We start from the raw sequence: 72,089 nt of genomic DNA, 5'->3' as shown, positions 1-72,089 counted from the left end.
TACATAATAAGATGAGATAAGTAAAACATGAGAAAATCATAATGAACAAAGCATTTGAAAAGCATACTTGAGATCATAAAAATAAATAAGAGATAATACATAGGTGGGATAGGAACTATAACCGATAATAAAACCATGCGAGCAATAACATGGAATCTCGATGTTACTTCTACACCGGAAAAAGCAAAGTCTACTTGCCAAGGTAGACTCTACCCCTCTAGGTGGGTAATACCGTACGATATATGTGGATCCAATACCTATGTCATGAAGGCAACCTACAATGTCATGTAGTTTAAGATACATGAGGTTGATATTAGGGCTTTTGGTAGGGGCCCTACCTTAAGTCCGTCCGGTGCTAAGTCAATTCTCATGGAAAATATACATAGCATAGAAATTGTAACAAACATATATCATAGTCATGATCATAGGTTTGAAATTATAGAGTAGATCATTTTTATAATGTAGCTGCAATATGAGTATTTGCCTTCCATATTACATAACATACCTACATAGTCGTAGTTCATACATAATTCATATCATCCCTTAAGCACAACATTGGGACCTAAATAACCTTTTTCCATAATTTGCATAAAAATCATGATTTGAAACATAATTATAATTCATGATCATAACTGAAATAGATAGTCATAATTCATACTTAGAAATTAAGGTGAAACATGAATGTATGATCAATTGATTTAAAAATCATGAAATTGACTTGATAACATGCATGATCATATACTTTCTATCAGCTCATACATAATTCATAAAGATAATATCATTTGGAAGTATAATCGAAAATACCCAAAATTCATAAATGAGCCCTAAAGATCAATATAGGAAAATGCATGGAAAAACTCTTCAATTCAATGCAATAACTATCAATTTATATCAAAATAGACTCATAATCATAATTAGAATCATAATTCATACAATTGGAATAGGAATCATAAAACCTATAAGAATATATACCTTAATTAATTTAAAAATAAGAAATTGGTTGGGTTTCATGGGTGAAAGTACCCTGGGATCAATTACCCACATACCTTGAGTGAGAAGACCAAAATATTTAAAAGAATTTGAGAGTTTTGATGAAGAGCTTGAGTGAATTTCTTTGAAGTCTTCATTGGAGTCCTTGAGAGCTCTTGTAGAGAGAGAAATATATGATTAAGTTAATTGTAGAAGAATGAAGGAAATTAAGGGTTTAGGTAGTTTATAGAGTAGAATTAGGCCCTAAATCGGTCAAGTTCATTAACTAACAATTAGGAAAAAGTCTAATGTGTTCTTGCTTAAAAACTGAATTCGGATAAAAAAAAATTGCCTAGGTCCATGACGCGGAGCTGCTCCCAGATAGGCCAATTTTTAGAGAATGAGATTTTGGCCAGGTTTTGACTCGGGAAAAAATTACACTGAATGGGAACAAATGGGTGATGCGGAGCTGTCAGGCACCTCTCTATTTTGTGCAGTTTTTCCCAAAATTTATCTTTTGATACAAAAGTCCAAAAAATTCACCGAGACCATTTCCCGTAGATTTTGACCCCCTAATCGACATTCTAAACTCGTATTTTCCAAAAAGAATAAGGATAATGCGTTACGCTAGTGTCCTATTTTTAAGGCATTCTTAAGTCACTTATGAGCATTTTGAGGAATATTATAGGTGTAATTGAATTTGTCACCCATGAAGGGTGTAGTTCGATTTGGTAAGAAAGGAAAATTGAGCCCTAGGTATGTAGGCCTTATAGAATCTTGAGGCGAGTTGGCAAAGTATTTTATGAGTTGGAATTGCCTTTGGAAATGGTCGTGGTGCATCCAGTGTTCCATGTGTCTATATTGAGGAAATGCATAGGGGATCCTACTTCCATTGTACCTTTGGAGATAGTGAATGTTGAATAGAACTTGACCTATGAAGAGGTTCTAGTCGAAATCTTAGATCGGTAAGTCAAAAGATTGAGGAACAAAGAAGTTGCATCCGTTAAAGTCCTTTGGAGGAATCAACATGATGAAAGTGCTACATGGGAAGCGGAAGTGGATATGATGAAACAATATGTTACACCCCATATTTTTGTACCTTGGAACGTGTTTTTAAGTCTCTTGAAAGTTTCTTAGGTCTCTTGAAAGGATCTTAAGTTTCTTGGAAGGATCGTAAGCCTCTTAAGTTTCTTAAGGCTTCCTAAAGTTTCTTAAAGCTTATTAAAGCTTCTTAGGACTCCTTAAAACTCTTAAGCTCTTAAGAGTTACCAGGTGAGCCGGATAATGTATAACGCTACCAAACAACTCTAAGGAAGGGGGAATGAGATACCCCATAATAGAGAAGATGGGGAATAGAGTTGTAAGAATTCAAAAGACGTTGGAGACTAAATAATGAGTCATAGGACTTAGGTTACTTACGTAAGCTACGAAATTGGAAATCATACATTCTTAAATTACTCAAGTACATACCACGCTTATGTAGCAAGTATTACATAGGTTTATAAAGTAAGACAAGATAACGAACCCACGAGGGAGAAAAGAAGGTGCCATATGGCATCATGAGGAGTGCCATATGGAAGCATCTGAGGTAAGGGGTGGGGACCCATATTCCATGTGTCAGCCCATGGTTGGAGGTGTGGTGCATTGGCCCTATAAGGGCTTGACACGTGTCACCACTTAGGGGTTGACATGTGTCACCCCTAAAAGTGGCCTATATATATATATATATATATATATATATATGTTTTATGACATTAGTTCATACTTATCCTCTATTCATTCTTATCAAGATACTTGTAGAGACAAAAAGAAGAGAAGAGAAATCTAGAACAAGAGAGAGGAGAAACCTTAAACTTGAGAAAGAGAGCCACGGATTTGGAGCTAAAAAGGGTAAGTTCTCCGATTTCGTTCTGTGAATTAATTATATAGGGTATAACATGGTGGTATTAAGGTGTTATTAATGTAAATGTATGGTTTGTAGCAGCATCAAAATGTTACAAAGCAGCCACAAGGTTTTAGGCGCGCTAAGGGAACTTCCGAGGCAAGTTTCGACGAGTTTAAGGCAAGGTAAGGGTTTATATTTCAAATTGGAATTTATGATATTGTTTTGAGGTATATTAAATTTCTTAAATAAGGTTGGAAGTAGAAAAATTGAATAAGGATGCTAGACACTAGAAACAAACTAAGTTAAAGTCGTAGTAGCTAAATCGAAGTCGCGTAGTATGTTATCGTTGTGGTGCTTCGGTTGCAGCTAGTTGGATTGTGTGTTGCAGGGATGTAAAGTGTTTTAAAAAGGGTGTGGGTGATTCTTGTTGCAGCCACAAGACCCTCCATTTGGTATGATTAAATATTTTGTGAAATAAAGATTTAAAAACTTTATTTTGGTATCGTAGTTTGGAGCTAGTTGCTTGTATTGTGTAATGTTGAAGTGATTTACTTGTAAATATGCTGCTGGTTATTGTTTTTGGTATGTTTGTTGATGTTTTGGCTGAGTCAAAATCTCGGGAATGTTGAAATTATAGGGGAAATGCTACCCGATTTTCGGTAGCTTCGGAACTAGTAACAAACTAGTCGAGGGTAATGGATAGGAAATGACTCCTATTAGTACTTGGTTGTAGAGTGGGATATTAGAAAATGAAAGGATATTAACGTTAGTATTAATTTTATTTCAAATAGGTTAAGGAAGTATCAAGACAAGCTGGATTTCGAATAATCCTTAAAAGGTATGTGAAGCTTTCTCTTGGCATATTTTGGCACAAGTATGTAAAGCTACCCTTCTTCCCTCTTTATATGTCTTTGACATAAGTACGATCTTACAATGCTATGATTACTCACCGAGACCCATCATGGGTCGGGTACGTTATATGATGGTATGGTAAAGCAATGAGAAAGTTATGATACTGAGATCATGACAAACCGGGTACGATATATATATATATATATATAATGACTCTATGAGGGAAAGTAGAGGGTATGTAAAGCTTATGTTCTTTCTTCTTTTGGCATGACCCATAGAAATCCAACATACTAAGAATGCACAAAGTCTACAAGAAGCTCTTATTCTTAAGTACACAAGGATGGCTAACGTTTTTAATTTCCTAGAACTTATGTCCTTTTGCCTCGATTCATGTGAAAGTGTCCAACCATCCTAAGTTGTTATAATTTATGTTGTAGTATAAATCATGACTCTTAATCACTCCTTTAATCTACAACTCTTCCAATAATTGAACTATGGCTTCTCAAGTTTTTCTATACCTTGGGAAGTAGTAAGTAGGTAAAGTTAATCTTCTTCTTTTTTTTGGAATGAACTTTATGAAACATATAGATGAAGTATATGTGATCCCAAGGAAGCCCCCATTCTCAAAGACCCTAACATGGCCATTTTCTTAACTTCCAAAAGATATTTTATTACGCCTTGATAAGAGTAGATGATTCCAAAAATGCTACTTTGATGCAAACCATAATGACACTCCAAAGGTACTTGTTATGGCTATTGTCCTAATTTTTGAATGATAGTTCATTTTGATTATTTCAACAAGTCTCAAATGATGGTTTACATTGCATATGGTTACTCACTACTCTACTCGTGTATACCGTAACCCTTCTATCGGGTACAAAAGCATGCGTAGTTCACTGTATTATCCACCGAGTCCCTTATTAAAGGGCCGAGTATGTTATATAAAGACATGGTAATGCAATGACATGATCCACTCACCGAGTCCCTCACTAGAGGGCCGGTTATGTATGTATATATATGAGGATGTGATGTGATAAGGTGGAAATGGCGTTGGGCCTATGCTGGTCCTACAGTTATGATTCACCGCGCCCCTGAAAGGGCCAGCTACATTATATATGTGAGCATGCATGTTTGCTTATAATTTACAAGTACAGGTACAGTGCCTTCTTAAGTATCACATTTATTCTCTTGACTCTCTCTATTTCAGATATGTTTTCAGTTATGCTTTATATACTCAGTACATATGTCGTATTAACCCCTCCTCTCTCAGAGAGGGGGGGCTGCATTCATGCCCACAAGTACAGACTCACACCTTGAGGATTCACCAGCATAGGTGTCCTAATCAGCAGTTCGAAAGTGCTTTATCGTGTCGGGGCCTAGTCTTTGTACTAACCCTCGATGCATGTATTTATTTTTTCATGGGTACGGTAGGGATCCTGTACCGATTTATGTTATCATTATACTCTTAGAGGTCTGTAGATATATGTGTGAGTTGTATATGGTTTATATAGGTATGTATGAACAGTCGTGCGGATATGGTTTATGTTTTAGGGGACGTTTTCCCCTGTAGTGATCATCGTGCCGACTGAGGTGTTATCTAGTATATTTATACATTGTGACTCAAACAAGGGACAGGTTTGCTTATAGCGAGCAAGGGTATATGTGAGTGTCTAATTCAGGCACCTGTCATGGCCTATGGGGTTGGGTCGTGATAAAAGTGGTATCAGAGCGGTCCTTTCTTTGAATGTCTACAGACCGTGTTGGGTAGAGTCTTATTTATCAGTGTGTGGTGCACCACATCTATAATAGGAGGCTACAGGACATTTAGGATTTTATATTTCTTTCTTATCTTAGACCGTGTGATAGAACTATCTATTAGGATAATCCCTCCCTAGTAGATTACTATGTGTGCGGCCATACCTATAAAAGAAGCTTATTTTTGACCCCTTTTATTGCAGGTGGGTACAGAAGGTGTTGGAAAACGAAGAGATCAGCTATAAACAGTAGAGAGGGTGAGGAGAAGGCCCCTAGGGTACATACGGGACCTCAGGATCTAGGAACAAGCAGGCGGAGCCCCAACTATTCGATCGATTCTGATCCCTCTAAAGACCTTGAGTATGTTATGGAGACCAATCCCTCAGAGGTCCCAACGACAGAGTCTCCAAAGCATTTGATAACCAGGGAAGTGGCTCCGAAAGCCACACCAACTGCTCTCATGATAGAGCACTATGTCTGGATGGCTTCCACAGTAAATATTATGGCATATTTGAGCCCTTTATCTTGGTTGTTGGTGAACTAGGAATTACCTGGCTATTAATGTCTTTTCGATTCAAGTGAGGAAGACGACAAGGGACAAATAAGCAAATGGCAATCGGATGGAGACTGGGAGCATACTTTACCTCCTAGGTCACCGGGTCAAACTGGGGAATGATCGACTATAAGTATAGGAGGGTGATAGGTATAGTTTTGTTGGCTATATGGGGAAATTTGTTAGTTTTGGTTCGGTTTAATGTAGGAAGCCCTGTATGGCTATAAACTGAGATTCTATAAACACATGTACATATTGGCCTTGTCAGGCATTATGGTTGTGATATAGTATGATATAGATGTATATATACATTGGCCTCGCATGGCATTATTGGTAATTCCTGAGTGCAGGTTCGGGATAGGAAGGAATATAGAGGAAACTCTACCGAAAATTTTTTGAAATGAAAGGGGAATGAGATATAGGTTCATCATACAGCTTGAAAATGGATACCGAGTGCCCTTATTATGATTAACTAAAGCCAGAGGGGTACTCTCCTGTTATCGGTAAGGGGGCCCCATATTTATTTAGGAAGTCTTAAGTTGAAAGAAAACTTCTGTTGGGGGGGCGAAGTGTCCAGCAATTAGGGTCCACTCCTATGGGAAGGCACAGAACCACTAACCATTAGTGGTGAACTGGATAAGTTGCTCACGACTAAAGAATGAACCTAGAGGGAAACTGTAAGAATTAAACGCTAAGAAGTACTGTGATGCTTATTGGATTTTAATTTCCTTCTGGTAGTGGTCGACGGATGCTTTATGGTAACCTTTTATTGGTTCTTAAGCGACTGAAGCAATCAATGGATGGAAGACATGAGCTAATGGGTTGTCTAGATCCATGTGTATCATATATTGGGTAACATATTAAGGATTTAGAAGAGTCGGTGATACTAAGGAATGATTTTCCCACGGGTTATAGGAGTAATATGAAAACCCTCGAGCACAAAATGTCTATGAACGGGAAGAATAGGCGGACTACTATAGGGAACACTCAAGATAGACGTGATCAACTAAGTACAAGTATCGGACGGAAAGGGAGATAGATGGCTACGAGATGAAGGTGTAGCATAAAAAGGCAAGAAGACAAGACCACTATTAAAGTAAAATTGACATGAGGATGAGGAGGATTGGAAGTTAGTCTCAGATACCCGACAAGGATAAAAGCTGATGAGACGTAAAGAGGTACAGTGAATATGGGAATCCACTGGGGGGGAATAGTAAGACCCCTCAAGGATGAGAAAGGTAGCTCTGCAAGACCATTGATGTGTTATAAGTATATTAAGAGGAACAAGTGGTATCCACTGGGATGAGGATAGTGTCGTAGCAAAGTTAGAAATATGGGCCACTAGAGTACAAATGCTCCCGAATGGAGAACTTGAAATGATTATGGGCGCTAGCAAATCACCGATGGGGAAGAAAGGAATGTGGTTTTGAACAAACTACTACATCAATTATATGACTCAAGAACCAGTGCTGGGACTAGATTAGATATTAGTTATCGAGAATTCTAAGCACCCTATGATGGTATTAAGGTTTCTGCAGGGGCAACTTAAAGTATTCATGGTCTAATAAAAGGTGCAGACATGGTGCGGTATGTCAAAGGTGTTGGGGAAAAATCATATGTGTATGAATAGTTGAAAATAAGCAAAGGATGACATGGGTACACCCTAAAGGGGGGAAGTGGACAACAGAAGTACAAGTGTGGGATGAAGTGAACTAACACTATCACAGGTTAACGGGAACGCTTAAACTTCAAACAAGATTCCATGCGGGCATGAGCTAGCAAGGCCTAAAAGCCAGCAATAAATGAATAAAAGCTATGATATCTTAGGCCGGGCGGAGAACCATTGGCAGAAACCCGGATGGATGGGTGCATACAAAAAGGGGTGGATACAATAAGAGGGTAAGACTGAGCAATCTAAGTATCATGTAAAAGATAGTAAGGCCATGTTGAGTAAAGATTAGGATATGGCAATAGAGTGGGTCGTCACTGATATATGACATACTAGTAGTAAGGAAAAAACAAAGAGAGAATCTCCTATGGTAGAAAATGAGGAGATCAAGGAATACCTGAAGGAAAAAAAAGGGATAGGATAGAATAGCGTTAATGCGAGCAAGTTCTAGTACGAAGGTAGTATATAAAGCGAGATGGACTAGGAAATAAAAAGACTGCATCTACCTCATACCAGTTGTATAAAAGTATTGGTGCAATCTATGAATATATATATAGCATAAGACCAAGCGGAGGAGTACATGATGAAAAGGAGTTATGATATTTTGGAGACGTTACAGATAGATACAAAGAGAAGTTAAATCAAATGACCAAAAAGGACAAGGTCATGGTGGAACTAAAGATCTACCCCGATATCGGTTGTAAGATAAAAGAGGAAAGGGCAAAGAGAAACATGAAGACTAGCGAGACGACTCTAAGGTAAATCTTGGTCTAATTTGAGTGCCTTGCATATTATTGCAAGGATTTCAATGAAACGTGACACGAGGACTTCCCGAGGGGTCACCCATCCTAGTACTACTCTCATCCAAGCACGCTTAACTTCAAAATTCTATGAGATCTAGTGCGTTAGTGCTTGTATGATCGCACGAGATGGAAGAATCTGAACTAGCGGTGAAGTAACGACACGAGATTATGTACCTAGAGTGTTATAAGTTATATTAAGCGAATTGTAAAAGGGCTTAAGCAAAACAAGCAGGATTAGCTGATTACTAATAGATGGCGCACATGTATGCCACAGTTCTTCAACCTAATAATGATGATAGGCAAACCACAAAATGTCTATACAGGCCATTGTGTGAGGGGATTTCGACACCACTTGGCAGCCAACTCTGAGGGGTAAAAAGCAAAACCCAAAAGGTAAGGGTACCAGTTGATGTCATTTAAAGAAGGCAAAAAGTAATACACGAGGTCGAAGATTCCATAATATGACCTTCGATACAAGAGTCACTTCGCTATAAGAGGGTGGTAGGACCTTACAGAGTCCCCAGAGTTATTGTCCCAGATAAAGGAGCCTAAGTTATAGTTAACTACCAAAGATCAGTCTGTGAAGAGATTGGGAAGATAAATAGGTCTTCGTATACCATGTTACCCTCAGACTGATGGATAGACTAAGCTTGGTAGCTACACAGTAGACGATATGTTGTGGGCCTATATGGTAGACCCCAAAGGTAACAGGGATAATTGCCTACAACCTGTCAAAAGTACTTACGATATTAACTATCATTCCAGTATCCAGGTGGCCCCGTATGAGACTTTATATGGCAGACAGTGTAGGTCATCAATTAGTTGGTTTGGTGTTAGTAAAACATGACTAATAAGCCTATACATGGTTTAATAGGCAGTATAGAAGGTGAAGTTTATTCGGGAGAGATTATTAGCAGTGTAGAGTCGACAGAAGTCATACGCGGATAATCGATGTTGATCTCTAAGGCTTTAAGGTATAATTAAGTACTCTCGAAAGTGTTACCTATAGATAAAGTGATGAGAGCTAGCAAGAAAGAGGACCTTAGTCCGAGATGTATTGGCCCTTATCAGACCCTTCGCCAAATAGGCAAGGTTGTCGGTGAGTTGGACTTACCAGCGGATCCGGAAGCAGTACATCCAGTCTTCTAATTATGGATGCTTCGCAAGTGTGTTGGTGATCCATCCTGAGTATATCCCGCAGAGGATATCCCGGTCACGGAGGAGTTATCCTACAAGAAGCAACCGAACACCATCCTGGATCAGTGGAGCAGGGGATTGTGAACTAAGGACATAGCTTGCGTCAAGGTGTTATGGCGAAACGAGAGTCGCGAAGAAATGACCTAGGAAGCCAAAAGGAAAATGAAACATAAGTATCCATACATATTACCTACATCTACAGGTAATCCCAACTTTTGAAACTTTTATATTGGTTACTTGATGAAAGTGTGGGTTATTGCAATAGACAGGAATTTCCCCGTAATCTGTATAAGATCTTAAGAAAGATTTTGGTTCACATTCGAGGAAGAATGTCCTAAAGGGGGGGAGGATGTTACACACCATACTTTTGTACCTTAAAATGCGTTCTTAAGTCTCTTGAAAGGTTCTTAAGTCTCTTGAAAGGCTTTTAAGTTTCTTGGAAGGATCGTAAGCCTCTTAAGTTTCTTAAGGCTTCCTAAAGTTTCTTAAAGCTTCTTAAAGCTTCTTAAGACTCCTTAATAACTCTTAAGCTCTTAAGAGTTACCAGGTGAGCCGGATAATCTATAATGCTACTAAACAACTCTAAGGAAGGGGGAATGAGATACCCCATAATAGAGAAGATGGGGAATAGAGTTGTAAGAATCCGGAAGACGTTGGAGACTAAATAATGAGTCATAGGACTCGGCTTACTTACGTAAGCTACCAACTTGGAAAGCTTACATGCTTAAGTTACTCAATTACATACCAAGATGACGTAGCAAGGATTACATAAATTCGTAAAGTAAGACGAGATTACGAATCCACGAGGAAGAAAAGAAGGTGCCACGTGGCATCATAAGGGAGTACCACATGGCAGCAGCTGAGAGTGCCATATGGAAGCAATTGGAGTAAGGGGATGGGACCCCACATTCCATATGGCAGACCATGGTTGGAGGTGTGTTGCTTTGGCCCTATATGGGCTTGACACGTGTCACCACTTAGGGGTTAACATGTGTCACCCTAAAAGTGGCCTCTATATATATATATATATATATATATATATATATATATATATATATATGTATGTGTGTGTGTTTTATGAATTTAGTTCATACTTATCCTCTATTCATTCTTATCAAGAGACTTCTAGAGATAAAAAGAAGAGAAGAGAAATCTAGAACAAGACAGAGGAGAAACCTTAAACTTGAGAAAGAGAGCCACGGATTTGGAGCCAAAAAAGGGTAAGTTCTTCGATTTTGTTCTATAAATTAATTATCTAGGGTATACCATGGTGGTATTAAGGTATTATTAATGTAAATTTATGGTTTTTAGCAGCACCAAAACGTTACCAAGCAGCCATAAGGTTTTGGGCGCGCTAAGGGAACTTTCGAGGCAAGTTTCGATGAGTTTGACGAGTTTAGGCAAAGGTAAGGGTTTCTCTTTCCAATTGAAATTTATGATGTTGTTTTGGGGTATATTACATGTCTTAAATAATGTTGGAAGTGGAAAAATTGCATAAGGATGCTAGACGCTAGAAACAAACTAAGTTAAAGTCGTAGTAGCTAAATCGAAGTCGCGTAGTGTGTTGTCGTTGTGGTGCTGCAGTTGCAGCTGGTTGGGTTGTGTATTTAAGGGCTGTAAATTGTTTTAAAAAGGGTGTGGGTTCTTCTGGTTACAGCCACATGACCCTCCGTTTGATATGATTAAAGATTTTGCGAAATAAAGATTTAAAAACTCTATTTTGGTATCGTAGTTTGGAGCTAGTTGCTTGTATTGTGTAATGTTAAAGTGATTTACTTGTAAATATGCTTCTGGTTGTTGTTTTTGTTATGGTTGTTGATGTTTTGTCCGAGTCAAAATCTCGGGGATGTTGAAGTTATAGGAGAAATACTAACCGATTTTCGGTAGCTTCGGAACTTATAACAAACTAGTCGAGGGTAATGGATAGGAAATGACTCCTATTAGTACTTGGTTGTAGAGTGGGATATTAGAAAATGAAAATATATTAACCTTAGTATTACTTTCATGTTAAATAGATTAAGGAGGTATCAAGACAAGTCGAATTTCGATTAATCCTTAAAAGGTATGTGAAACTTTCTCTTGGCATGTTTTGGCACAAGTATGCAAAGCTACCCTTCTTCCCTCTTGATATGTCTTTGACATAAGTACTATCTTATAATGCTATGATTACTCACCGAAACCCATCATAGGTCGGGTATATTATATGATGGTATGGTAAAGCAATGAGAAATTTATGATACCGAGCTCATGACGGATCGGGTACGATATATGTATATAACGACTCTATGAGGGAAAGTAGAGGGTCTGTAAAGCTTATCTTATTTCTTCTTTTGGCATGACCCATAGAAATCCAACGTACGAAGAATGCACAAAGTCTACAAGAAGCTCTTATTCTTAAGTACACAAGGATGGCTAACGTTTTTAATTTCCTAGAACTTATGTCCTTTTGCCTCGATTCATGTGAAAGTGTCCAACCATCCTAAGTTGTTATAATTTATGTTTTGGTATAAACCATGACTCTTATTCACTCCTTTAATCTAGAACTCTTCCAATAATTGAACTATGGCTTCTCAAGTTTTTCTATACCTTGGGAAGTAGTAAGTAGGTAAAGTTAATCTTCTTCTTTTTTTTGGCATGAACTTTATGAAACATATAGATGAAGTATATGTGATCCCAAGGAAGCCCGCATTCTCAAAGCCCCTAAGATGGCCATTTTCTTAACTTCCAAAAGATATTTTATTACGCCTTGATACGAGTAGATGATTCCAAAAATGCTACTTTGATGCAAACCATAATGACACTCCAAAGGTACTTGTTATGGCTATTGTCCTAATTTTTTAATGATAGTTCATTTTGATTATTTCAACAAGTCTCCAATGATGGTTTAAATTGCATATGGTTACTCACTACTCTACTCGTGTATACCGTAACCCTTCTATCGGGTACGAAATAATGTATAGTTCACTGCATTATCCACCGAGTCCCTCATTAAAAGGTCGGGTATGTTATATAAAGACATGGTAATGCAATGACAAGATCCACTCACCGAGTCCCTCACTAGAGGGCCGGTTACGTATGTATATATGTGAGGATATGATGTGATAAGGTGGAAATAGCGTCGGGCCTATGCTGGTCCTACAGTTATGATTCACCGAGCCCTTAAAAGGGTTAGCTACATTATATATGTGAGCATGCATGTTTGCTTATAATTTACAAGTACATGTACAATGCCTTCTTAAGTATCACATTTATTCTCCTGACTCTCTCTATTTCAGATATGTTTTCAGTTATGCTTTATATACTTAGTACATATGTCGTACTGACCCCCCTCTCTCGGGGGGGCTGTGTTCATACCCGTAGGTACAGACTCACACCTTGAGGATCCGCCAGCATAGGTGTATCGATCAGAAATTCAAAAGTACTCCATCTGTCGAGGCCTAGTTTTGGTACTAACCCTCGATGCATGTATTTATTTATTTACGGGTACGGCGAGGGACCTGTACCGCCTTATGTTATCATTATACTCTTAGAGGTCTGTAGATATGTGTATGGGTTGTATATGGGTTATATAGGTATGTATGTACTGTCGTGCAGATATGGTTTATATTTTGGGGGACGTTTTCCCCTGTCGTGATCGTCGTGCCGGCTGAGGTGTTATCTAGTATATTTATACATTGTGACTCAAACAGGAGACAGGTTTGCTTATAGCTAGCAAGGGTATACGTGAGTGTCTAGTTCGGACACCCATCACGGCCTACGAGGTTGGGTCGTGACACGTTACCCTCATCTCTTTCATTTTACTCAATCCTAGGGTACTAAGTCATTCATGCTCAAGTACTTAACCCTCTTATATATTAGTTTTCCAAGTCTTCATATGCATGCATATTCATAGAATTAGATTTTAAAGTTATATTTTATGCTAAATCCTATGTTTGATGCATTTCAAGTGTCATTGAGTTCATGTTGGGTTGCTAGTCCTCGTGCCATGTCCTCTTCTATGCTAATGATTATCATTTGAGGATGAATGTTACCAAGGGGGAGATATAGTAAGACACCGAAAAAATGTGGAGGTCCTAAACCTAGGATCAATGAATGAATTCTCAGAAGTGTAGAAAATTAGCTCCAGGAGCCAACCATGGAAGCCATCACAGGTCATGGTAATCATCACGAAATACGGTGAGCAACCGTAGTAGAGATTTAAAAACTCAGACGTGCAGAGAAAGGACCACGATGAGGACCAGGGATTGTGGTGAAAATCACGTACCATGAAGCCCTCCATGGTGACCGCTCCCTAAGACCCTCAGGAAATTTCCCAAGGAAAGGTCCACGGATGACCTCCACGAACTGTGGTGTGTCCCCATGGTGGTCACACTGTAGGCCTCCTGCGGGATCTACACCACGGCCACCTTTCACGGCCTGTCGTGACCTTCACGGACTGTGAAGGTGTTCCGTGATGAAACTTCAAAGACTACCCTACAGGTCATTTCCAAAATATTTTCCAAGTAACTTACCACAAGACCCCACCATGGGACGTGGTGAGCACCACGGACCGTGAAGGGTCCCTGTAAACTTAGTTTCGGTCAGATTTTAAAAGGGACAGTTTGGTCTTTTTCTCCATTTTAATTCAAAGTGGTGTCGTTTTGAGGGTAGAATTCACCTATATAAGCCCCTAAACCCTTCCAAGACCTCATTCTACATACTTAGGCTCAAGACTTACAAACCCTCTCTTGTCAAACTCTCCCAAGAACTTCAAGGCAAGCTAGGGTTTCTACTCAGGGCATTCCAAGTCTCCTTTCCTCCTCAAGTCTTCATTAGGGATTTTATTTCCCCAAAGTATGTGGGTTTCATCCATAGGTTATTTCATCCATAGAGACCAAATGATTTCCTAATTCATATTTTAATTTTCAAATGATAAATTCCCATGGTCTCTTACAAAATACTCAAAATGCATAGATTATGATATATTTTAAGTTAATTTACCTATATTGATGTATATTGACTCTCAATTTTATGAAATGAATGATTTACTCAGGTGCTTATATGAAGGATTGAAAGTGGTTTTAAAGTGTACATGGTGAGTTATTTTTAAGATATGTATTTTGACGTATTTCCATCACTCTCATGCATGCAAGAATTCCTTAAATGCATTTGAAGGTTTTTATGAAATTAACCCACCTAGTTTCCTTAGGTTAAAGTAAAGTTGAAATAAAAACTTTTGACTCCAAATGAAAGTTGTGAAGTAAATGCTTATGATAAGGGAGTCTTATGATGAAAGGGTTTCTTAGCCAAAGCAAGGTTTTAATGTGAAAGGACAATTCTGGCGTTGAATCAAATGAAATGTTTTAATGAGATATTCCACCAAATGATGGCTTGATGATTAAGCTATACAATGCTTATGTTATTATGATATCTAAATGTATTCCGTGGGATTAACCTAGCACCGAATGTATCATGTAGCTTAGAACTCGATCTAAGGGGTTCTTAAGTAAAGTCTCATGTTACATTAACTATGCGCCAACATAGGGTCCCTTGTCAGCTATTTAGGATAGTGGATCCACGATTAGCCATTAAAGTTAAAGTCAAAAAAATGATTAAAGTTGACGGAGTTCTACCCGGCAAGTAGACTCTCCGTGCCAATGTAGGCGATTATGTTGGATTTCATATAATAATTTGCATGGTCTTAAATATCAGTTACGGTCATCTTCCCACAAAATGAATGTTCTAAGGTTTCATATGATGATTTTTCATACATGCATTCACTTATGCATATTGCTTATAAATGCCTCTTATGTTCTTCATTGTATAGCATACTCACATACTTAGTACATTCAAATTACTAGCGCATACTTTTGCTTGTATGATATTACCATGTAGGGATCGGCGATGCTCCACACTCTCTTCCCCATGGCTAAGTTGATTACGTTGAAAGCTACCACTATTTGGTGAGTTCCCTTATTTCAGGAACAATACTCCTACCTATCTAGCTTATGTCATGTATAGACTATTGAGTTATTTTTGGTACTTTTGACTTATATTTTGAGGATGAGGTTGGGGAATATCTTAGGCCTCGCCAAGTCTTAAATGTAAAAGATATTGTTGGACAAAATATTTGATGTTTAAGATGACTCTGATTGTTATTCTATGTGGAATTCCTTAGTCCTGTTACCCCTTATATTTCTGCTACTTTTGTCTATCATTACCAATGAAAAGCTTAATGAATGCTAAGAGTTTTGGGTGAGGTACCTTCGGGTGGCTCATTCGCCGTATCACGTCTAGGTCCTATGTTTGGATCGTGACACCAAATCGAGGATCTATTCAATTCTAGATTGTTGGGTAAAAATCTCAATTTCTACAATCCAACCATTAATTACAATCCTGAAATAAATGATGAAATTATGAAAAAATATCCAAATAATGATTATAACCTTAACTTCAAGTCAAGAGAAGAACGCGCCAAAATCACCCAAATATGAGGTTTCTCGCTTTCAAATTTGAATTATGAAACATCTAGACTAATTGGAAATTTAGTTTGTCCAGGTATAGTGCTTTCATCACAATTGTGGGATTCCTAGAAATTTACTCTTCGAGATCGTGATGTGCAATTGATCTCTATTACTCTACATGATCACAATAAACAGATTTGCTCTACGATCGAGAAGAATAATACATGTTTACACCAATAGTTGATAATCTTGGGTAGCTCAAAGTCTATTTCGGTGTCAAAAATTCATCTAAAATCCTTAGGTACAAACTAAATATTCATATCACTCTTAAAACACATTCCTAATCTATTAAAGTACTCGAAACACTGACCTAGGATCGTCAAACAAAATATTAACTAGGTAAACGGACAAATATAGCCCCAAACTATCGTAAATGGTATCGAAATACCCCTCGTTATACTTTTAAGACACTCATGTCCTTGTCGTCTATGTTTTGGAGTGTATATACCCTTTGGGCTAACAGAGAGACATGTGTCTTGATCTTGTTGGCTTACCCAAAATTTATTTATTTATTACCCAAATTAAAAAAAACTCAGTCGAATAATTAAAAACCCACCTGAATATATCACTATTTTCATCATTTTTTTCATTTATGTCACGCAATATATCCTTCTATGACCTATATACAATACTAGACATACTATGACTCTTACTAGCACCAGTTGGTCCATACTAAGATTGTCAAATGGGCCAGGGGAGGCGGCGGCCGCCCCATTAAGACCGATCCATTAAGAGGCCGACATTGATTAGCCCGAAATGGTAGCCGGCCCATGTTTTTAATAGTGTGGGATGATCCGGTCCTTTTTTTGGACTGACCCGGTAAGGGGCCGATAGCCGGCCCACCGGTCCACTGGCCCGGTATATAAAAAAATTAATTTATGAAATGTAGCCGTTGGGCCACTTTCTGAAAAGTGGCCAAAATTGCCATTGTTTAAAAAAAAAATTATTAATCAATTTTTTTCCTATAAATACGTACAACATTTAATTATTTTTTCCGCCAACAATCATCTAATTCTCTCAATTTCTCAATTATCTCTTAAAATGATATTAATATTTTATTATTTTTTGCAATTAACAACATCAGGTGGAAGTTTTTGACTTTCAAGTGTTCAACATTTAATCAATTTTATGATTCTTTGTTTTATTCCGATAATTTAGTATAATCGTTCCTTCTCTTACTTTTATTTAGTAAATTAATTCTAGTATATTTAAATATTTAATTTTTGTGTTTATAACTTTTATTAGTTTAATTTTCATAATGGATAGATTAAAAAATATAGGTAAAAGTATTAAAAATTTGTGTCCCGACGGAGCTAGTGATAGTAAGAAAAAAAGTATTTGCGGTAGAGCTAGTACATGTAGAAATTATTCTCATACGCCTGAATCACCACCTAGTGAATTTGGAGAAATAGGTGTAGATGCAGATAATATGAGTGAAAATGAATATCAAGAAACTTATGGTATACAAGAACCAAATGAATTTGAAGTAGAAATAGAACAAGATAATAATGATGATGAGGATGCTACACTGGCTAGTCCTGATGTAGATATAGGTAATGCTCAATCTAGAACTGTTAATCTTCCTCTACGATATGTAAAAGAAATAAAAAAAACTAGTTTAGTATGACATTATTTTGAACGCATAGCCGGAACAACTAAAGTTCAATGTAGAGAGTGTCCATCAATTTTCGAGCTTAAGACCGAGGGTAATAAAGGTGGGACAGGTCACTTCACTAGACATCTAGATAATTTTCATACTGGTTGGAGAAATTGAATAGGAGATGCTACTGGGCCAGTTCAAGGTAGAATAAATCCACAGACCAAAAAATTAATGGGGACGTATAATAAAATGAGGGACTGTGAAGAGATAGCAGAAATGATAGATGTGGGTTGTCTACCTTTTTCATTTGCTTCTTCTGATGCTTTTATTCATTATATACAATTAATTTATAATCCTATGTTTAACGGTATTCCTAGAAGTACTTGTAGATCAAATATTTTTAGACTTCATGGATAATATGCATATTATTTACGTTGGTTATTAACAAATCTTTCATGTAGAGTTTCACTTACTTCTGATCTTGGTCATACTATAAATAAAAATGATTATTTAACTGTAGTGATTTTATCATGCAAAAATGTATTTTAGCATTTCAATATGATGAAGACCGAAAACATAATGCACAATTTATTTCTGATTCTATATCAATGGTTGCAAGATATTATGGTCTTCAACACAAATTTTATGTATTTCTTTTCATAATGCATCTAATAATACCGCTGCTATTAATTCTTTAAAAACTGGGCTCCTTCCCCCCTTTATAAGACATTTTTCATATTAGATGTGTTTGCCCTATATATAATTTAATTATAAAAAATAAACTTTATTTTTTTTGAGGCAACTATTGGAAAAATTAGGCATGCAGTTGGTTTTATTCAAGAAAATAATAGAAAAGCTAGACTCAAAGAATTTAAAAGAAAATGCGAGAAAAATAATCTTAGATCAAGATTAATGCATGACCAAGACTATATTCTATTTGCACATAAATTTCCCGAAGTCATGTTGGAAGAGTCTGATTGAACTAAAATTAATGATGTTATTATGTTTTTAGAAAAAAATTATTCAGCTACTCTTGAATTTTTTGATGTTTATTATCCTATTATTTCGAATATTTTAGCTTATTTAGCCGAAATTTCTATATTGCTTATGGAATATAAAAAGAAAGACGATTACAAAGAACCTGCCGCTAAAATGATAGAAAAATTTAAAAAATAGTTTTTTTCTGTTCCTCCTATTTATTTAATTGGTGATATATTAAATCCGTATATGAAATTTAATACTATGTCTAAATGTGTTCACCTTATATATAATTCTATAGAAATTGAAAAAGATGAAGATCCTAATATGTTTAAGGCGATGAGTGATACAAATGATCATATTCAAATATTATATAATCATTTTATCGATTTACTTGATAATGCTACCCCTAGTCATATTGTTCTTCTAGGTCGTCCTTTTGACGAGCCATCATTTTCTAAAAGACAGGCACGTGATATGCCTGCCCATAGTTTTCTAATTTATCTATTTGGAATAGAATATAGCCTACATCAGAACGGAGCATAAATCAAGACGACCTTTAATTATTATTTGAGACAGGCTCCAAAGATCTATGATGAAAATAGTGTCACTACACTGGAATGGTGAAAGAACAATCAAAAATAATATTCAGTACTATCAACCATGGCTAGGGATGTGCTAAATGTTCCAATGTCAACTGTTGCATTGAAAAGCGCATTTAGTCAAGAAAGCCAGCAGATCGGAGACAATCGATATTCTTTGGGGAGCAATGCCATGAATGTTTTAGTTTGCCTCAGAGATTGGATTAGATCAGAGCATAGAAATAAAGAAAGAGCAGAAGATACGGAAGAAGAAGAAGAAGAACTTGAAGAAACAATGTCAATTACAGATCCTTCGGCACAAGCTAGTCCAAATTATGGAGTAGTTGATTTTAAAAATTATGAGTCAATTCTATTAATGTTAATATAGATGAATTGGAGAAAATGATTTGAAATATGTAGAAATTATAATTTATTATACACAACTAATTGTAAGTTTGTAACTTGTATGTTTTGAATTTTGTTAATATATTAATAAAGTCAAAGACTCATTGAGTCTTTGCATTTTTTAATTTTTTTTTCTATAAATTTTAGATGATTCAATTAAATTTTTTTTTTACTTTACATAATCATATATTGAAAATTAAATTTGTAGTCGCTATAAGATTTCAATCTAATGTAAGTATATTGTTATAATAGATAGTATATTGTGAGTATATTTGTTATACATTGTAAGTATATATAATATATAATGTAAGTAATAGATAGTATATTGTGAGTATATTAGATATACATTGTAAGCATATATAATATATAATGTAAGTCTATTATTATAATAGATAGTATATTGTGAGTATATTAGGTATACATTGTGTGTATATATATATATATATATATATATATATATATATATAATATAATATGTATACTAATAGATAGTATATTGTGAGTATATTAGATATACATTTTAAGTATATATATTATAATATAAGTATATGTATACTAATAGATAGTATATTATGAGTATATTAGATATAGATTGTAAGTATATATATAAAATATATATAATTAAGTATATCAATATAATAGATAGTATATTATGAGTATATTTGATACACTTTGTAAGTATATATATAAAATATAATTAATTATATCACTATAATATATAGTATAATGTTAGTATATTTGATATACATAGTATGTATATATAGTATAATATAAGTATATAATTATAATAGATGATATAATATCAGTATATTATTATAATAGATAGCATATTGTGAGAATATTAGATATACATTATAAATATATATAATATAATATAAGTATATTATTATAATAGATGGTATATTGTGAGTATATCACTATAATAGATAGTATATTTTGAGTATATTAGATATACATTGTAAGTACATATATTATAATATAAGTGTATAGATACTAATAGATAGTATATTGTGAGTATATTAGATATAGATTGTAAGTATACGTATAATATATAATTAAGTATATCACTATAATAGATAGTATATTGTGAGTATATTATATATGATTGTAAGTATATATATAATATATAATTAAGTATATCACTATAATAGATAGTATATTATGAATATATAAATTGTTATAATTACTTCTAAATTAAATAGATAACGATACAGTATATTCTTGATTGACTCAAATTTTTGAATACATAAACGTCGTAAAAAAATCAAGCCCAACGAATTCAACCCAGCCCGACCCATTAGGCCCGGACACTATACCCTTAATGGGTCATCGTTCGGGCTGTTTAAGATTTTTTCACTGTTGGCTCAGCCCCGGCCCGGTCCAATAAGGGTACAGCTAGCCTGGCCCGATATTCGGTGGGCCAAAAAGTTAGTGGGCCGATCTGACCCGATCCGACCCACTTAACAGGTATAGTCCCTACATCATTATGACACATTTATCCCCCTAATTTCACCCCATCAATTATTGATTCAACAAATTTCTTATAGGGCTCACCAACATCTTCTTCTACGGATACTGACACACCATCGAGAGTAAAATTTCTATACCCTATGTCAGACGTAACACATAGGGACCGACGATCAGAATTTACTTGTAATGCTGATAAATGTTTTTTCTTTTTAGCCAGGCAATCACGAATTCGACCAATAACTTCTACCGGGTGCTCGGGATGTGGACTCTTTTTTCATTGCTTTAGAATTAGGGTTTGGGGAGGGTTTTGCTGAGGTGAAAGTTACACAATTTTACGATTGTGGGGTTCTTGAATTCACATGGGTCTGGTGCAATTATGATGAGGGAGCCGGAGTTGTCTGATTCTTTGATGAAGGTGTAGTAGGAAGTCAAGTTTTTACAGATCCAGATTGAGTGTTTGAAATGTGATTCAAGATTTGATTTTTTTTTGTGGAGATTATAGAGCAAAAATGAAAAATATTTTTTTTTGAAAATTATATTCGAGTGGGTTTTTAATTATCTAGTGAATTTTTCTATTATGGGTAAAATTAATATAAATTTCGGGTAGGCCAATAAAATCAAGACACGTGTCCTTATAATCCAGGGGTATATTTGTCCTTTAGTCCTATTAACTATGGTCAACTCAAATTCACTAGTATTCACCTAAGACCTATATCACTCCCTAGCCCGTCATAGGACCTGTGCAAACTATCTATTAAAATCACTAACTACCTTTTGAACATAATGGAACTATTGAAACTCAATTTTGAGCTTGTTTATCCATTTTGTTGATTTTGATTTGGCAATTTTCAAATTTAGATTTTCTTCTTTGATATGCATCTGATTACCTCAAAATTCATATCACATATCTCCACAAGTCATAAATCACATTTTAAGGCTATGGGGAGGTTCTTAGGGGGAAAGGCCCTAATACTCAAAATGACCGGACATGGCATTACGAAAAAATTTGGGAGATCAATAATTTGGGAAAATTCAAGCATAGATTTTAGAAATTTCCTTGAAATTAATTCTACATATTTAAAAAATATGTGAAAATTATGATAAGTCAACATAGTTCATAGTATTTGAAAAGAGTTTGCCAAAAGTGCAGTGAGAGGAAAAACTAATTATTTGTTTCCCCAAATAATACACTTGACTATTCACATGAAATGGATAGAGATAAAACAATTAATTCGTCATAGCGAGGCGCTTCGAGTTAGCGAAGCGCTGTAGTAGCGCCGAAGCCCTATGTGCTATAATGCTGAGCCAAGGACGCTCCGCCTTCTCTATAGAAGCAGTCAACTGAGTTCTGAACGAATTAGCTCCTTGGTAATGGCTTAATCTATAGATAGAAAGCCCTATGATGGGAAACTACCACGTTAGGTTTGGAGAGAGATGGGACCGGTTATATAATAGGGGAAGCAGATGCAAGCTTTTTCTTTCAATAGCCGGCCAAATGACTACAGGATCATCGGTCTACTCTACCTCAATTCACTTTATGGTCTTCAAAATATAATGAAGACGAATTGGTTATACAATAAAACAAAAGGAGAGATGAAGAAGAGGGATGTGGGGGTGGGGGTGGGGGCAGGAGGTTGAATGAGTAACAAATGGAATAATTAGGAAAGGTCACATCAATGTCACGAGACAAGTTTAATTCCCTCAACCTCCCACTTTGTTCTATCAGAAAATCCTGAAATGCTCCTTCTATAAACCATTGATTGATAATCAGATACATACATATGACATGAAATGAATACTGGCCTTTATGCACAAATATTAAAGAACTCTCCGTATACCCTGACTTTGCTTTTATTACACTCTCCTCTTTCTTTTTCGGTCCGCCTCCTCAGCCTCTTCTCTTGGGCGACTTCAAATTCTCTTTCCAACTCCTTCTCCCTTCATGGATCAACGGATCATATTAGATACACTACTGATGGATGATTTGTTTTGCAAATAAACCGTGGAGCTTCATATCAACATTATTATAATATGAATTAAAATAACAATGATATTATTTACTGGATAAATAATTAATATATATATAATACTTGTCTGGTTTATAATATACAAAATTTGGATAATCTTTTACTTTTAATATTTACCTATCTTCTTTAAGGACTTTAGAATAAGAGCATTGTAGTCATTCAATTGTATTATCCTGGAGATTTTTATACTCAAAATGAAAATTCAACAAAACAAGAGATTAAATAGTTTCACATATATTCTTATCTCTTATTTCATGAACCAAACAATCCCTAGCAGTGTAACTAATTTCTACACTATCATGCTTTATGTGTGATTGTGTTCCACTGTATTTGATACTAGTACTACTTGTAAAGTCAAAACAATTCTTCTTTTATCACGATTCATTTAAATTATTACTTTTTTGTCTCAAATTATATGAGTTGAAAGAAAGATTTTTAAAAATTATAGTCTAAATTAAGTTATCGAGTGTTTATAAATTATTTCACTAAGGATAAGATAATTATTTTAAAGTTAAATTGTTACTAAATATAGAAATATATCATTCTTTTTTTAACTGAAAGTATGTCATATAAATTGAGACAGAATGAGTAGTAATTATTACTAATTGTATTTTTTTATATATATATAACTTTTTAAAATATCAATTATATTTTGAAAAACATAAAATTAAAGTTCTAAGCCTGACTCGATAATAAAAATAGAATACGTTTGTCCTCTTGCTCCGAGTAATTGAAAAGGAACGAAAAAAACATTTATAATAACTTAACAATAAATTTTTTACATTGGAGTCCCAATATATCCTCTGTCTCGATTTATATTACTTATTTTTTCTTTTTAATCAATATAAAAATATGACATATTTTGTATATTTACTAATAATTTTATTTTAAAATATATATTTTACCTTTAATGAAATGATTTCTAGTCACATAAATATTTATGACTTATTTTAGATCATTAATTTCAAAAAAAATTATTTTTATTAAATTTTGTGTCAAATTAAACTATCTTACATAAATTAGGATAGAGAAAATATAAAGTTAGACTACAAAGGAAAATGCCAAATTACAACAGTAACCTATTCAAGAGAGTTCCTTTTGTTCGTTTGGCATTATTGTCACCATCTTTATATGCTTGTCCCCTGGCCCTTGTTACTACAAACATTGAGCTTCTTTTGGCCTTAAAAACGGAAGCTTAAAGATTGCCATTTTATTCGTTTTCAAAGAACACACTTGTGCATGATTATTACTACGATCCATTTCCGTTCTTTTGTTAAGTACTCCCTTTATTTGTATCTCCTTTCCTGTCTACCACCTTATATAGGGTTTAACAAAAGAGGGCAATTCAACTTACAATATCTTACTTCATAAGAAGTTGAAATCTCAAAAGGAAGTTGTACAATGAAAAGATAGCTGTCACTCCACGAGATCCAAAGCTTGACTTTCTGCTGTCCATCACAAAAATCGATCCACATGCACTGAATTCTGCAAAACAAAAAAACGTACGTTTGAACAAGAGTTCGAGGACACACAACACTGTGGGCACGGAAAATAGAATTAGGAGGTAGTTATAACATCTAATTTCCTTCTCTCCTTTATTTCTTCTATATTTATATCCTATTCATTTTACCATGTTTTACTCCAAGGTACAAGAATTGACAAGAGGTTCACTTGTCGATCTAAATAATATACAGGAGTTTTATGCTAATACTCTCTCTATTCCATATTAGATAAATATGGGTATTTTTTATTTTATGTGATGACTAAAAAATTATTAATAGATTAATCAATTTTATTATTTTGCTTTTTGTTCATGTTAATGCACATAAAATAAGTTAGAAAAAATATACATAGAGTATATAAATAACTAGTATTGAGAATTGTTTACATTTCAAAAGGTCATATTAATTGTAAAGGTAAAATAATTTTTTTTAATTAATTCTAGCCTGATTTAATAAGTAAACAAGTAATATGGGATAACTATTTTTAATAAGATGTCGATCTAATATTTGGCGGAGAGAGTATATATAACATCATGAGAAGTTAGATACTCCCTCCGTCCTATTTTAGTTGTCATGATAAGATTTTGCACAATACTAAAGAAAACATTAATTAGGGGCGTTATTGACTGATATACCCCCTATTAATTCTTTGATCTTTATCTATTTATGTGTCTCTTAATTGTAGAATAATTAATGCCAAAAATAAAATTGGAAAAATATAATTAATTCTTTCTTGATTATTTAAATTAACAATTATTTTGGAATTATTATTTTTAATAAAAATATAACAACTAATATCTAACGGAGTACAGAGTAATAAAACTAGTCCTTAAAGCTCTTACTTCCACACTTTCACGGGATCCAATTCCCATCAAATACTTAGTACTCATTACTGTTAGTATTATTATATATAATCTTTCATTCTTACTTAAACCTTGTTTTGTCCCTAATTTATATGCAGATTGTCTACGATATGGGGAAAATTGTTTTTATTTTAATGTTAACAATAATCAATCCTGAATTTTTTATTTAATTCTGCTGCTTCTTTCTTCTTCAATATATCCCCATCATCTTTTTCAGTATTAGAAGGTTTTTGAATTTGTAGGTGTATTGCAGCTGATGTACTATAGAGCTACTTGCTCTTTCCTTTGGATCGTGAAAGGTTATTTTCCTTCTGAGTAGATGTATTGAACATTTTTTTCCCTCTCTTTTAGAAAAAGGGTTAAAAGGGTTATCTTGGATATGAAAATAATTGTGGAGTATGCAGTAATCCTTCAAGTCTTACAAGATCCACATGGCAAGGAATTTCCGAGAACATATATATGGGAGTACTAACAATTAGAGTTTGGAAAGGAAAACTTTTAACACTATTAGTGCAATATTTAGCGGATTATTGTCAATCTATATATTATTCAGGATGATAAACTTGATATGGAATTACGTGTTATAAGTGAATTAATTAAATGGGTTTTTTCCTACAAAATCAGTGGATTGAATATAAATTCTAATCATACAAAATCCCAAATATATAATGTTAATTAACCACCACTTATTAGCTACGTAGCCTTATTTATGTAGTGATGCAGAAATAGTGAGTTCATTACTAAATGATCCTAGCTGTTATTTGCAGGTATTAAAGAGAAGGATAAGATAAAGTAGAAGAGAGAAGTAGTAGTCCTAATATTTGTAAATGGCCTCATCTTCATCACCTTCATTATCATCCTACTCACCATGTGCAGCATGTAAATTCCTTCGTCGGAAATGCCAACCAGAATGTGTGTTTGCACCTTACTTCCCCCCTGATCAACCCCAGAAATTTGCAAATGTTCACAAAATCTTTGGGGCCAGCAATGTCACGAAGCTACTGAATGAGTTGCAGCCTCACCAAAGGGAAGACGCCGTCAACTCTCTTGCTTACGAGGCGGACATGCGCCTCCGAGATCCTGTATACGGTTGCGTTGGTGTCATCTCCCTTCTCCAACACCAGCTCCGACAGCTCCAGCTAGACCTTAGCTGTGCCAAGTCCGAACTGTCCAAGTATCAAAATTTAGGAGGCATTGCTAGTACCAATAATCATGGCCTATTGGCAGCTCCACATCAGCATAATTTGGGGTTCAATTTTATAGGAGGAGGAAGTGGTGGGAGGGATCATAACCAACTCTTGTATCACCATCAGTTTTTTCCTAAAGATCAGCAGCAAGAGCAACAGCAACAACAGCAGCAGATAATCCGAGGACTTGAAGGAGGAAGTAACAACTTTGATACAACTAGAGGTGGATTTAAAATTTAATCTTGATTGTCTCAACTCATTAAATACACTGCATAAAATTATGATTTTAATATTTACTAAAAAAATTCCACATATATTACGTGAGTCGTGAGAGAGGTCGCATCTGCCTCTGGACTGCTAGCAGTCCTTTTAGCATACAAAATGAAAGATCAACATTACTAAATAAGTAGGCAATACTAGCCAGCACATGCAGTACCACCAGTGTAATTATGAAGTATTACATGCATTTATACTCGATATGATTATATTATGCCTCTAGACTTCTTCATCCTCTGGTGCTTTCACCTTAGTAATCATTGAAAAGAGAAAGTTCACCCTCCCTTTGGGACCTGCAGCTTGATAAATATTTTCCCTATAAAAATTGGAGTACAAACATGGAATTGCTCAAAAGTAAAATCTAAACTGTAACTGTACGATTGGAATTACAATTGTATATACTCCCCTCTTTTCAATTTATTTATCTGATTTTAATTTGACATAAAATTTAAGAAAGTAAGACATTAAATTTTGTGATTTTAAACTATTATGTGTAGAATCTATCAAATATCTTTTAATTTTATGATTTTTAAATATGTCACGTGTAAAATTAAAATTAAAAAATTATCATAAAAGAAAAAAGACATTTTTCTAAACGGACTTAAAAGCATAGTAAATTAAAATAAATAAATTGGAGCGGAGAGTATTATTAGAAATCGTCCGTGCTCATAACTAGTTGAAGATAAACCGACTGTTATTAATTAAATGTGTTTTTAATGAAAATAGAGAGAAATTAAACTTACAAAAGCAAACAAAATTTGATACAATTTAAAAAGAGAATAAGTAATTATTTAAAGCCAGAAGGAGTAAATAATTTGCTGAATAAAGTTGTATGGTGATGTCACAACTTGTTCTCGTGACAATGGATTCGGAGCGCTGGAGGGGTAAAATACAGTATCACAAATCCTATGAACGCTCTTAGTGACCCGTCAGGTCATTTTTACCTTATCAGTATATTTTTCGCATTTAGAGCTTTTTTATTGTGATCCCAAGTTATTCATGGCTTGACGGGACTGACAATTCGATCACTAGGTCGTTCGTTTGATTTTTGTGCAAGTTTCTATGTTTTGGAGCCTTTGAAGCTTGAACGGTTGACTTTGATCAAAACTTTAGGAAAACAACCTGCGATTCTGATGATTCCGTTAGCTCAAAAACATCAATTCTGGTCTAAAAGGACCCTTGATTCGGGTCTTGAGGCTTCCAGACTCATTTTGAATAACCTTGTGGCTTATGGCAAAATTTGAGCCTTGGTGTGGGACCCACGTTTTATCCAGACGACCTCCAGGGAAAGTTTTGACATCTTCATTGAGTCTAGAATAAAGAATTTGGTGAGGTAGCATAGTTCGTTCACGTGCACAGGTTTTCGAACTAATCCTGAACAATTAAGTGGAGTCCATAGGAATTTTGCTAAATTTGTTGGTGCCTGATGCTGGTGTAGTGACCTAAGCAGCTGGGGACCGCTTTAGTGGCCAAGACCACTTTAGCGAAGGTCGCTGAAGCGACTAGGAGGTGCTTTAGCGGAGCCCACCAACAAGGACCTAGCCGCTTTAGCGGTAATGTCACGGCTTTAGCGATGGCCGCTTAAGCGGCTAAATGACTGCTTTAGTGGTCAATGCTGGTGGTTATGTTCATTTTTAGCCCTCATTTTCACTAAGTTTTATTTTGATTGTTGGAGTTAAAATTTAAAAGGGCTCAATTCTATGGGAAATCAGTGTTTGTTGATGGGTTTAGCTGGGAGGCTTTAGTAAGGCCTTGTTAGTGTAATGACCCTTTAGGTCATTTTCTTCATTTTCCTGTAATATCAGCATATATAACTTTTTTGTAACTACCCCAAGCCATTTCTGACTTGTTGAAATTGACAGAATTATCACAAGGTCGTTCGTTTCAATTTTGTGCTATTTTCTATATTTTAGAGCTTCTAGAGTTTCAACGGTTGACTTCGGTCAAAACCTTAGGTAAATGACCTTAGAATGCAATTTTGATGGTTCCGTTAGCTCTGCAATATAGTGTCTGGTTTGGAAGGACCCTCATGTTCGGGTCCCAAGGCTTCTGAATATATTTCGAGCAACCTTGTGGCTTATGGATAAAAATGGAGCCTTGGGCGTGGGATCCACTTTTTATCGAGAAGGTCTCAATTGAAAGTTTTGATGATTCTCTTGAGTCCAAAATGTCAAATATGGTAGGGGTAAAATAGTTCATTTGCATGCACAAGGTTCTAAATGAATCTTGAGCACCCTTTCGAAGTATTTTTCAACTCAAAATGCTCAATTGGTGCAACACCCTTTATGTTTCACTTTCGCGAAGGCCAGTATAATCGAATGCCGCTTTTGCGAGCTTAGTGCCGGGTTCGCAAAGGCAAGATCCCTTGGACCCCGTGTTCGCTGGCCTTGGCTTAGTGTTCACGCAGAAGGGTATGGTGACCTAGTCAAGTTTGACTTCTGCGTTTGCAGCCCTAAGTCCTGTGTTCGCGGAGACCATCTGTCTAAGCAGTTTATATTGCTTGTTTTCAGCCCTTTTCTCATTCCTTTTTCCTCCATTAATGTCACGACCCAAGCCTAGGGTCTAGACGTGACATGGCGAATGAGGAACCCGAAAGTACCTCAAACAAGCCTCTTAGCATTCTTTTAGCCTTTCATAGGTAATAATGATAAATAGACAAGCGGAAATCATAATAATAAATCTTCAACTTACATATGTCCAACAATACCTCTAACTATTAGATTTAATGGGGCTAAGACAAGTTCCTAGCTCACCCTCAATCATAATAGAAGAAATGCCATAATAAAATATCTTAACATATCATAAGCTAGAAAGACAAAGGAGTATTGTTCCCGGAACATGGGAACTCACCAAAAGTAGTCTTCAATGGAATATCAACTAGCCACGTGGAGGAGAACGAGGAGGAGCAGCGATCCCTACATGGTGATATCATGTAGGCAAAAGAGTATGCGTTAGTACTTTGAATGTACTAAGTATGTAAGGATGCATGAAAATTGAGAAACTATTATAACATTTATGTAATATGGAACATAATGTAATACATGCATAATAAATCATATGGATATCCTTTAAAACATTCATTTTGTGGGAAATTAACCATAACCGACATTTAAGACCATGCGAGCTATTACATGGAATCCAACATAACCCCCTGCGTTGGCCGGGGAGACTACTTGCCAGGTAGAACTCCGTCAACTTCATTCATTTCTTTAACTTTAACTTTAAGGGCTATTTATGGATCCATTAGCCTAAGCCTACAAGGGCTCCTATGTTGACACATAGTTAATGAGACAAGGGGTTGCTACTAGGATTCCCTTACCGAATCCCACCTCCATGCCTCATTCGGTGCTAAGTCAATCCCACGGAATAGTTTAATACTTCAAAATATTCATAGCATATAACTCGAGAATTCAAACATCATATTCAGTAGAATAGCTCATTAAAACATTTGATAATTCAAATATGCAAGAATTGTCCTTATTGCATAAAGAATTCATCATTCATATCATTTCATCATTCTTTTATTTCATAAGACTCCCTTTTTGATCATAGATATTTCTTTTATAAACATTTATTTGGAGTCAAAGCTTTCAAGTCAAACTTTATTAAAAATATAGTAAAACTAGGTGGGTTCAAATCACTTCAACTTGCAAATATGTATGTAAATATAAATACTTTGAAATCCATTAATTAAAAATCATGCTTTAAACAACCCACCATGAATTTCAAGAACCTTTAAATAGATAAATAAAAGAATTACTTGTAAATCATTAATTCATACATATGAAATTATGTTGCATCAAAATAGAGCAATAATCATTAGTTTAACCATGATTCATATTATTAAGTAAAATTAAGAATTACCATAAGAAAATATTACTTGAAATCAAGAGCCTTAATTGAAAGAGTTTTTGGACTACATGGGTGGAAGAACCCATGGATAAATACCCACATAACTTAGAGTAGAGCTTAGAGAAAATAAATATAATTTATCATATAATCAAAATAATTTAGACATGAGAGTGGAAGGAATACTCTCATTGAAACCTTACATACCTGGAAACCGAAGCTTTAGTTGGTACCGGAAGACTTAATGAACACTCTTGAGTCCTAGCTTCTCTCCTTGCCGGAACGTTTTGTGTACTATCCGGAATATATGAATCACCGGAATAGTATTTCTTCACTACTAAGAACTAAAACTATATTTGAGAATGTGTATAGAGAGAAGATTTGCTTGAGAAAGCTTGATGAATAAAATGAGGAAATAAGGTGGGTATTTATAGGTGGGAAAGATGACCTAACAATAAATAAAATAATTATAAATAAAAATCTGAAAATTTAGTGGAATATATTGATGTCATGGATGATGTTAAATGGAGGACAATTTATGTCATGAGTGATGTCAAATGTATCTAGATCTTTCTATGGTAGGTGAAATGAGTTATCTTTGACAGAATACTCTTTTTGGGAGCTGCATTTGAATAAGATAAATTCCTTATTAGGATTTGGTGTCTCCATAAGAATTGTAGATATGGAAGTCTAGTTTCATATCGTTTAAGAATCAACCAATTTGGATAAACCTACAGTGAGATATGATTTTTCTTCTATAAACACTCATTTCCGTAACAGCATCCTACCTTACAAAGATTAATTTATTTGACCTACTTAACCTCTGAATCTTAAAATATGGTCTTCATAAAAGTTGTAGGTAATGATCTTGTGGTTACTCAGAAATTTGAATCACTCAATTTGGATATTTCTATGAAACGTTATGACCAAAATACAGAGACTGTATCATGTTTAGGCAAAAATTGAAACATCGTATACAACGTTTTTAGGGGATATTACAATTAAAGGATATTGTGAGCTCGATTTTGAGGGGAAGTCAGTGTGCTTTGTTGGATTTAGCTTGTGTAGTGATTAGGAGCGTTTCTAGGGTCAATTGAATCTCGTTTATCCTGTAAGTTTCTATCAAATTCCCTCCTTTCAATTTCAAGATTGGTGTTCTTGAAGATTTTTTTATCATGGGTTATTTTGAATGGGTTCTCAAGCTCGGATTGTGCCCACCTTCTGAGCACAAGTTTCTTGATCTTTTAGGGATCGAGTGATGAGTTCAATTTTAGAATCTCGTTAACGAGTCTCACAGGCATATTCTTTACCCGATTTTGGGCCTGAGTTATATTTTAACAATATGGGTATCGTTCTTATTGTAATAACGCATAGTTGATAATTATGAGAGTGACATCATTTAGAGGCATTTTGGAAGGATAAAGCTCTGGTTTTGTGGATTTTGGAGCGCTCGTGATTGGTTTTGAGGTAGGCTAGGATCTAATCTCCTTTAGATTATACTCTACGAGATAATGTTTAGTATAAATTACATGTAAGCTAGGAATATATGTGGCGGGTTTAGGATTTCTGCAATACTCTACTATTTTTATTTAAGCAAGTAAATTAAATATAAACATGAAAAATTAATTATTAATTAAAATAAATCTAAAGCTCTAGATTGTTAGGTACGCGGGTTATAATATTTCACACATAAAGCTATTGGACGCCATTGGAACAGAATGGTTTTTTCATAAACCATTTTTTTACGTTCTTACCTCTAAAACCGTGAAGCCACGAAAGTTCATAAATTGAATCAAACAAAGAAAAATCTTCGACCACCAAATACAAAAATAAGATACTTGCAATATTAACCATAAAAGGAGATGTGACTAACCTAATTTCTTCAAAAAATACTTAACGTATTTGGATAATAATAATAATAATAATAATAATAATAATAATAATAGTAATAATAATAGTAGTAGTAGTAGTAGTAGTAGTAATAATAATAATAATAATAATAATAATAATAATAATAATAATAATAATAATAATAATAATAATAATAATAATAATAATAATAATAACATATCTATTCCAAACAAAAGAGATTTATTATCTAGGTTGTATGATGCCAATATTTTTTCAAAATTTGATTTAAAATCAGGATATTGGCAAATACAGATTTTTAAAGAGCATACTTATAGAACTGCTTTTAATGTTCCCTTTGGACAATATGAATGGAACGTAATGCCATTTGGGTTAAAAAATGCCCCATCCGAATTCCAAAAAATAATGAATGATATTTTTAATCCTTATTTGAATTTTATCATTGTTTATATTGATGATATTTTGGTCTACTCAAAAACATTTGAAACTCATATTAAACATCTTGATATATTAAAAAGAATTGTAATACAAAATGGGTTAGTTATATGAAAACCCAAAATGAGTCTATTTCAAACAGAAATTAGATTTCTTGGACATAATATTTGTCAAGGTAAAATCACTCCTATTCAACGATCAATTGATTTTGCTTCAAAATTTCCTGATATAATCACGGATAGAACTATGCTCCAAAGATTTTTGGGCAGTTTAAATTATATTTCTCCATTTTATAAAAACTTATCTCGAGATTTATCACCTTTATATGAAAGGTTAAAAAAAAAATCATAAACTTCCTTGGACTGATAGTCTAACAGAACTTGTTCGATCAGTTAAACAGCGGGTAAAATCCTTACCTTGTTTAACATTGGCTAACCCAGCTTGGCCAAAAATTATTAAAACAGATGCTTCTAATATCGGGTTTGGAGGAATTCTTAAACAAATAAATTCCAATGATAAAAAGGAATATCTTATAAGATTTCATTCAGGAAAATGGAATGAGGCCCAACGCAAATATGCAACAGTGGCCCATGAAATGTTATGCATTGTTAAATGTGTTTTAAAATTTCAAGATGATTTATATAATCAAAGATTCTTGATTAAAACAGATGCCCAATCAGTAAAATACATGTTTGATAAAGATTTTAAGCATGATGCTTCAAAATTAATATTTGTTAGGTGGCAGGCTCAATTAGCCCCATTCGACTTCGATATACAGTATAAAAAAGGGATTGATAATTCTTTATCAGATTTTCTATCTAGAGAATACTTGACAAATTAATCATGCATTACTTCGCAGCTTTCTTTGAAGACAAAACCCTTATAACAATCTTAAAGGCTATCCCTTTAGGAGAAGATATTCAAACCAAGATTTTGGACAAAATCATAGAGAACATTATAGAAGAAGAAATGGAAGCATTTCATTTCTCTATTCACTTTTATGAGGACGATGAAGGTCCCTATTATCTAGATACAGATGATTTCTTTGAATATCACTAATCAGTTTATGCTTGCAGATATGGCAGACCCGTCGTGGTCTATAATCAAAGGACGGAATAATAACCGTACCAGAGGCAGGGGAAGATCAGCCCCATCACAAAGGCCTTCACATGGATCTTCATCATCATCTAATAATTTTCTAGTCCTACGAATGGGAAATAAGAGTTTGATAAACTCAAAAATTGGAGAATCATCTGCATCTCAGAAGGAAAATACTCCTTCAATAAATCTGGAAGATATTCCAAAAGACAGTCCATTATATGGACAATTGAAAGCATATTTTGAATCTCAAAAGCAAAAAGATACTTTTGCTTCGATTACAAAAGAAATAGATGATAATAAGAACTATGAAGAAGTACCTACAAAAGAAATTATATTTCTTTTAGAAAATTCTGATATTCAGAGGCAAGATGAACCTTGGAAGATTTTCCAGAGGTATTTGGTACGATGGTTATATTTCCCAGGAGAATCGTACAAAACTCGAACCTATTATGAAACAATCTTAATCAAAACAGGAAGTGCTGACTTCCAACACTTTACCACTGAAGAGAATGTTTATAACTTCTCAAAAGTTATCATCAAACAGATTATATCTGTCGAAGATTGGGGGATTTCCACAATGAATGAACGACAGGTTCTGGTTAATAATATGAACATCAATCTTACTTATTGGGATTATATCCAAGCTTTTCACAAAATTGTTTATTACAATAATGATAAACATAAACACACCTGGTTCATAAAGGTTTGTTCAAAGATTTTTGAAGGAACAATTCCAAATTGGTTTATTAGATGGTGGACATTCCATGGTCCTACGGTAAAGATTTTACCGCATAACTACCTTAACTTCTATAAAGAATGGGCAAAGATTTCACCATTTCTAATAGAGTTATACTTAGCTGATCATGTAAGCAATCTCGATAAAATTGATCAGATGTATTTCTTTATTGAATTTTTGATACCATGGATTCATAAATGGCTTCCAGAAGTGGGATATACCCAAGATGAAAAATACCATGTCTTTATCGTGTGTATTATAATAATTTCTGGGATAAGTTGACAAGAAATGATCCCAAAACCAAACAACCTTATGGACAAGAGCTTATTGATTCTATCAAAACAAAACTTCAAGAATATACTGAGCGTCTACAAAAGAATTTGGTGGCTGACAACTCAGTCAAGCATATTGCTCGAAGAATTTCAGTTCAGCAAGGTGATAAGACTGAACTAATCAATGATTATTTAGAAGAAGTAAAAAGAAATTTACTTCAAACTTTAACACAATATGACAAATTAGACACCTCCATAAAAAGTGAAGCAAGTGATGATATAACCGATGCTCAGTCCGAAGGACCCCCAACAGTATTATCAGAAAGAGAACTTGAAAAAGTAGAAGAATTCCTCGAATCTCTACAAGATAAGGAAGAATTCCTACGGACAGCTGTAAAAGGCAAAGGAAAAGCAGAATGAGACGGCCACTAAAAACCATCAAAAGATTAAAATTATGGCGGGCCATGAGAGGATATATCCCCACCAGCTTCAAGTGGACACAAATTATATTTGTATCTCCAGTAGAAATACTGTATGTACACAGTACATATACTGTTCTAGAAACCTACATAAGGGACCCATTTGTACTATTCAGGGACCCATATGATGTTACATATGAAGACTTTCTTTCCTTTTGTATCCCTAGCCTTCCTATATAAAGGGTAATATGTTTTAATTCTTAGGCAGAGTTTGCAACCCCTTCTCTCTCTACTCCTATATTCTCTCCCTTCTCTCTTGTAATCATAAGTATTGTAAGATATCAATAAAAGTTTGCAGTTTGGAAAAGCCTTCGAGGCAAGGTACGTTCATTTATTGCTTTATTTATTAGCTTCTTTTATATACAAGCCGTGACTATGTCCGGCTAAAGTATCTTCATATCTATGCCAGAGATCTAAAGTTATATAAGTTATGTAGTATGAAAGACTTAGACTCAATCAATTTATAAAAAGAATTTATCATAATTTATGACTTGGTTCTGAGATGGTGGTACAGTCGATTCCGGCACTACTATATTAATTCCAGCGTAGCAAACAGTGGTGGTGTAAGTCCCCGTTAAAAAAAAAAGAGGGGCATATTTTCACACTGTTAGAACTGCTAGTTGCTGGATTAATAATAGTATGTATCGGAATATCTGACAGGCCCTTTGCTTAGGTGAAAGCTTCCATATAGTCATAAATTAAATAAAATTTTCTTCTATTTTGGTTTTGATCTTGCTAACTACAAGCTCAAAGATATAGTTTCAAGCAAGATCTGAATGATTGCGCGGACTACCGCCAGTCTTTTAGATCCTGGTTGCGATGGTATCAGAGCTTAGGCACTTTCATAATACATAAATCTTATACTTTTAACACCTAGCATAGATATGATTTTTATCATATATTTTCTAATGGATATGGGAGAAACTAGTATTAAAAGTACTAGATTAGAAGAGGTAGATGTACCTCAAAATCTTGATTTATTAAACAAATGGACTATTCCAAAAATTGATACTAAAACCATATATGACTATGGATGGTTTGATAAATTTTCAACCAAGCAATTAATAAAATCTACTGAACAATCCTTAGCTCTTAATTCTGATGAGCAAACTATTTATTTATTAAATAAATGAGATATAGATTCTTATAGATCTAAATTTAATTTCATGCATATAGGCATGGTTCAAATTGCTTTTAAACCATTAACTCTTAAAGAGTTACCAGAAACCATTCTAGCTGCACTTAGAGATGCTAGAAATCTAAATTTTAGACAATCTTTAATTAGTTCTATTGAATCAACTGTAGCATATGGTCCAGTTTATTTTAATACACAACTCAATCTTCAATTATCCTTATCAGATGTTAATATTCTTGACACTTTAACATTAAATGTTAAGACACATGGTTATAACTATGTTCCAGGTTCTGAATTAATATGTTTATCTTATAGAATTTATTTCAAATTATTATCTACCTTAAACCCTCGATATAAATTATATGATACATCTAATCAGACTATATTAGTCGAAACTAATTTTACCAAATCTAAAGTCACCACTAGAAGACCTATTAGATGGGAAGAAATTAATTTCCCAACTACATGGACTTTAGAAACTGTTATAGCACCCAATCAGGTTACTAATAATTTGACCAATAGTAAATATTCTCACATAACTCAAAATCCTGATGGAAAAATATGCATCCAGTTCTCTGATAATAAAATCCCTCTATATAATAGAAGGTCATTTTCTGGATATAGATCTTTGCCAGAAATACAACATATTTCTCCTATTTCCTCAGAAACTCCTGTATACGGTCCAGCTCGTAATCGAGCTTTATCTTTACACACTTTAAGTGATACTTTAAGTGAAAACAGGTTGAAAGAGTAAAAATTAATCTTGTCAATAATATTGTACAGGCCATAGATAAATTATCTGATTTAGATCCAACTGCTTCAGAAATGGATTTTGACCCTAATGAGGGAATTGATAGAAATAAACTTTGAATGATGATGACACACCAAATAGATTTTAGTCCAGGATCCCTGGCAAGACAACATATTCAGAAAGAATTTTACCAAATTAAATGGAACAAGTTTAAAACTTGTTTTTTCGAGACTTATAGTCAAAATGATTTACATAGTATTTCACAAGAATTCTATGAATTTTGTGCACTACATAATAAAATAATATATTTTGTTCCATGGTTTATAACCACTTATTTACCACTATATGTCAAAGTTCTAGAACAAAGAACTTTCAAAGATAGCACTGATAATATTATTAAGGCTATTTATCCGCCTCAAAACCCTTTTATTTTACCTAATAATACAGGTCTTACTTTTTCAGCTTTTCAAAGTTTTATTGAAAATGATTTCGCAAAAATTAGCATAAAGGAAATCAATAATTTGATTGCTCAAAATAATTATTTGAGTCTTTATGTTAAAGTCATTGGTGAGCACATTAGTTCTCTTGATACCAAACTTGAGCAATTAATCTCACTAGTAAAGGTATTAAATAAAAACCAATCTTCTAATATAGCCTCCACTTCGGAGAACAAGGTCATTCTTCAGACTCCAACTCATATCCAACGACCCATAGAGGTAAAAAACTTCAAATCTAAGTCTTTAACTGATTTAGAAACACTTCTTGAAAAGAAATTAGCAAACTTAAATGCTAAAACGATTGGCATGATAGCCAACTCTCTAATGGAAGAAGATGTTTCTGAACTTAAGCCTTTTAAATCCAAAGGTACTAAAATGAATTCTAAATTCAAATCCGGTAGCAGATATGCTACTAAACCTTCTATGTTAACATATTATTATCCTCGCCCTACTCCTCAAGATGTTCTTATAGAAGAAAGAGATTGGATCCAAACCAACATATCTTATAGTGGTGATCAAATCTATGAATGGAATGTTGACGACTTAACTGATAGACAAGTCTCCATTCGTTTACACAGAATACTTATGTATGCCACCATCTGTAAATCCATAAATCATAATGATGACCATACTACTTGTAAAATGATAGTGGTAGGATTTACAGGCCAATTAAGAGGCTGGTGGGATAATTTCCTAACAAATAAAGCCCGTTCAACTATCACTTCTTCAATAAAAAGAGAAGTAACAACAGAAGCCGTCATTTCTGAAGAAGGAACATCTGAAAGACTAGTCGAAAATGTTAGACATGATGCGGTTTATACTTTAGTTCTAACAATATTAGAACATTTTAATGGTAGATTTACCAACCAAAATGAAACCCTAAGAACCCTTCTAAATGGATTAAGATGTAGACATTTAGGAGAATTTAGGTGGTATAAAGACACCTTTTTAAGTAGAGTAATGGACTTGCCAAAAAGCAATAGCATCCATTGGAAAACTAAATTCATAGATGGTCTTCCCTCGCTATTTGCAGAAAGAGTTCGAAAAACTCTACGAGGAACCAATACTGCTATCCCATATGATGTTTTTACTTATGGCCAGTTAATTGGCACTTGCACCCAAGAAGGATTAAATCTATGCAACGAGCTTAAATTAGCTCAGCAATTAAAGGCAAATAGTAAATCAGAAAAATTCCAATTAGGAGATTTTTGTACTCAATTTGCTGTTGCAGGCCCTTCTCAAAAATCGGGTAAAAAATTTAAAAAACATCGTCGTTCTAAGGAAGATAAGCCCTATAAATATCGTTAAAGCAAAGAAAAGCGTGAGGAAAGAAAAGCTCATCGTAAATCTAGTAGATTTACAAAAAATCACTCGAAAAGAGATCTTAGTAAAATAAAATGTTATGAATGTGATCAATATGGGCATATTGCTCCAAATTGTAAATTACAAAAGCTTAAAAGCTTAAATCTTTCTGAAGATATTCATGACAAAGTTTATGGTTTATTATACACTTCGGGTTCAGAATCTGACTATTACTCTGAGACCGAATCAAGTGCTGAAGAATCAGAAAGTGAAATTGCTCTTATTGATTTTTCTGATAATAAAAATGAAGCTTCTCTTAAATGCGGCATAAATTGCATAGGTAATAATTGCTCTTGCAAAACAGATGAGTTTTATAAACTACAGTCTCAATTTCAAGATTTGAATATGCATACTATCACTTCTGATAATGTGATTGAACTTCTGAAAGAAATCTCAGATGAAGAAACTAGGAGCAAGATTATTAACTTGGCTTCGGCAACTAGCTCCCAATCTAATAGAACTAAATCAAAAATTGATATTGATTCAAAATCATACAACCTAGATAATAAATCTCTTTTGTTTGGAATAGGATATCTAATCCATTTTAAATATTTGTTTAGTGGTTTGTAGTTTATTACTAACCTGGGCATTCCTCGTTCTTTTTCTACAGTATTATTACCATAAAAGGCAGTACAGGACCATGGTGATTTGGAGGGTTTAATCAGACCCTTTTGTAGGAGATTATCAATTTCCTTTTTGCAAAATTCTACTAACTCGCTATTCATTTGACAGGGACGAGATTTAGTAGGAATATTATCTTCACTGAAGTTGTCTTCATATGGAAGAGTGACAATATGCCTTTTTCTATTCTAAAAAACACTAGGATGATCAGCACAAACATCAATTGCTAGCTGTTTGGATATTATTTTAATTTTTTCTTGTACTTTGGTGGATTTCAATATATCCAGAATATTTAAACTATAAATTTCCAGTTGTAAAGAATTCATATGCTTTTGTTTCATATCAATTAAAGCATTAATATCTCTAGTTATGGGTTCAGTTATAAATGAAAAGGAAATTTCCTTATCTTTATAACTAGCTGTAAATCCTTTGGAATCTACTTTAGAAAAAGGATATATAGTGTTAATAAAAGGAGTTCCAAGTATAATTGGAGGATGCATCTGATCTTTAACTAATAAGAAAAAATGAGGAATACAGACTTTATTCTGACAAATATACGTGTTAGATAATTTGTATTTTATATTTAAAGAATGTCCTGATGCAGATTTAACTGCATGAGTAGTTTTTTCAAAATATCGAGAAGGAATTAATTCTTCTTGAATACAACTAACATCTGCTCCGCTATCAATCATAGCTGTGTTAGTAATGGAGAACTCATTATTAATTAGTATGGTGCATTTAATATACCATCTATGCGCAGTTACAATTTGTAACATTCCTAAAAATGAATCAGGTCTAGGAGTCTCAGTAGTTTCAGTAACTTCTTCTATGTTTTCTTTAAGAATACCTTTTCCTTTATTAGTGGAAGGTGATGATTCTATATGATCTAGGTTTTCTAATTGAGAAATCCGATGATCATGAACAAGCTGACTTTGTTTAAGAAATTTAATTTCTTGTTTAAGTCTTTCAACTTCAAATTTTAAATCATCTAAAGAGGTATCTCTTATAGAAGTGTTAGACTTTGTATCAAGACGAGCTAAAACTTCTGTTAAGGAGTATGGTTTTGAATCAATATCAATTTTTAATTTCGTTCTATTAGATTGGGAGCTAGTTGCCGAAGCCAAGTTAATAATTTTGCTCCTAGTTTCTTCATCTGAGATTTCTTTCAGAAGTTCAATCACATTATCAGAAATGATAGTATGCATTTTCAAATCTTGAAATTGAGACTATAGTTTATAAAACTCATCTGTTTTGCAAGAGCAATTATTACCTGTGCAATTTATGCCGCATTTAGGAGAAGCTTCATTTTCATTATCAGAAAAATCAATAAGAGCAATTTCACTTTTTGATTCTTCAGCACTTGATTCGGTCTCAGAGTAATAGTCAGATTCTGAACCCGAAGTGTATAATAAACCATAAACTTTGTCATGAATATCTTCAGAAAGATTTAAGCCTTTAAGCTTTTGTAATTTACAATTTGGAGCAATATGCCCATATTGACCACATTCATAACATTTTATTTTACTAAGATCTCTTTTCGAGTGATTTTTTGTAAATCTACTAGATTTACGGTGAGCTTTTCTTTCCTCACGCTTTTCTTTGCTTTGACGATATTTATAGGGCTTATCTTCCCTAGAACGACGATGTTTTTTAAATTTTTTACCCAATTTTTGAGAAGGGCCTGCAACAGCAAATTGAGTACAAAAATCTCCTAATTAGTATTTTTCTGATTTACTATTTGCCTTTAATTGCTGAGCTAATTTAAGCTCGTTGCATAGATTTAATCCTTCTTGGGTGCAAGTGCCAATTAACTATCCATAAGTAAAAACATCATATGGGATAGCAGTATTGGTTCCTCGTAGAGTTTTTCGAACTCTTTCTGCAAATAGCGAGGGAAGACCATCTATGAATTTAGTTTTCCAATGGACGCTATTCATTTCTGGCAAGTCCATTACTCTACTTAAAAAGGTGTCTTTATACCACCTAAATTCTCCTAAATGTATACATCTTAATCCATTTAGAAGGGTTCTAAGGGTTTCATTTTGGTTGGTAAATCTACCATTAAAATGTTCTAATATTGTTAGAACTAAAGTATAAACCGCATCATGTCTAACATTTTCGACTGGTCTTTCAGATGTTCCTTCTTCAGAAACGACGGCTTCTGTTGTTACTTCTCTTTTTATTGAAGAAGTGATAGTTGAACGGGCTTAATTTGTTAGGAAATTATCCCACCAGCCTCTTAATTGGCCTGTAAATCCTGCCACTATCATTTTACAAGTAGTATGGTCATCATTATGATTTATGGATTTACAGATGGTGGCATACATAAGCATTCTGTGTAAACGAATGGAGACTTGTCTATCAGTTAAGTCGTCAACATTCCATTCATAGATTTGATCACCACTATAAGATATGTTGGTTTGGATCCAATCTCTTTCTTCTATAAGAACATCTTGAGGAGTAGGGCGAGGATAATAATATGTTAACATAGAAGGTTTAGTAGCATATCTGCTACCGGATTTGAATTTAGAATTCATTTTAGTACCTTTGGATTTAAAAGGCTTAAGTTCAGAAACATCTTCTTCCATTAGAGAGTTGGCTATCATGCCAATCGTTTTAGCATTTAAGTTTGCTAATTTCTTTTCAAGAAGTGTTTCTAAATCAGTTAAAGACTTAGATTTGAAGTTTTTTACCTCTATGGGTCATTGGATATGAGTTGGAGTCTGAAGAATGACCTTGTTCTCCGAAGTGGAGGCTATATTAGAAGATTGGTTTTTATTTAATACCTTTACTAGTGAGATTAATTGCTCAAGTTTGGTATCAAGAGAACTAATGTGCTCACCAATGACTTTAACATAAAGACTCAAATAATTATTTTGAGCAATCAAATTATTGATTTCCTTTATGCTAATTTTTGCGAAATCATTTTCAATAAAACTTTGAAAAGCTGAAAAAGTAAGACCTGTATTATTAGGTAAAATAAAAGGGTTTTGAGGCGGATAAATAGCCTTAATAATATTATCAGTGCTATCTTTGAAAGTTCTTTGTTCTAGAACTTTGACATATAGTGGTAAATAAGTGGTTATAAACCATGGAACAAAATATATTATTTTATTATGTAGTGCAAAAAATTCATAGAATTCTTGTGAAATACTATGTAAATCATTTTGACTATAAGTCTCGAAAAACCAAGTTTTAAACTTGTTCCATTTATTTTGGTAAAATTCTTTCTAAATATGTTGTCTTGCCAGGGATCCTGGACTAAAATCTATTTGGTGTGTCATCATCATTCAAAGTTTATTTCTATCAATTCCCTCATTAGGGTCAAAATCCATTTCTGAAGCAGTTGGATCTAAATCAGATAATTTATCTGTGGCCTGTACAATATTATTGACAGGATTAATTTTTACTCTTTCAACCTGTTTTTCACTTAAAGTATCACTTAAAGTGTGTAAGGATAAAGCTCGATTACGAGCTGGACCGTATACAGGAGTTTCTGAGGAAATAGGAGAAATATATTGTATTTCTGGCAAAGATCTATATCCAGAAAATGACCTTCTATTATATAGAGGGATTTTATTATCAGAGAACTGGATGCATATTTTTCCATCAGGATTTTGAGTTATGTGAGAATATTCACTATTGGTCAAATTATTAATAACCTGATTGGGTGCTATAACTGTTTCTAAAGTCCATGTAGTTGGGAAATTAACTTCTTCCTATCTAATAGGTCTTCTAGTAGTGACTTTAGATTTGGTAAAATTAGTTTCGACTAATATAGTCTGATTAGATGTATCATATAATTTACATCGAGGGTTTAAGGTAGATAATAATTTGAAATAAATTCTATAAGATAAACATATTAATTCAGAACCTGGAACATAGTTATAATCATGTGTCTTAACATTTAATGTTAAAGCGTCAAGAATATTAACATCTGATAAGGATAATTGAAGATTGAGTTGTGTATTAAAATAAACTGGACCATATGCTACAATTGATTCAATAGAACCCATTAAAGATTGTCTAAAATTTAGATTTCTAGCATCTCTAAGTGCAGCTAGAAAGGTTTCTGGTAACCCTTTAAGAGTTAATGGTTTAAAAGCAATTTGAATCATGCCTATATGCATGAAATTAAATTTAGATCTATAAGAATCTATATCTCGTTTATTTAATAAACAAATAGTTTGCTCATCAGAATTAAGAGCTAAGGATTGTTCAGTAGTTTTTATTAATTGCTTGGTTGAAAATTTATCAAACCATCCATAGTCATATATGGTTTTAGTATCAATTTTTGGAATAGTCCATTTGTTTAATAAATCAAGATTTTGAGGTACATCTACCTCTTCTAATCTAGTACTTTTAATACTAGTTTCTCCCATATCCATTAGAAACTATATGATAAAAATCATATCTATGCCAGGTATTAAAAGTATAAGATTTATGTATTATGAAAGTGCCTAGGCTCTGATACCATCGCAACCAGGATCTAAAAGACTGGCGGTAGTCCGCGCGGTCATTCAGATCTTGCTTGAAACTATATCTTTGAGCTTGTAGTTAGCAAGATCAAAACCAATATAGAAGAAAATTTTATTTAATTTATGACTGTATGAAAGCTTTGACCTGAGCAAAGGGCCTGTCAGATATTCCGATACATACTATTATTAATCCGGCAATTAGCAGTTCTAACAGTGTAAAAATATGCCCCTCTCTTTTCTTTTAATGGGGACTTAGAACGACGATGTTTTTTAAATGTTTTACCCGATTTTTGAGAAGGACCTGCAACAGCAAATTGAGTACAAAAATCTCCTAATTGGAATTTTTCTGATTTACTATTTGCCTTTAATTGCTGAGCTAATTTAAGCTCGTTGCATAGATTTAATCCTTCTTGGGTGCAAGTGCCAATTAACTGGCCATAAGTAAAAACATCATATGGGATAGCAGTATTGGTTCCTCGTAGAGTTTTTCGAACTCTTTCTGCAAATAGCGAGGGAAGACCATCTATGAATTTAGTTTTCCAATGGACGCTATTGCTTTTTGGCAAGTCCATTACTCTACTTAAAAAGGTGTCTTTATACCACCTAAATTCTCCTAAATGTCTACATCTTAATCCATTTAGAAGGGTTCTAAGGGTTTCATTTTGGTTGGTAAATCTACCATTAAAATGTTCTAATATTGTTAGAACTAAAGTATAAACCGCATCATGTCTAACATTTTCGACTGGTCTTTCAGATGTTCCTTCTTCAGAAATGACGGCTTCTGTTGTTACTTCTCTTTTTATTGAAGAAGTGATAGTTGAACGGGCTTCATTTGTTAGGAAATTATCCCACCAGCCTCTTAATTGGCCTGTAAATCCTACCACTATCATTTTACAAGTAGTATGGTCATCATTATGATTTATGGATTTACAGATGGTGGCATACATAAGCATTCTATGTAAACGAATGTAGACTTGTCTATCAATTAAGTCGTCAACATTCCATTCATAGATTTGATCACCACTATAAGATATGTTGGTTTGGATCCAATCTCTTTCTTCTATAAGAACATCTTGAGGAGTAGGGCGAGGATAATAATATGTTAACATAGAAGGTTTAGTAGCATATCTGCTACCGGATTTGAATTTAGAATTCATTTTAGTACCTTTGGATTTAAAAGGCTTAAGTTCAGAAACATCTTCTTCCATTAGAGAGTTGGCTATCATGCCAATCGTTTTAGCATTTAAGTTTGCTAATTTCTTTTCAAGAAGTGTTTCTAAATCAGTTAAAGACTTAGATTTGAAGTTTTTTACCTCTATGGGTCGTTGGATATGAGTTGGAGTCTGAAGAATGACCTTGTTCTCCGAAGTGGAGGCTATATTAGAAGATTGGTTTTTATTTAATACCTTTACTAGCGAGATTAATTGCTCAAGTTTGGTATCAAGAGAACTAATGTGCTCACCAATGACTTTAACATAAAGACTCAAATAATTATTTTGAGCAATCAAATTATTGATTTCCTTTATGCTAATTTTTGCGAAATCATTTTCAATAAAACTTTGAAAAGCTGAAAAAGTAAGACCTGTATTATTAGGTAAAATAAAAGGGTTTTGAGGCGGATAAATAGCCTTAATAATATTATCAGTGCTATCTTTGAAAGTTCTTTGTTCTAGAACTTTGACATATAGTGGTAAATAAGTGGTTATAAACCATGGAACAAAATATATTATTTTATTATGTAGTGCAAAAAATTCATAGAATTCTTGTGAAATACTATGTAAATCATTTTGACTATAAGTCTCGAAAAAACAAGTTTTAAACTTGTTCCATTTAATTTGGTAAAATTCTTTCTGAATATGTTGTCTTGCCAGGGATCCTGGACTAAAATCTATTTGGTGTGTCATCATCATTCAAAGTTTATTTCTATCAATTCCCTCATTAGGGTCTAGATCCAACTGCATCAGAAATGGATTTTGACCCTAATAAGGATATTGATCAAAATAAACTCTGAATTATGATGACACACCAAATAGATTTTAGTCCAGGATCCTTGGCACGTCAACATATTCAGAAAGAATTTCATCAAAGTAAATGAAACAAGTTTAAAACTTATTTTTTTGAGACTTATAGTCAAGAGGATTTACATAAAATTTCCCAAGAATTCTATGAATTTTGTGCACTGCATAATAAAATTGTGTATTTTGTCCCATGGTTTATAACCACCTATTTATCATTATATGTTAAAGTTCTCGAACAACGAACTTTTAAGGATAGCACTGGTAATATTATTAAGGCTATCTATCCACCTCAAAATCTTTTTATCTTGCCTAATAATACAGGCCTCACCTTTTCAGCTTTTCAAAATTTTATTGAAAATGATGTCGCAAAAATTAACATAAAGAAAATTAATAATTTAATTGCTCAAAATAATTATTTGAGTCTTTATGTTAAGGTCATTAGTGAACACATTAGTTCTCTTGATACTAAACTTGAGCAATTAATCTTGCTAGTAAAAATACTAAATAGAAACCAACCTTCTGATATAGCCTCCACATCAGAAAACAAGGTTATTTTTCAGACTCCTACTCATATTCAGCGTCCTATAGAAGTAAAGGATTTCAAATCTAAGTCATTAACCGATTTCGAAGCACTTCTTGAAAAGAAATTAGCAAAATTACATGCTAAACCTATTGGCATGATAGATAACCCTCCAATTGAGGATGATATTTCTGAACTTAAGCCATTTAAATCCAAAGGTACCAAAATGAATTCTAAATTCAAATCTGGTAGCAGATATGCTACTAAACCTTCTATGCTAACCTATTATTATCCTCGTCCTACTCCCCAAGATGTTCCCATAGAGGAAAGCGATTGGATCCAAACCAACATATCTTATAGTGGTGATCAAATTTATGAATGGAATGTTGACGGCTTAACTGATAGACAGGTCTCCATTCTTTTACATCGAATGCTTATGTACGCCACCATTTTTAAATCTACAAATCACAATAATGACCATACCACTTGTAAAATGGTAGTGGCAGAATTTATAGGCCAATTAAGAGGCCAGTGGGATAATTGTTTAACAAATGAAGCTCGTACAGCTATCACTTCTTCAATAAAAGGAGAAGTAACAACAGAAGCTGTCCTCTAAGAGGAAGGAATATCTCAAAGACCAGTCGAAAATGTTCGACAAGATGCTGTTTATGCTTTAGTTCTAACCATATTAGAACACTTTAATGGTAGATTTACCAACCAAAATGAAACCCTTAGAACACTTCTAAATGGACTTCGTTGTAGACATTTAGGTGAATATAGGTGGTATAAAGACACCTTTTTAAGTCGAGTAATGGACTTACCCGAAAGTAATAATATTCATTAGAAGACTAAGTTCATAGATGGCCTTCCTCCCCTATTTGTAGAAAGATTTCGAAAAACTCTACGAGGAACTCACTCTGCTATTCCTTATGATGTCTTCACTTATGGCTAGTTAATTGACACTTGCACTCAAGAAGGATTAAATCTATGCAATGATCTTAAACTAGCTCAGCAATTAAAGACAAAAAGCAAAACAGAGAAGTCTCAATTAGGAGATTTTAGTACTCAATTTGCTGTTGCAGGCCCTTCTCATAAATCGGGTAAAAATTCGAGAAAACATCATCGTTCTAGGGAAGATAGACCCTATAAATATCGCCGGAGTAAGAAAAAACGTGAAGCAAGAAGAGCTAACCGTAAATCTACTAGATTTACAAAATATTATTCTAAGAGAGACCTTAGCAAAGTAAAATGCTATGAGTGTGGCCAATATGGGCATATTGCTCCAAATTGTAAATTACAAAAACTAAAAAGCTTAAATCTTGATGAAGATATTCATGATAAAGTTTATGGTTTATTATACACTTTGGGTTCAGAATCTAATTATTCCTCTGAGACCGAATCAAGTATTGAAGAATCTGAAAGTGAAATTGCTCTTATTGATTTTTCTGATAATGAGAATGAAGCTTCTCCTAGAAGTGGTATTAATTGCACAGGTAATAATTGTTCTTGCAAAACTGATGAGTTTTTTAAACTACAGTCTCAATTTCAAGATTTGAATATGTATACTATCACTTCTGATAATGTAATTGAACTTCTTAAAGAAATTTCTGATGAAGAAACTAGGAGCAAAATCATTAATATGGCTTTGGCAACCAGCTCCCAGTCTAATAAAACTAAAATAAAAAATGATATTGATTCAAAACCATACTCTTTAACAGAAGTTTTGGCTCGTCTTGATACAAAGACTAATACTACTATAAGAGATATTTCATTAGATGATTTAAAATATGAAGTTGAAAAACTTAAACAAGAGATTAAATCTCTCAAACAAAGTCAAATTATTCATAATCATCGGATTTCTCAATTACAAAACCTTGAGCATCAAGAAACACCATCTCCTACTGATAAAGGAAAATGTATTGTAGATGAAAATGAAAAAATCATAGAAACTCCTAAATATAATTCATTCTTAGGAATGTTACAGATTGTAACTGCGCATAGATGGTATATTAAATATACCATTTTAATTAACAATGAGTTTACTATTACTAACACAACTATGATTGACAGCGGAGCAGATGTTAGTTGCATTCAAGAAGGCTTAATCCCTTCTAGATATTTTGAAAAAACAACACATGCAGTTAAATCTGCATCTGGTCATGCTTTAAATATAAAGTATAAACTGTCTAATACATATATTTGTCAGAATAAAGTCTGTATTCCTCATTTTTTCTTATTAGTAAAGGATCAAATGCACCCTCCAATTATTCTTGGAATCCGTTTTATTAATACTATATATCTTTTTTCTAAAATAAATTCTGAAGGATTCACTACTAGCTATAATAATAAGGATATTTCCTTTACCTTTATAACTGAACCAGTAACTCGAAACATTAATGCTTTAATTGAAATGAAATAGAAGCATGTTAATTCCTTACAAGTAGAAATTTACAGCTTAAATATTCTAGATACATTAAAACCTACTAAGGTACAAAAAAAATTAGATTAATCTTTAAACAATTAGCAATTGATGTTTGTGCTGATCATCCTAGGGCTTTCTGGAATAGAAAAAGGCATATTGTCACTCTTCCATATAAAGATAATTTCAGTGAAGATAATATTCCCACTAAATCTCGTTCCTGTCAAATGAATAGTGAGTTAGTAGAATTTTGTAAAAAGGAAATTGATAGCCTTATACAAAAAGGATTGATTAAACCCTCTAAATCACCATGGTCTTGTACTGCCTTCTATGTTAATAATATTGCAGAAAAAGAACGTGGTATGCCTAGGTTAGTAATAAATTACAAACCATTAAACAAATATTTAAAATGGATTAGATATCCTATTCCAAATAAAAGAGATTTATTATCCAGATTATATGATTCCAACATTTTCTCAAAATTCGACTTAAAGTCAGGATATTGGCAAATTCAGATTTTTAAAGAGCACACTTATAAAACTGTTTTTAATGTTCCTTTTGGGCAATATGAATGGAACGTAATGCCTTTTGGTTTAAAAAATGCCCCATCTGAATTCTAGAAAATAATGAATGATAGTTTTAATCCTTATCTGGATTTTATCATTGTTTATATTGATGTATTTTAGTCTACTCAAAAACATTTGAGACTCATATAAAACATCTTGATATCTTTAAAAAAATTATGATGCAAAACGGTTTGGTTATATCTAAACCTAAATTGAGTCTATTTCAAACAGAAGTTAGATTTCTTGGACACAATATTTGTCAAGGTAAAATCACTCCTATTCAACGGTCAATTGATTTTGCTTTAAAATTTTCCGATATAATCACGGATAGAATTATGCTTCAAAGATTTTTAGGAAGTTTAAATTATATCTCACCCTTTTACAAAAATCTATCTAGAGATTTATCACCTTTATATGAAAGATTAAAAAAGAATCATAAACTCTCTTGGACTGATGGTCTAACAGAACTTGTTCAATCAGTTAAATATCGGGTAAAATCCTTACCTTGTTTAACACTGGCTAACCCAGCTTGGCCAAAAATTATTGAAACAGATGCTTCTAATATTAGTTATAGAGGGATACTTAAACAAGTAAATCCCAACGATAAGCATGAATATCTTATAAGATTCCATTCAGGTAAATGGACTGAGGCCCAACGCAAATATGCATCAGTGGCCCATGAAATGTTATGTATAGTTAAATGTATTTTAAAATTTCAAGATGATTTATATAATCAAAGATTCTTGATTAAAACAGATGCCCAATCAGTAAAATACATGTTTGATAAAGATTTTAAGCATGATGCTTCAAAATTAATATTTGTTAGGTGGCAGGCTCAGTTAGCCCCATTCGACTTTGATATTCAGTATAAAAAGGGAATTGATAATTCTTTACCAGATTTTTTATCTAGAGAATACTTGATAAATTAATCATGCATTACTTCGCAGCTTTCTTTGAAGACAAAACCCTTATAACAATCTTAAAGGCTATCCCTTTAGGAGAAGATATTCAAACCAAGATTCTGGATAAAATCATAGAAAATATTATTAAAGAAGAAATGGAATCATTTCATTTCTCTATTTATTCCTATGAGGACGATGAAGGTCCCTACTATCTTGATACAAATGATTTCTTTGAATATCATTAATAGTTTATATTTGCAGATATGGCAGACCCACAGTGGTCTATAATCAGAAGCAAAAATACTACTAGAGGAAGAGGCAGGGGAAGATCGGCCCCTACACAAAGGCCATCATATGGCTCATCATCATCATCATCTAGCAATTTTTCTGTTCTAAGAATGGGTAACAAGAGTTTGATAAACTCTAAAGTCAGTGAAACCTCTTCATCAACTCAGAAAGAAGATATTTCTTCAATCAATCTGGAAGAAAGTCCATTATATGGACAACTGAAAGCATACTTGGAGTTAAAAAAGCAAAAAGATACTTTTGCCACAATAACAAAAGAAATCGATGATAACAAGAATTATGAAGAAGTACCCACAAAAGAAATAATATTTCTTTTAGAAAATTCTGATATTCAGAGGCAAGATGAACCCTGGAAGATTTTCCAGCGATACTTAATACGGGGATTATATTTCCCAGGAGAGTCATACAAAACTCGAATATATTATGAAACAATCTTGATCAAAACAGGAAGTGCTGACTTCCAATATTTTACCACAGAAGAGAACATTTATAACTTCTCAAAAGTCATTATCAGACAGATTATATCTGTTGAAGAGTGGGGAATCTCCACAATGAACGAACGACAGGCTTGTGTTAATAACATGAACATCAATCTTACTTATTGGGATTATATCCAAGCTTTTCACAAAGTTTTCTATTATAACAATGATAAACATAAACACACCTGGTTCATAAAGGTTTGTTCGAAGATTTTTGAAGGACCAATTCCAAACTGGTTCATAAGATGGTGGACATTTCACGGTCCCACGATAAATATTTTATTGCATATCTATCTTAACTTCTATAAAGAATGGACAAAAATTTCTCCATTTTTAACAGAATTATACTTAGCTGATCATGTAAGCAATCTCGATAAAATCAATCAGATGTATTTCTTTATTGAGTTTTCTATACATGGATCCATAAATGACTTCCAGAAGTGGGATATACCCCAGACGAAAAAATACCATGTCTTTATCGTATGTATTATAATAATTTTTGGGATAAATTAACAAGAAATGATCCCAAAACTAAACAACCTTATGGTCAAGAACTCATGATACTATTAAAGCAAAACTCCAAGAATATACTGAGCATCCTCAAAAGAACTTAGTGGTTGACAATTCAGTCAAACATATTGCTCGAAGAATTTCAGTTCAGCAAGGTGATAAAAGTGAACTAATCAATGATTATTTAGAAGAAGTCAAAAGAAATTTAATTCAGACCCTAACAGAATATGATAAATCAGACACTTCCATGAAAAGTGACGCAAGCGATGATATCGCTGATGTTCAATCTGATGAGCCTTGACCTATATTATCAGAAAGTGAACTGGAGAAGGTAGAAGAATTTCTTAAATCTCTACAAGATAAGGAAGAATTCCTTCGTACAACTATAAAGGGAAAAGGAAAAGCAGAATGAGACGGCCACTAAAGACTATTAAGAGATTGAAAAGATGGTGGGCCATGAGAGGATATATCCCCACCAATTTCAAATGGATACAAATTATATTTGTAACCCCAGTAGAAATACTGTATGTACACAGTAAATATACTATTTTAGAAACCTACATAAGGGACCCACTTGTACTATTCAGGGACCCATATGAAGACTACCTTTCTTTTTGTGTGTCTCCTTAGCCCTCCTATATAAAGGGCATTTGATTTCACTTCTTAGATAGAGTTTATTTACTCCCCTTATCTCTCTACTACTATCCTCTCTCCCTTCTCTCTTGTAAGCATAATCTATTGTAAGATATTAATAAAGATTTGCTATTTAGAATAGCCTTAGAGGCAAGGTGAGTTCTTTACTTTCTACTTTAATTATTGTCTTCTTTTATTCATAGCCGTGACTATGTCCGGCTAAGAACCTTCATATCTATGCCAGATATCTAAAGTTATATGAGATATGTAATATGAAAGACTTAGACTCAATTAACTTATAAGAAGAATTTATCATAGTTCCATGACTTGGTTCTGAGATGGTGGTACAGTCGATTCCGGCACTACTATGTTAACTCAGCCTAGCAAGCAGTGGTGGTGTAAGTCCCCGTTAAAAAAAAGGGGCATATTTTTACACTGTTAGAACTGCTAGTTGCCAAGTTAATAATAGTATGTATCGAAATATCTTACAGACCTTTTGCTCAGGAGAAAGCTCCATACAGCCATGAACTAAATAAAATTTTCTTCTATTTTGATTTTGATCTATGCTAACTATAAGATTGAGGATATAGTTTCAAGCAAGATCTGAGTGACCGCGCGGACTATCGCCAGTCTTTTAGATCCTGGTTGCGATGCGATGTTCTCATAGAGGAAAGAGATTTTTATAACCACCTATTTACCTTTATATGTTAAAGTTCTCGAACAACGAACTTTTAAGGATAGCACTGGTAATATTATGAAGACTATCTATCCACCTTTATATTATAGATCTATAATATTTGGCATAGATATGGCTTAAATTTTCTATGGATATTGGACAAACTAGTATTAAAAGTACTAGATTAGTATTATTTAGTATTATTATTATTAGTAGTAGTATTATTACTATTATTACTATTACTATTACTACTATTATTATAATTACTATTATTATTATTACTATTAGTAATAATAATAATAATAGTAATAATACTAAATAATAATACTAATAGTAATAATAATAATAGTAATAATAGTAATAATAGTAGTAGTAATAGTAATAGTAATAATAATAATAATAATAATAATAATAGTAATAGTAATAATAATAATAGTAATAGTAATAATAATAATAATAGTAATAATAATAATAGTAATAATAGTCATAATAGTAATAATAATAGTAATAATAATAGTAATAATAGTAATAGTAATAGTAATAATAATAGTATTAATAATAATAGTAATAATAATAATAGTAATAATAGTAATAATAATAGTAGTAACAGTAATAGTAATAATAATAATAATAATAATAATAATAATAATAAAGTGTTGAGCAGGACCTTAGGGGTTATTGAAAATTTTACTTAGTCTGGTAATTTTACAAAGTCAAATCTATTTTATGTAAACCATGAATCAATCGTTTAAAACCCAACCGGGAATATCCCTAGGCGATATCATCAGCCATACAGGACTTACCAACGGAATTACAAGGTTTTAACTCAATTAATCCATCACTAACCATGTCGGGAACACCCCTTTTAGGGCTTACCAACGCCATGGTTTAAGCTTAGTTTACTATAAAATTATTTTAACTTTAACCTGACCAAAACCGTAACCCATTAAAGAAAAGCTCTTATTTTAGAGTCTTTGCCATTTGATATTCTAACAACCTATATTAGTTATTATTTAACACTTAAAGACTTAGCCCATCATGGGTCTAAGTTATACAAAATTTAAATAAAAGAAAGTAAAAGAAGGGTACCTGTAACACCACCAGTCTCCTGGGGTTGTAGCCAAACTTCACTCTTTATTTATTGGTATCACAATAGTACAAACTTCAAACTATTATAAACTTGCATTTAGTAGAAAGTAGTGAAGTTTGTACTATTGTGATATCAATAAATAAAGAGTGAAGTTTGGCTACAACCCCAAGAGACTGGTGGTATTACAGGTACCCTTCTTTTACTTTCTTTTATTTAAATTTTGTATAACTTAGACCCATGATGGGCTAAGTCTTTAAGTGTTAAATAATAACTAATATAGGTTGTTAGAATACCAAATGGCAAAGACTCTAAAATAAGAGCTTTTCTTTAATGGGTTACGGTTTTGGTCAGGTTAAAGTTAAAATAATTTTATAGTAAACTAAGCTTAAACCATGGCGTTGGTAAGCCCTAAAAGGGGTGTTCCCGACATGGTTAGTGATGGATTAATTGGGTTAAAACCTTGTAATTCCGTTAGTAAGTCCTGTATGGCTGATGATATCGCCTAGGGATGTTCCCGGTTGGGTTTTAAACGATTGATTCGTGGTTTACATAAAATAGATTTGACTTTGTAAAATTACCAGACTAAGTAAAATTTCCAATAACCCCTAAGGTCCTGCTCAACACGTGGTATCAGAGCCATGGAAGTATTTTAATAATTTATAAGAAGTTATTATTTAACACTTATTATTTAAACTCTTTGTTAATGGATTGGTTTAAAAAACCAAAAAATATTAAAAATATGTTAAAAGAACAGATAGATTTATCTGTTAATCAAGATTTATTAAATACTTGGACTATTCCAACAGTAGATGTGCAAACTATTTATAAATTAGGCACATTTGAAAGATTTGCTGGTAAGACAACTATTAAAACTACCGAATTAAGTTTTACCATGGAAAAAGAAAGTGATATTTTCCATCTTTTTACTCAAGATGATATTGATTACTATAAACATAAAGATTTTAATTATCTGCATATTGGATTAGTTCAAGTTGCTTTTAAGCCTTTAACTTTAAAAGGTTTGCCTGAGTCTTTTATTGCGGCTTTAAGAGATGGTAGAAATTTAAATTGGAATAATTCTTTAATTGGTACTATCCAATCTAGTTTGGCTTATGGTGCTGTTTATTTTAATGCCTATCCAAATTTAAATGTTGCATTATCTGATGTGAATGTTTTTCAATCTTTGATTTTAAATGTAAAAATTAATGGTTATAATTATTTACCTGGTACTGAAGTGATTTGTATTTGTACTAGAATTGTGTATCGACCTTTGTATACTTTATCACCTAGGTGTCGTATTGCTGATCACAATAATGAGACTGTATTATTTGAAAATAATTTTTCTAAGTCTAAAATTATTACACGTAGATTAATTAAATGGGAAGAAATTAATTTCCCTGACGAATGGATTATTGAGGAGGCTGCTGTCCCTCAAAACATTACTTGTGAAGATCTTGCTGAAATTTCCCAAACTTCAGATGGGACTGTTAGACTTCGTTTTAATAATGAAAATATTCCTAGAATTACTAATTCTTCTTCTAGATTAACTAGATCTATGTCTTCTTACATTTCTCCGGCTAATTACTTAGTAGATATACCATCTAGGGCATCTACTTCTCAGATTAGAGAAACTATGCCTCAGAGATTTGATCATATCATCATTGATAATAAAAATATTGCTAGAGGAGGAGATTTAAGTGAACCAACAGATTCTGAAATGAATTTACCAAATGGCAAAGACTCTAAAATAAGAGCTTTTCTTTAATGGGTTACGGTTTTGGTCAGGTTAAAGTTAAAATAATTTTATAGTAAACTAAGCTTAAACCATGGCGTTGGTAAGCCCTAAAAGGGGTGTTCCCGACATGGTTAGTGATGGATTAATTGGGTTAAAACCTTGTAATTCCATTGGTAAGTCCTGTATGGCTGATGATATCGCCTAGGGATGTTCCCGGTTGGGTTTTAAATGATTGATTCGTGGTTTACATATAATAGATTTGACTTTGTAAAATTACCAGACTAAGTAAAATTTTCAGGTTGGTGGGATAATTTTTTAAAAGAAGAACATCGTAAAACTATTATGAATACCACCATTGTTTCTACTATAGAAGGCCAATTAGCCTATCAAACTACTGATAAATCTACTTCTGAAGGCCAAGAAAGGGCCAATGTTGCTTATACTTTAGTCACTACAATGGTTGAGCATTTTTGTGGTAGATGGACTGATGAAGCTGAAACAATTAGAACTACTTTACAGAATTTACGTTGTAGACAACTGTCTGATTTTAGATGGTATAAAGATGTTTTCCTTAGTAGAGTAATAGAATTGCATGATTGTAGTCATGAACATTGGAATTCTAAATTTATTGATGGATTGCCTTCTATTTTTGCTGAACGTGTTAGAAAAACTCTTCGTGGCACTGAAACAAAGATTCCTTATGAAAAACTTACTTATGGTAAGATTATCAGTGTTTGTACTCAAGAAGGTTTAAATGTTTGTAATGAGATTAAAATGAATTATCATATAAAGAAAAATAGATTAAATGAAAAACAACAATTGGGTGAATTTTGTGACCAATTTGCTTTTGATATGCCTATTCCTGCTAGAAAAGGAAAAGTTTACCCTTCTAAAGAAAAGTTTTTAAAAAAATCTCGCAAAGTTAAGCGTCGTGAATTATCTAAATCTGATTTAAAAGAGCTTCCTAAAAAATATAGGAAAATGTATAAGCGCAAAGTGGAAAAGAAAGATTATAAAAAGAATGTTAAATGCCATAAGTGTGGGAGATATGGTCATTATGCTAATGAATGTAAGACTCAGGAGAAAATTAGGGCATTAGATTTGGATGATAAATTAAAAGATTCTTTGTGCAAAATTCTTTTATATTCTGATAAGGAGGATTCTCCTTTTAGTACTAATGAAACAAGTTCTGATTCTGCTTCTTCTTCTACTGAAGACCAAATAAAAGTTTTACAAAATGAAGATTTATATTCAGATTCTGATAGATATTTCTCTGATGATGAATGTGAACCCTGTCAAAAGGGTATGTCTTGTGAAAAAGATGATAGTTTGTATAATTTGTTATCCAATTTTCAGGATTTAAATTTAACTGTTATAGATGATGATAAGATTTTTGATATTTTAAAAACTGTTAAGGATAAAGATTTAAGAAATAAGATTTTTTATACTATTTTTGATGAAGGTACTAGTAGTAGCAAGATAGATGAAAAACCTGTTGATATTATCAGACAACAACTTGCTTATTATTCTATGGCTGATTTAAAACAAATTTTAAACAAAAGAAATTCTTTTCAAAAGAGATAACTACTTCTGATTTAAGACAAGAAATTAATATTTTAAAGGATGAAGTTATCCAGTTAAAAGCCCAAAACAAAAGTATGGATAAAAGGATTTTAAGTCTTGAAGATTCTAAAACATTTGATTTACTTTTACGGGCTAACAAACCTGATGAAAATCATAAACAAATTATGCTAGAACCTAATTTACAAAATACTGATGAAGATTTTCTAAAAGTGATTAAATTTGATACTAATAGTGAATTTTTACAAAAACTGAGTATTATTACTTCACAAAAATTCTATATTAATATCACGTTGCAAATAGATTATAATTTTAGAAAAGAATTTATTGCTTTATTTGATAGTGGTGCAGATGTTAATTGTGTGCAAGAAGGGATTATTCCTTCTAGATATTTTTATAAAACTACTCATTGTTTAAGATCTGCTAATGGTAGTAAAATGAAATTACGTTATAAATTACCTGAAGCATTTTTGTGTAATGATGGTATTTGTTTACCTCAAAGTTTTATGATTGTTGAAGATATTTCTTGCCCTATTATTTTAGAAGTGCCTTTTATGAATGCTATTTTCTATTAAAATATTGGGATAATAATAAATTAATTGGGACTTACAAGAATAAAGATTTTCAACTAAATTTTCTTACTAAGCCATTTACTAAAACTATTAACCAGATTGTTGATAAATTAGTTTTAAAAAATCAGCAAATCAATTTTATTAAACAAGAAATTAGTATTTTAGAAATAGATGTTATTTTGAGAAATCCTAAATTACAGGAAAAAATTGAGTTACTAAAAAACCAGTTTATTTTAAATATATGTGCGGATCATCCTAGTACTTTTTGGGATAGGAAGAAACATGTTGTTACTTTACCTTATGAAGATTCTTTTGATGAATTAAATATTTCGACAAAGGCTAGACCTTGTCAAATGAATTCTGATTATTTAGAACTTTGTAAGACAGAAATTGATAATTTGTTAAAAAAGAATTTGATTAGACATTTTAGTTCTGCATGGTCATGTACTGCTTTCTATGTTAATAAACATGCGGAACAAGAAAGAGGTGTTCCTAGATTAGTGATTAATTATAAGCCTCTCAATAAAGTTTTAAAATGGATTAGATATCCCATTCCCAATAAAAAAGATTTATTAGATAGATTACATGATGCTATTATTTTTTCTAAATTTAATTTAAAATCTGGATATTGGCAGATACAGATTTCTGAGTCTGACAAATATAAGACTGCTTTTAATGTGCCAATGGGTCAGTTTGAATGGAATGTTATGCCTTTCGGATTAAAAAATGCCCCTTCTAAATTTCAAAAAATTATGAATAATATTTTTATTCCCTATACCAATTTTATTATTGTTTACATTGATGATGTTTTAGTATTCTCTAAAAATGTTGAGACACATTTTAGACATTTAGAATTATTTCAGAAAATTGTAATTCAAAATGGGTTAGTAATTTCTAAACCAAAAATGTTTATTTTTTAGACAAATGTAAGATTTTTAGGACATAATATAGAAAAGGGTAAGATTAGTCCTATCAACAGGAGTATTGAATTTGCTTTTAAATTTCCTGATGTTTTAACTGATAAAACCCAGTTACAAAGATTCTTAGGAAGTTTAAATTATATTTGTCCTTTTGTTAAAAATTTGGCTACAGATACTGCTATTCTGTATGATAGATTAAAAAAGGAAGTGTTGAGCAGGACCTTAGGGGTTATTGGAAATTTTACTTAGTCTGGTAATTTTACAAAGTCAAATCTATTTTATGTAAACCACGAATCAATCATTTAAAACCCAACCGGGAACATCCCTAGGCGATATCATCAGCCATACAGGACTTACCAATGGAATTACAAGGTTTTAACCCAATTAATCCATCACTAACCATGTCGGGAACACCCCTTTTAGGGCTTACCAACGCCATGGTTTAAGCTTAGTTTACTATAAAATTATTTTAACTTTAACCTGACCAAAACCGTAACCCATTAAAGAAAAGCTCTTATTTTAGAGTCTTTGCCATTTGGTATTCTAACAACCTATATTAGTTATTATTTAACACTTAAAGACTTAGCCCATCATGGTTCTAAATTATACAAAATTTAAATAAAAAAAACTAAAAGAAGGGTACCTGTAACACCACTAGTCTTCTGGGGTTGTAGCCAAACTTCACTCTTTATTTATTGATATCACAATAGTACAAACTTCAAACTATTACAAACTTGCACTTAGTAGAAAGTAGTGAGAGAGTAGAGAGAAGGGGGAGCCAAAAACCTGGCTAAAATGAATGCAGAATGCATTCATTTATAATTGAAAAAAGTGCACAGTAAAATGTGCAAAAGTTAAAAAGTACACAGTTCCAAATAGTAAAATCTACAGTTACCATCCAATTTTCAACGTTTGAATAGTGAAATAACTGTTGGCACAGTGAAATCTACTGTTCATGTCATCAATTTTGTCTGCCTGTCGTTTTCTTGTGCAGTCCGTTTAAATTTTCTTTTTATTTTTGAACTGCATAATCTCTTCTTCAGCCTTTTTAATAATATCTGGAATGTCACTGGAGGCTGTACTGTGTAAACTTTGAGCATCATTAAAAAAATTATTTTCTTCGGAATTTTTCGGCATGGAATCATCATCATCTGTTCCAAATTGTTGCTGAATATCTCTTTTTACTTGTTCCATGTAAGCAGCAACAAGTTTTTCTTGGGACAATAATCCTCCCTTTTTAATCTGCAATTTTTTAGTCATTTTGGCAAAATGACTTTCTTCTTCTGGAATCTTGATTTTATCAAATCTGCCATATTTAATGATGGCTTCACCAATATCATTTAACAAATCCTGTCCATAAAGCTTTCCATTCTGGTCTTTCTGAACTAATTTTGACTAAAATTTTGTATGAAATAATCTACAAATACACGGCATACTGTCTGAATCTGTAGTGACTTCAATTGTCCACTTGAAAATCCAGGGGATAGAAAATTCCATAAAGAAATTCATTAAGGGAGTCCCTATGAAAAGTCTATCTTCTTTTTCTAATTCAGAAATTTTTGGGGTTGCTTCTAACCATAAAGTAAATTGGTCCAAAAAGAATGAGGGTAAAACTGAATTAGTAGGGCCAAAATAAGACCACCACTTGACAAACCAGGTAGGAATTACAGTAGCTTTGAAAATCTGAGGACAAATCTTGATGAACCAAGAATGTTTGTGGTCATCATTTTCATAATACAGTGTTTTGGTAAAAGCATCAACATAGTCCCAATAATTAAAATTGACACTAGTTTTGACAATAGGATGAGTGTACTGAGAATCTTTTAGAGTACTTAATCCCCATTCTTCTGGTAAAATTAGTTTTTTGATAATAATTTTAGAATATGTAAAATATGATTTATTGGGCCCTCCTGTATTATTGTGGGTAATTTCCACAGACCTTGTAGTGGTTAAAATCATTTCATAATGTAATCTTGTTTTGTAAGTTTGCATAGGAAATAATGCATTGCTTAAATAACGTTTCATCACTACCCATGGATTAGTCTTCCATTGAAAATCTTTTGGATCAACATGTAAAATCAATTCCTTTTTAGGATTGGTGCAGAAAATCTCTTTATCATTTTTGCCAATAATTGAGGCAAAGGAATCTTTATTTGTAGGATCCTCAACTGAGGTGGGTTGACTGGTAACATTGTTACCCCCAGTAGTTCCAGCATTGCTGGCATTGATAAAATTTAAGTAATTCTGATAATCTTCAAAGGAGGGTCGAATACCGGCATTGCCGACTGTTGAAGACGACGCTCCTAGAGTAGAAATTCCTCCAATTAATCTGCTAGAGCCTGGAATCTGACCCAAAGAATGAAATCTATTCTGGTTTTGAACACCTCGGGCTCTTCCTCGATTTGAGCACCCGGACCAGTTAGGGTGCATCCTGTTCATAAAATAATTTAATTCAAATATTCTCTGGTAAGAAAATCAGGCAAACTATTTTCAATACCTTTTTTATATTTAATGTCAAAATCAAAAGGGGCTAATAAATCTTGCCATCTTGCAAACATTTGTTTTGAAACATTATGCTTACAATCTTTGTTAAACATAAATTTAGCAGCCTGACAATTTGTTGTAATAATAAATTTTTGATTATATAAATCAGTCTGAAATTTTAATACACTTTTAACAATAGCTAAAATTTCTTTTGCCACAATAGCATAATTCTTTTGACTAGTATTTCATTTACCAGAATAAAATTGAATAATAAAATCTTTTTTATCAATTGGAGAATACTGGGTTAAAATACCTCCATAACCGATTTCTGAAGCATCTGTTTCAACTGTTTTTAACCAGTTTGGATTTGCTAAAGTCAAGCAAGGCAATTCTTTAACCTTTGATTTAATATTTTTAACTGCAGTAGTATGTAAATCACTCCAAGCTTTAGGATAATAGTAATAATAATAATATTGCAAATTATGAATATTAAACTAAATAGAAACTTAAGCATACACTAAAAGAAATATATTTAATAATAATAGTAATAATAATAGTAATAATAATAATAGTACAACAACAACAACAACAACAACAACAACAACAACAACAACAACAACAACAACAACAACAACAACAACAACAACAACAACAACAACAACAACAACAACAACAACAACAACAACAACAACAACAACAACAACAACAACAACAACAACAACAACAACAACAACAACAACAACAACAACAACAACAACAACAACAACAACAACAACAACAACAACAACAACAACAACAACAACAACAACAACAACAACAACAACAACAACAACAACAACAACAACAACAACAACAACAACAACAACAACAACAACAACAACAACAACAACAACAACAACAACAACAACAACAACAACAACAACAACAACAACAACAACAACAACAACAACAACAACAACAACAACAACAACAACAACAACAACAACAACAACAACAACAACAACAACAACAACAACAACAACAACAACAACAACAACAACAACAACAACAACAACAACAACAACAACAACAACAACAACAACAACAACAACAACAACAACAACAACAACAACAACAACAACAACAACAACAACAACAACAACAACAACAACAACAACAACAACAACAACAACAACAACAACAACAACAACAACAACAACAACAACAACAACAACAACAACAACAACAACAACAACAACAACAACAACAACAACAACAACAACAACAACAACAACAACAACAACAACAACAACAACAACAACAACAACAACAACAACAACAACAACAACAACAACAACAACAACAACAACAACAACAACAACAACAACAACAACAACAACAACAACAACAACAACAACAACAACAACAACAACAACAACAACAACAACAACAACAACAACAACAACAACAACAACAACAACAACAACAACAACAACAACAACAACAACAACAACAACAACAACAACAACAACAACAACAACAACAACAACAACAACAACAACAACAACAACAACAACAACAACAACAACAACAACAACAACAACAACAACAACAACAACAACAACAACAACAACAACAACAACAACAACAACAACAACAACAACAACAACAACAACAACAACAACAACAACAACAACAACAACAACAACAACAACAACAACAACAACAACAACAACAACAACAACAACAACAACAACAACAACAACAACAACAACAACAACAACAACAACAACAACAACAACAACAACAACAACAACAACAACAACAACAACAACAACAACAACAACAACAACAACAACAACAACAACAACAACAACAACAACAACAACAACAACAACAACAACAACAACAACAACAACAACAACAACAACAACAACAACAACAACAACAACAACAACAACAACAACAACAACAACAACAACAACAACAACAACAACAACAACAACAACAACAACAACAACAACAACAACAACAACAAATCTAAAGTTAAGGATACACTAAAGAAATATATTTAAAAGACATAATTAATTAGAGCAACCAAAAACGGGTTATAGGGCGGTCAAAATTGGGTGTCAACAGCTGTCGCTCTTTGCTCGATGATGAAGGATGAATTATCGAACAAAGACTTTGACTGAGTAGCCGGTTTTGACCGACTAACAAGATGGTGCTAATTGGACTATGTGAGATTGTGAAGAATGTTCTAGCCGAGACTTCAATATCAAGTCGCCTACATATCTCTGATTTTACGAGAATTAGGCCGTGTGTAGTTCTAGATTAAGAACAGACAAAATTCTTAGAAGATGAAACGACTATACGAGCTTCGAATAGAAGTGATGGTAGCTTGAATTAATAAGATTAGTATCACGACCCAATTTCTCAGGCTGTGATGGCATGTAAGCCTAACCCTTAACCATTAGCCCGGAACCCGAGGCAACGGGCTATCAAGTGGAATATTAATAAATAAAGTTGAAAGTAAGTAAATATGAGAAGAAAGAGAACAACTGAAACAAACACAAGGAACCACCCGAAGACCTGACATCAATCAATAATCGAGCATCTAAACCAAAATAGGAGTACAAGGATTTTACAAATACAATATAAGTACAGACATTCTTCGAAAGCAAGTAAAGACTAGTCCTAATCTAGCATGGATGGAAATCAGCAACTCCGAACGTCAGGAGCTAACCAATTCTCCGAAATAGAAGCAACTTCATACCAGTCCAAATCAACAGGGATAATCCGTACTATGATTTACAGGGGGCAGAAGTGTAATATGAGTACCAAATAAATGGTACTCAGTAGGCATGGGCCGACTGTGCTCCACAGATAAAGCAAGTATAATTAACATATAATCAGGTAAATACTGCACAAGTAACTAATCGGGAATTATCAGAAGAATGACAGAAAGAAAAGGCAAGAAGACTGGAAGCATAGATAAAGAAATAGAGTCAAAGAACGCACCTGAAATGCAATCCAACAACCTATTAACAAGAAGGCATTATAGGAGTCTACTAATGAAAATACAGTGCTAACTGACAACTGTAACCACATAATCACCTAGGAACTATTCCGACTGAGCCTAACAGGAATTACCAACCATAATCCAACTCAAATTCTACGTAAACCATCTATCAATATAACCAAAGGTACTAGCTACAAGTACAACAAGAGATAAGAGCAAGTATAATTAGACAATAACCAACTAGACGCTTATACCTCCGAAAGGTACAAACAATGACAAACATACCCCCGACCTCCATAAAACTGAGGGACCACACCATACAAGTATTCTGGTGATAGGCAATGCTAATGAATGCAAGTCTATAGTAAAAACCAGTGACATCATCGGTGGCTCTCACAGAACAACAACAATAAGTGTATAGACCCACCCCGACCCTCGACCTACTAGGTGGGACCCATGCGACTCACTCATCCAATTCAGTGGTGTACTGGCTAGAAGGGCCTATACGGGACGCAGAAAGTCTGTATAAATTGCCTGGGCCCAAACCAGGTCTTACATAGACAAATAGTATCCCTGTAGTGGTACCGGAGAGTGAGCAGCCAAGCCGAGGTAGAAAGGGCGTTGCCGCATCGAATTTCAATAAACCAGTAACCTCAACTGTGAGAACCCTAAAAATGGGCCGCCCACCCAACCATTAAACACGGGGGCATCAGTGGGCTAAGAAAGGGAGTCAATGTACCGAATAGCTAAGTAAAATTGAGTGCATCCCAGGTGCCTCTAATGCCTCATGTATAAAAAGAAGCACGTCCCCGATGCCTCATAAGTTTCCAAAACTAGTCACCAAGTATTCAAGTGATACGACTCCCGTTAAAATTAGTTTAATAGTAGAAAAAGTGTAAGAAATCCTTCTTAAAACAATAGTTAAAAACCAATGAAATACCGGGATTGTACCACAAAACGAGTGAATATTCTCAAACAATGCAAGCATGCCATCACTAGTATCCAAACAAGATATACACAACCATAGGGAAATACCAGGTCCTACCACACAACAAGTCAAGGGACTAACCTGGGATCCAATCTCTCCTCGGAGACGTCCTCGGGCCTAACAATAGATAATAGAAAAGATGACATCATAAGCCTACCGCTAAATAAAAGTGAAATAACCAAGGCATGGGTTGAAATCATAAAGGGGGAGAAATATCTCTAGGAATGACGCCTTACCCCAAAATAAGCCATCTCAGCTCCTAACCAGCACCTCTAAGCCAAACCTATTTTTTCGACAAGCCCTAGAGGTCTCAGGCACTAGCATAAAAGGGGTATCCTATCCATAATAAGCCATACTGAAAGATATGCCTAGATAAGGCTCAAACCTATCCTAAGTAAATCAATATCGATCCTAAACAGGATAATAAATGCTAAGTCACCACCACAACCAAAGCTTACAACCTACTATAAGGATTTTATGAGACTATTCTAGCCTAAGGCTCACCTTGGAACAAGAAAATGGGATCGGGTGAGGAGAATGCTAATCTCGACAAAATTCTCACCTAAGTCACATGTAAAGTATACTACACAATATCTAATAGAGTTCAGTCAAAAGGATGGACCGTAGCCTACCTCAAAGTCGTTCACATGCACTCTAAATCTACCACAATGAAGCTATTGTTCTCTGAATTGCCTCCAATCGTCGCCACACTAACAAAATTTTAATCACATCGTCAATACGATCGTTTTCATAGTAAAATTATCAGATTTAGAAATGGGCCAATTTTGGGGTCTAAAATGGGAAATATGGGACCCACATCTTAAATTCCAGAATTGACCCCAAAATAGGTTCTAAACATCACCCCAAGCTCACAAATTAATTTGATAAACAGTATGGTGTTGGAAGCTACACAAAATGAGCACGCAACAAAAATTCTTAAAAATCCAAACTAAAGAAGAAAATGACAGTTTCTTGATCATCTAATTTCGAAAAAACGAGATCCTTCCAACCCAAATAATTACACTATGACAATTCTTGTAAAAAAACCTCACAATCTAGCTTCAAAAATTGCTAAAAATAAAGTTAAATTGGTCAAGATACAACCCCCACAATTTCAATAAAATACAACTCCGAAAATCACTACAGTAGTGGCTAAAAGCGAATTCTTAACTCAAATGAAGCTTCTCCTCGCGTTTCTGAGCTCTCCACGAGAATTTTCACAAATTTCCTTGAAATTTGACCTTGGAATCGCCTAATTTGAGCTTAGAATGATGGAGAACACTATGTTGGAAAATTGAATAATAAGCTGAAATTTGAGTTTCTGGTCTTAATTAAAAGACCTGGTGGTTGGTCTTCATGATAGCGGGGACATGTATTGCGATCGAGACTAGTTCCCAAAAGCACCATCGTAATCGCGAGGGTAAGGTCTCACGACCGCGAAGACCAACTGGTTCAAACCCCAGTTAACTATTTATCACGATCGCGATGAAGATAGCCACCTGCACCAAATATTAGCAAAAGTTGAGTTTTTTCACCAAGTTCAAATTCTTCGACGGGGTACTTGAAATTCATTCGAAATCTCATGCGCACCAATGAGATATGTTATCCCACTAAATTCAACATTTCAGATTCAATGGCGCAGTTAAAATTTCTATACGAGGTCATGAGACTGAAAGTGGGTTCCACACCCTAGGGCTATTTTAAGCTAAATTCCACAATGGGCCTCGAAATTAGAGCAAAAGCCTTAAAAAGCAAATGAAGGGTCATTCTAGACCAAACTCGACATTTCGGAAATAACTGTGCTATCAAAATTTTCATCCGAGTGCATATTCCAAGAAGGTTGACCAAAGTCAACTATAGACTAAATTTCGAAGGCAAAAGCACCAAATAGTCCTAAACTCATATCGATCGCCTCGGTAGTCATGCCGACCATGCTACTAGCCTAATATTTTCATTCCAAAGCTGATAGAACTATCAAAATTTTGTTCTAAGGTTATTTTTCTAAAGTTATGACTGAAGTCAACTAACTTTTCAAGTTATAAAAGCTCTAGAATGGGAAAACAGGCATAAAACCCAAATGAATGACCAGACAACCAAACTGTCAGTGCCAGCAAGTCATAAATGACTCGGAGTCACTGTAGGAACTCTCTAAATAATGTAAAGATCAGAAAATGAAGAAAATGACCTAGAAGGTTATTACAATTAGAGTGGAAGATCGTATGAGTGATGCAGCGAGGATAGAATGCGAATATGATTCATGTAGTAGTGCGCTAAAATTACTAACTTAATATTTGATAATAAGGTATACGAACCTTGATGTCCATTTAAAAGGCGGACAAGCCTTGATGTACCATTTGTAAGGTGGATGAGCCTTGATGTCCGTTTGTAAGGTGGACAAGCCTTAATGTCCTTTTCAAAGGCAGACAAGCCTTGATGTCCTGTCATAAGGCAGACGAACCTTAATATCCATTTAAAAGGTGGTCAAGCCTTGGTGTCGTATTTGTAAGGTGGACGAGCCTTGATGTCCCATTTGTAAGGTGGACGAGCCTTGATGTCCCATTTAAGGCGGACAAACCTTGATGTCATATTATAAGGCGGATAAGCCTTGATGTCTTGTTGTAAGACTGATAAGCCTTGATATATTAATATAAAATAGACAAATCTGAGATAGTCGCATGACTTGTAATAAATATTCGATAGGCCAAAGATGCTTTGGTACCAATAATCTCATTCAAGTAACCACTTAATAATGGTTTGAGTGGCCAAAATAATAATAGGCTTGGGTAGTCCAATTCAGATAGAGGTCAAATAATATCTTGATCCGAAGAATAACCAATAATATCTTGATTCAAATACTAGCCAGATAACTCCCTGATTCGAATAGAGGTCAAACAGTATCTTGCTTTGAATAGTAGTCAATAATGGCTTGGTGCTAATAATAGCCAAATAATAGTCAAATAATAGCTTAATTTGAATAGTGACCAAACAATAGGTTGGTTAGTGTAGTAGCCAAATAATAGCCTATTTGAATAATGGTTGAATAGTAACCCCAATTCAAATAGAGGTCAAATGGTAACTTGATTCAAATAGTGGCCAATAAATAGCTCGGCGATAGCTTAATTCAGATACTAGTCGATAATAGCTTGATGTCTTATAGATATGCACTCCCTAGTGTCAAATATAAATTATTCCTTCCTTCATGCATATTGAAGAAGTTGATCCTACTCATATCTGCGAGTCTTTGCAAATTGTGCCTAAATAAACGTTTTAGAGCATATATATCAAATAAATGACAAAATAATTAAATATGCTGCAAGTTCCCTTTTAGACTATGAAATTTTTCTCAAGACGATAATGATGACGTCTTAGACTATGACGTCTTAGGTACATAAGAAACCAAAATCCTTAGGCCATAAAATAGTGTCCACAGGACATGAAAATGATGCCTTTGAACCATGACGCCTTTGGAATATGATCAACAACAATTAACTTCTTAGGCCATTAAATGATATCCGCAGACCATAAAAGTGATGCCTTTGGACTATGACACTTTAGGAATAAATAATGATTAAAGAGAGCGTATCTGTTTTTCAAGTATTTTGATACTTGTAGCTTGATGCGGTAGTGTCTTTGTATAGTTTAATTTTTGGGCACAGTCAATTTTCAAGCACAATCAACTCTTCGGGCACAATAAAATTGTCAGGCTTAATGCAATCTCTGGGCTCAATACACTTTTCGAGCTCAATGTAGATGCAATTTACGGGCTCCATACAGATGTAATCCTCGGTATCTATGCATTTCTCAGACTCAATGTAGATGCAAGTCTCGGGTTTAATGTAGATGCAATATTTGATCTCAATGCAGATGCGATTCTCGGGCTCCATACATTTCTCAGGCTTAATGCAGATGTAATTTTTAGGCTCTATGCATTTCTCAAGATTAATGCAGATGTAATTCTCGGGCTCTATGTATTTCTAGGGCTCAAAGCATATACAATTTTCGAGCTCAATGCAGATGCAATTCTCGGGTTTTATGCATTTCTCAAGATCAATGCAGATGTAATTCTTGATCTTTATGCATTTCTCGAGTTCAATGCAGATGCAATTCTCGGTCTCAATGTGATTTTTATAGCTTGGTGTAATAATTGAGGATAATAGAAGCGTCCTTTCCTGTTGTATGTACTTGTCTTTTTTGCATTCAAAGAAAAACTGTTAGTTTGTAAAGGGGAGGTTGATCTGTGTCTATGCTTTGACCAGCACGCTCCATCTATCTCTAATGTCTACTCGAAAGTTGATATTCTGTTTTGAATGTAATTTTGTCAAAATTTTTGAGGATCACTAAAAAATTTCTGCCCCATTACAAAAAATTCTAATCTTCTGATGCTTTTTTTGTAGATAAATCTTTGCTTCTCACAAACTTTGAGTCCATCTAAAGTTTGCCCCAGTCTTGTGGTTTTCTGATGGAATTTTTGAGGTCATCTCAAAAATTCTTCCTCAGTTACACATTTAGGGAAAAGGAAATTTTTGTTATAATGAGACCGAACTCTATAGAAGCGCCTAGCATCCCTTCTGAAATGGGAATCAGGTCTGACATAGTTTCAATACAAAGCAGAAAATCATAAACCAAGATACTATAATGAAATACTCAACATTTAGGCTCAGACCAAACTTCATTATTCATTTACTAATGTAGCAACCTTAATCTCATGAGCTTTATATTAGAAAATACTTTATTGGCATTTATCACATTCATTGGTGATTTGGAAGTGGCGCAGGATCCTTTAATTGTATGGCTTTGGTATTAATCAACTTTGAATTTTATCTTTCAAAGAGCGACATGCTTCAGTTATGGTCCCCTTCATCCCTGAATAATAAATACAAATATTATTGGGATCGTACCATTTGGATTGAGTATCTAGATTCATAGTAGACATAGGTGTGATATGGCCAACTATCTTGAGTCTTTCATAGAGTTAGGCTATAGGTTCAGCTAAAGGAGTATTTTTCTTGATGGGCTTCTTTTCGAAGTTGGGTCAATATTTGTAGCCTTATTATGGAGTAGGTGGAGGTACCTTAAAGTATGTTGGTTGGACATTGTAAATAGGGTAGGGGTAGGCAGGATATTGAGGAGATATTTGATGTGGGGACATTTGATACGAGCCTGCTTGATAGTGAGGGAGTGATGGATAAGGTGGAGGAATTTGGTATTGATGAGGTGCAATATATGGTGATTGAAGATATTGAGGAGGCGACATGGAATTTTGGTAGGGTTGAGGATACATAGATTCAAAGGTATAACTTTGATGTTGGGGTGGATATGAATGATTTGGAAACTGAGTATTCATTTGGGGCTTATGAATAAAGTTTGCTTGATTTTGAAAATGGGAGGTAGGATGGGTTGGTAGAGGATTATTTGGGCGGGTGGTACATTTTATGGCAAGCTGGTTATCCATGTTTGTCCCCAATGCGGGATCGATAGAGAGTAACAACTTAGCCCATTCACGCATACCAACAATTTGTTCTTCTAAATCCATTATTTTCTTCTCCAACCTTAAGATCAACTCATTCAAAGGATATTCATCTTTAACAATCTCAACCCCTACCATAATACTGTTGTTATCAATTATTTTTCTCTTTCCTTTGTGATTTGAACTTGCAGAGGAAGGAAGAGTCCCTTTTGATCGTGTGTATTAGGTCATAGTGCATAGATCATCCTTAGGGAAGAGAAGACAAAAAATAAAAATTAAAAGGAAACTAAGTTAGTAACACTTAACATATTGTGATAATAAGCAAGTTGGTTTGCTAAAATAACATCCTAAAATGCAAGGAGCCTCATTGATCCAGAGGTAGGCCTAAGAGACAAGTAAGTGATTTGCGATAGTTAATCCAAACCTTATTGACATTATTTGGAGTTTAGATTTAAAGAAAAATAAAATAAGAAAAACATACTATTATATTTATAATTATTACAACTTTTGAATGATAAATTACGGAAATGAAACTAAGGGGAATGAGATAACAAATGAGATG

At 33.5% G+C, this 72,089-nt stretch overlaps 1 protein-coding gene and 3 pseudogenes across 2 annotated transcripts; 2 read left to right on the top strand and 2 right to left on the bottom strand.

Moving 5' to 3' along the window:
* Nucleotides 1–8,493: 8,493 nt before the first annotated feature.
* On the bottom strand, nt 8,494–8,611 carry LOC129897939 (5S ribosomal RNA; annotated as a pseudogene).
* A 15,821-nt stretch (nt 8,612–24,432) lies between these two features.
* On the top strand, nt 24,433–27,289 carry LOC129895525 (protein ASYMMETRIC LEAVES 2-like). 2 transcript variants are annotated; one of them, XM_055971248.1, is made up of 3 exons: nt 24,433–24,811; nt 25,855–25,911; nt 26,380–27,289. In XM_055971248.1, the coding sequence occupies exon 3, from the start codon at nt 26,440–26,442 to the stop codon at nt 27,037–27,039; it is 600 nt and encodes a 199-aa protein (XP_055827223.1). In that variant the 5' UTR covers nt 24,433–24,811; nt 25,855–25,911; nt 26,380–26,439; the 3' UTR covers nt 27,040–27,289. The 2 variants fall into 2 exon arrangements, with proteins under 2 accessions (XP_055827223.1, XP_055827222.1); XM_055971247.1 differs by lacking the exon at nt 25,855–25,911.
* Nucleotides 27,290–37,491: 10,202 nt separating this feature from the next.
* LOC129894759 (uncharacterized) lies at nt 37,492–45,868 on the bottom strand (annotated as a pseudogene).
* Nucleotides 45,869–47,424: 1,556 nt separating this feature from the next.
* LOC129894758 (uncharacterized) lies at nt 47,425–52,792 on the top strand (annotated as a pseudogene).
* Nucleotides 52,793–72,089: the final 19,297 nt, after the last annotated feature.

Source organism: Solanum dulcamara, chromosome 7 (genome assembly GCF_947179165.1).
Source record: "Solanum dulcamara chromosome 7, daSolDulc1.2, whole genome shotgun sequence".
NCBI classification, from domain to species: Eukaryota; Viridiplantae; Streptophyta; class Magnoliopsida; order Solanales; family Solanaceae; genus Solanum; species Solanum dulcamara.
Note: the sequence above shows the minus strand (reverse complement) of the source record. Positions and strands in the feature narration are given on the sequence as shown.

Bases quoted from the DNA above. Each gene is read 5' to 3' on its own strand.
- LOC129895525 (XM_055971247.1), top strand. From the start codon at position 26,440: ATGGCCTCATCTTCATCACCTTCATTATCATCCTACTCACCATGTGCA.